The 72,089-nt window shown below is 31.7% G+C and overlaps 2 protein-coding genes and 1 long non-coding RNA gene across 7 annotated transcripts; 2 read left to right on the top strand and 1 right to left on the bottom strand.

Annotated features, from left to right (window-relative positions):
* Nucleotides 1–11,517: 11,517 nt before the first annotated feature.
* LOC128185032 (uncharacterized) lies at nt 11,518–16,315 on the top strand. The gene is made up of 2 exons (XR_008243806.1): nt 11,518–12,069; nt 16,051–16,315. It is a non-coding gene; the product is annotated as an uncharacterized LOC128185032 (long non-coding RNA).
* A 10,327-nt stretch (nt 16,316–26,642) lies between these two features.
* Nucleotides 26,643–28,573, top strand: LOC128185017 (vitelline membrane outer layer protein 1-like). Its single transcript, XM_052854686.1, has 3 exons — nt 26,643–26,822; nt 27,393–27,593; nt 28,290–28,573. Exons 1-3 carry the CDS (start codon nt 26,658–26,660, stop codon nt 28,536–28,538), a joined length of 615 nt encoding a protein of 204 aa, XP_052710646.1. The 5' UTR covers nt 26,643–26,657; the 3' UTR covers nt 28,539–28,573.
* A 2,305-nt stretch (nt 28,574–30,878) lies between these two features.
* Nucleotides 30,879–71,812, bottom strand: LOC128184993 (diacylglycerol lipase-alpha-like). Of its 5 annotated transcripts, none has more exons than XM_052854659.1 (19): nt 71,552–71,812; nt 60,212–60,432; nt 55,767–55,868; nt 54,790–54,958; nt 54,095–54,127; nt 50,113–50,157; nt 47,543–47,627; nt 44,765–44,899; nt 42,036–42,238; nt 41,080–41,212; nt 40,573–40,656; nt 40,349–40,426; nt 38,328–38,402; nt 37,721–37,863; nt 37,406–37,474; nt 35,650–35,722; nt 34,703–34,899; nt 33,639–33,780; nt 30,879–32,965 (listed from the first exon to the last, which is right to left on the bottom strand). In XM_052854659.1, the coding sequence occupies exons 1-19, from the start codon at nt 71,644–71,646 to the stop codon at nt 31,763–31,765; spliced, it is 3,285 nt and encodes a 1,094-aa protein (XP_052710619.1). In that variant the 5' UTR covers nt 71,647–71,812; the 3' UTR covers nt 30,879–31,762. The 5 variants fall into 5 exon arrangements, with proteins under 5 accessions (XP_052710619.1, XP_052710620.1, XP_052710618.1 ...); XM_052854660.1 differs by lacking the exon at nt 54,095–54,127 and adding an exon at nt 53,746–53,778; XM_052854658.1 differs by lacking the exon at nt 54,095–54,127 and adding an exon at nt 51,609–51,671.
* Nucleotides 71,813–72,089: the final 277 nt, after the last annotated feature.

The following is a 72,089-nucleotide window of genomic DNA, read 5'->3' as shown; positions in this document are numbered from 1 at the left end:
CTCTGTTCTAGTATTCTGGTTTCGATCTCATTATTTAAGCAATTTTAAAACGTTTAGTGGTCTTAAGCGATGATAATAAATATATTTAAAATGCAGCAGGAACAACTAAAGATAATACTCATGAAAATTACAAGTATCATACTTATAGGGTTGTTTATTTAAAAACTGTATGCATATTTTTGTTCATGTGCAGATAGTTGTGGTTAAAAATATGGTTCTGTGACTATATATCATTTGTTTTCTCTTCTTTCAGAAAAGCTATTTTAATACAATCCTTTCTTTGAACGCTTGCACGTCAACGTGCAGCGGATTCTTATTCCTTTTCTCTGTTACCTACTTTATTATGTAGTTCCTTCTTCACCCCTGCGAATGTGTTAGGAATGTTTACTTCATCGTTGCTAAGTATGTAATAAATCCAGAGGTGCTCGAATGAAAGTTCACGAGACTTCCCCAAGATTTGTTCAGTTCCTGTGAAATTTCGATCGGAAGTATAAGTATTCGAATAACAGTCTCAAATTACGTAAGTACTGGTCGTTTTTCATATTATATCCTACTTTAATTTATGTTAAAGTATGAAAATCTTTTAAGATATATGCCTTATTTCATCATCTAGCGGTTATTTAAACTAAGCGATGATATTCAGAAAAGAGTTGTTGATCGTGTTCAACCACTTTACACGTGTTTGAAAATGTAAACATTATGTTGCTTAATAAAATCATAGCCATGTGTAATGTTTTTGACATTCAATTCCATGATTTAAAAAAAAGAACAGGTGTCTGTTTTTTATTTAAACTTGTGTACCTTTTTCAAATAACATTCTGCATAAAATAGTATAGTCTGTTTCACTATTACTATGTCAGGCGCGGATCGAAAATTAATCCTTAGGGGGTATCGCTGTTAACTGTTGCAACAGCAGAAAAAAAAACCCTATACTTTCTGTTAACGCATTTGTTTCTTGTACTCATGTTATCCACCAATGAAATATAAAGTTTAAAATCAATAAACGTCTAAATTTTATATGTGACCACAAGTACCTAGACTGTACGAAATTGACTATAAACAGGCGGCATTGTTTTTACTACGAAACTGAAAGGGTCAAATAATAACATGTAGTCTAAATTTAACATTTGCATGTGTGTTCTTGTTCTGTTGTTCTATGCCTTCCACTTTTTTGTCAAAAAAAACGTATTAAAGCTTTTTTGTTTTGTTTTTGTAGAAAAGAATAACTAGAAGAGTTGATTTAATTTTAAAGTAACTTTTCTTTAAAACATTTTTTCTATTGATAATTTGTGAAACGCATTCTATGTTTAGTTTTAATGAAATATTATACTCGAATTAAAAACAAATCTATGCTACTAGTAGGCTTATATAATAAATATTTGTTGATTTCAACTTTTTTGAATGACATTATTACGATCAGTAAGTATTTGCTTTTCTTTTCTCCTGTGTAAACAATTAAACGAGAACTCATAATAATGTAAGGTTCTTTAGTAATCGATCAGGGTTTTCTGCAAATCCTATAAAAATGATATAATATTTTACACACGTACATGAACATCATTTTTAGCCGGGCTCTGGTAAAAGCAGAGTCCTGGCTGTAGGCAGGCAAATCGCCAATGTTACTATAAATACACAAGTAAACAAAAAACCAAACAGCGTCAAAGTAAAAGCTTCCGCTATACCAAATAGTTACACAAATAGCCACGTTTTGTCAAAAATGTTGGCATTTCGTTTCTTTCTTTTTTTGAGAGAGAATTGTCTATCTTTTTTAGTTTTCTTATTTATAACATGTTTTAAGGTATACCTTTACTCCGAATGTAAAAAAAAATTCCACCGATGATTATAAAAAACCATCTATTGTATGTCAAAGACCTATCATGGTAGTGCTATTTTTCACTTTCAAAAAAGCAGGCCAATGACCTACTTTTTGAGATAATGGCCATGGAATTTTTTTTGAAATTTTAAGAAAAGTCCCTGTAAATTTTAAAGGATGTTTAAAGTTTTCTTAATTGTGAAAATAAGACAAACTGCTGAATTCTTTTAAAAATGAAATACAGTTTATGAATGGCAGTGACACTAAACAGACACAAAGCAGTAAGTTTTCATTCACAATTTTTATGAATATTCCGGTTTGGATTTTCTCTATCAGTTTTCAAATTACTACCCTTTTTTTATTCAATTTTACAAAAAAAATGAATGATGATAATACTAAAACATTTACAGCAATAAAATAGGTATATTGACCTTACTCTGCAAGCATAAAAGTTATATGAGGTCAATGATCAAAATTTTGAGATATTGTGTCTTTTATCTTTTTAAAGCATTTTTCAATATTTTTGTAGTGTGTTGCCACTCGAATATCTAAACAAACAAGTTAGATAAAACCAACAGAAATACGCAAAATTATGTTGACTAACAGATAAATTCTTAACTTTGAATAATACAGTACTACCAAATATATTTTAATGAAAAACAAAATCTAAAAATTTAAGTCCGAATTTCCTCTGTTTTGCTGAAAGTCCAACTTTGTTTGAGCCTAATTCCATAATATAGTAGAAATATCGAATTGTTTGTCAATAATAATTCATTTTATGAATACTTTTAGTGTTTAGAACAAATTTTACTAATGACATTTAACTATATAACAATCCGAATTTGAGAACTCAAACCCGCAGTATACAACGTCCTGAAACACAAGACTATGCATTTTGGACACATACAATGCGCATGAATTTCCATGAACTACTTTGCTGCGCGTAGAAGAAATGGGGATGGAATATATAAGGTTTGTTGCAAAGTTCAACTTTCAAGGTAGCAAATGTTGAACTTTTTTCTACTAGACAGACATATTTTTGTTTGTAGCCGCTTACAAAATTTGGTCGTTAATTGACGCTTTGCGACATTAAAAGCATGAGGGAGAGAGTGAGAGATTTTAAGTATTTACTACATTAAAAGCATGAGAGAGAGAGAGAGAGAGAGTGAGAGATTGTAAGTATTTACTACACAATATGCATTAAGACAAACCGAAAGAGCCCGGCTTTCAGTACCTCAGTACTTTGATTACATAATTGTTAAGTAAGTTTGTCATTTATCAGGTAAAACAAATTAATACCGAGGAAATGGTTATATTTTCTCCTGGCATTGATTAATTATTATAGGATATATGGATTTACAGAAAACTTACTTCGTGCAAAAAATGTCACCTGTCATATGTATACGGCACGTGTCTAATAAGGCTTAAAAAGCAGATTTTATTAATTATCCGAAAAATTGTATTTTATCTGTCCGCGTTGAGCTCTCTAATGCATATTGGTTTACAACACGTATATTAACATGATTCATATTCCTATTATAGAAAACAATATCTTCAGGAAACAGCAGTTATTTACCTAAAAACATAAATAACCCCCGTCTTTCGCATTAATCCTTGAAGCCTAGTTCTATTGACAAGTGTCTTAAGTTCAAGGTTTCCATTCTATTCCATTTTTATCGAGCAGTAACCTTGAGCTCTATCGCCATTCTTATTTAATAGCAAGACAATGGCCTGATGCCATTTCGTGCATATTTTCTTCAGTGAGACTATATATGCGCCAATACGTAAAAAAAATATCACCGCATACAGTGACTGGTTAAATATCATAAAACTAGTGCAAAGGTACTAACGCCCTCGGAAGGTCGACTGACTAGCGAGTTTCCGCCAACCCCCTGACAGTTTTTACATAACTTTTCCCCATAAAACACTGTTAGTGTAAACAACTTCTCCCACGCATCGTGTTTTCTCCGAGGCGGCAGATATTCCCCTGATTTGTGACATATCTGTACATCTTCATCTAAAACGAGTTACGTGTCTGCATACCCCTTGCATTTCATTCATATAAATAACATTTCTTTCATTTTCAAACTCCGCAATAGAGTAACTTCCTTAAGTTTGTTTAGCTATCAAATGTAAATCCTACGTTTAACGTCTTCATCAAAATGCACATCATTTGAGGGAAGACGAGCAGATTTCAACAATTATGTTAAAATAAAGCCATAACCGTAAGCCGTTTTATGATATCCTCCGTCTTATATAAAGGCTTGGTAAGTGAGTTTAATATTAAAATTCTGTTTATGCCTCAGACATAATCCAGTTTAAAAAAGAGTGCAAGTTTAATTGACGAAAAACGTGGAATAAACCTTGACACGATCATTTTCAAAACGGAATTTTAACTTTTTACAGCCATCTTTAACATTAAAGTCAGAATAACTGTAAGTGCTTTTTATTACCATATAATGAATATTGATTTAAAGCAACACGAGCTGCATTTTTAACGTCGAAGATTGTGTTGCAAAACTGTTAATTTTCATTACAACGATAACATTATTTGGTTCAAAATTACGATTAAAGTTGATTTTTGCATTAAAATAATAATTTAAAAAATAACTGCTGCTTAGATTGTTTTCAATATTGATATTCTTGCACATGTTTATGTATATTTATCATGCAGTGACCTGAGTAGTGTGTAATATACACACATATTCTATCAGGAAAGACATTCTTCCTCAATGGATGTTTTATGAAATTGAATAACAATTTAATTGTGGTTTACGTCTTTTTGAATACGCGTTTAAAAAGACTTAGATCAGTTATTTTGAACATGGACATATCCTAAAAAACATGGCATGGTTAAGATAGAAACAAAGATAGAAAGTGTTAAGATTATTTTTAGTGTGTTTAAGGATGACGTTTACTCAAAATGAAAAAAAATTCCACTGATGATAATGAAAAACCAACTATTGTGTGTTATGGACCTTTTATTGTAGTGTTATTTTTCATTTTCAAAAAAGTAGGTCAATGACCTACTTTTTGAGTTAATGGCCATTGTATATTTTTGGAAAATTAAAGGAAAATCACTTAAAATTTTACACTATGATTGAGATTTTCTTAATTGTGAAAATAATACAAATTGCTCAACACTTTTGAAAATGAAATACAATTTATGAATGGCAGTGACACTAAATACATACAAAGCATTAAGTTTTCCTTCACAATTTTTATAAATATTCCAGTCCGAATTTCCTCTATCACTTTTCAAATTCCTACCCATTTTTGATCCAATTTTACAAAAAATTGAATGATGATAATACAAAAACATTTATAGTATTAAACTACTTATATTGATCTTATTCTGTTCGCATATAATTTATATGAGGTCAATGATCAAAATTTTGAGATATGGTGTCTTTTCTTGTTTTTAAGCATATTTCAATATTTTTTAAATTCATGCCATAAGGTTATAATAATGAACAAATGAGGTAAAACTACCTAAAAATATGCAAAATTATATAGACTAAAATATAAAATCTTAACTTTTAATATTAGAGTACTTCCAAAATTGTTTTAGCAGAAAACAAAATCTGCAAAATTTAGTCCGAATTTCCTCTGTTTGGCTAAAAGTTTATTTTTGTTTTGGCATAATTCCATAATATAGTAGAAATATCGAATGTTATGTCAATAAGAATTCATTTCACAGATACCTTTTGTGTTTAGAACAAATTTTACTCATGACACTGAACTTTATAACAATCCGGATTCGAGAACTCAAACCCTGAGTAAACAACACCCTTAAAGAGGTACAATATTTCCAAATAACCTCTCCCTACAAAAAAACAACATTGCTCTCAAAAACGCTTAAATTAAAGTGTAAATGAGGACAAATTCTGCGGGCTGCAATAGATGATATGAAAGGTATGTCAATTGTCCAAGTTTTGGGAGAGCAATAGGTATGAATAGACTCGTCTCCTAAGAACCTAAAGCCAAACATTTTTGTATAATGATTAGAATCTTATTAATTATACGCCCACAATTGTCAAATGGGAACTTGGTCGTGCCTGTTTAAGGATTCAAATTCTAGCATGATAAAAAACATAAAAAAATCAAGTACCACGTGCAAAATTTCGAAATGCCGAAGCAGTAGTGGACAAATTTGAAAAATCAAGTTGTTTATATTCAGGGTTTAAAACCGGTTAACTAAAATTTAATGCTGATATGGTAAAACTCACTGAAATCCTACCAATATTTACACTAAAACATTTCACGTTATGCTTTATCAATACATAAAAAAAAACGACTGTGAGAAATGAGAAGTTTTTTTTCTTAACCTTGAGCTAAAGAGCATTGAATGTCAAAAGAGAACAGTTTATTGAACTTCGTTACAAGTGCGTAAATGTTATGTAGTATAAACCTACCTAGGAGATCAAAAGCTTCGCGGGCAACTCACTATTTTGGTTTTAAAAATCTGAACATGCATACTTCAAACAAATCAAATAAATTTGAATTTATATGTACACTTTTTAGACCACGGGAAAAGCGTTTTTATACAATGGTTTTAGCAGAACTATTTATTTAGATCACCTGAGTCACTCAGGTAATCTATCGCAACAGGTCTTTGTCCGTCGTCGTGCGTCTGCACGTCGTCTGTTGTAATAATTTTATATGTTTAACTTTTTCTTTAAAATTACAAATCTAATTTATGACTATTTTGTAATCTGAAGCATCTCTAGGATAAGAGGAATCTATATTATGACATTTGTGACCTTATCAAACCCGGGGTCTCATAGGCTGGGCCAAATGTCGCAAAAGAGGCCAAACTATGTAAATCGTTCTATCCTCCCACATATGTGAAACCAAATGCAAGGTATTGATATCAATGACACCCTCTACCAAAATTATGAAATGCATTGCTTCTAGACCCTAGGGCGGGACCATATACATTTGAGAAAAACAAGATGCACGAGATTCTGATGTACGTGATTCCCTTAACTGGTGAATCCTTTGACAGGATTGCAGGCCTTAAGGCAAAGCTAATTTTTTTTTTTTTTTTTTTGGGGGGGGGGGGGTATATAATTATTCAAAATAACCACTCCTGTGTTTAATAGGTATATATATATATATATATATATATATATATATATATATATATATATATATATATATATATATATATATATATATAAGGGATATGATTCTTTTGTTTAAGCTCTTGATCATGTAATAAACGGTAAATACGTGACATTCAGAGATGTTACTTTGAATTCTTCTAATGCACGTCGCTCCTTTGGCGTCGCATATATGAGAGTGATTTATTTGCGATAAAAGGCATCGGATCTATAAAGTATTTACCTATACCTTACATTGTGAAATGCTTACTACTAAATTTGTATACCATTTTTAAATCAACGACAAAATATGGAACATGAATTTCAACTTCTACTAACTTTTTATTTCGTACTACGCGTCACTAAATGAAAACTTAAAAGTGTCCATTGATTCTTTTTAAATGATAAACGTTAAATTCTTAAAGAAACATATGAGAATATTTGCAAAATGTAAATGATATTACACAAAGTACATGTATCTTTGCTACTTTTCTTATTTGGAAAAAAGTTTGTACATTAATTCTGTGAAAAACATGCTTAGTAACGTTTTAATTTGATATGAAGCTTATATTGGGAAAGCAAAAATAACAGATTCCTGCTGTTATTTGTTGAGGCATAAACAAAATGCCACTAGATGAATTTTTCAAACTTGTAGGAGACCTGAGGACTGAGCAATTAAGGATCTTCGACTGTAATCATAAAACCACATAATGAAAGAAACTAATTACCACGGTATTTACTCATTAACAAATGCTCTCATAATTTAAAAAATACATTTTGCCGATAGTATAAATGTATTAACGACAAAGATACATTTCTAGTACATTTATTTTATATCAAAAAACTTTGCAACAACAAAGAAAGTGTTGTAATTTAATTTTTTTTTAACATACTTAAAATTCTTAATGAATATTCTCTTTTAATTACTTTGTATCTAAGTTTTCTGCAGTTAAGCTAGTCTAGTAAGCAATATGTTTTTCCATTCCTATTTAAATCCAGGGGGTCGTAACGAAAATATTCATAACTATTTGGCCGACGTTAAACAGCTAAACTGTTTGTGTGTTTTGAATACAAATTTTAATTATGAGACATATTTTCAAGATTTCTGCATTAAGATTCATTTCCAGGCAGGTTTAAAAGCATTATCATTTTCAAATTTTCAAGTTCATTAACATTATAGTAGAATCGTGTTTATTTGTCTGTTTAATTCAGAAGGAAAGCATCATATATGGATTATTCTTCTGTTTGTTCAAGAAACTACAAGTAAGTTACGTCTTTACCTAACCTTTAAATTTCAAATATAACCCCATTAGATTTTTTCAAATAAAAAATGTTATTGTAAATAAGTTCCCTCTATTCTATTAACTGGATGTATTGTCTATGGTTTTTGAAGGTTGTGGGGTATTTTTTGTTATTGTAAGAGACAATCTTTTTTAAAAAAATGTCCAAGAAATTAAAAAAGAAGGAACGTAAACAAATATTATCGTATTATTTTTAAATTGAAACGATCACTTCTTGCTAAAAAGGACAAAAGTTCTTAAAGTGATCAATGAAAATATTTAACACGAATTAATGTACCACAAATAGTTTAAAATAATCTATTATTGATTTTAAAAATTATCTATATTGTTATGAGATACTAAAATTCTAGGATGATATTGAATGAATATCATTAAAAAAAATGTGATATTCTCTTCATGATAGGGGAACATGTTTACGTACATGTGTAATAATTTTTTTGGTTTCTTTATTTTTAGAAAACACTGACCAATATAACTCTACAAAGAATAATTAACGCTAAAACAGTTACTAGTGAAACTCGACACGAAAGATATATCCACCGGCAATGTTGTTTGTGTAGATCGTACAAAACTTCTAGAATTTGCATATTCTTAATTTAATTTACTAAAAACATATGATTGTGCATACGAATAATGTTTTTGACATGAAAAACTACATCATTGTAAATCAAAACACTAAATAAACACAGTGTGTATAGAGAAGTTCGATGTGATTTTTCGATTTTTTAGTGTTTATGTTGTTACTTTTTTTAATATACAGTGTAGTAGCGCTTTGAGAATGTTCATAATGAATTTTCCTTTTATTTTTCTCTTCTTTTAGAATAAGAAAAGCTTTTTTAATATTTCAATTAAAAGTGTTCAGAAAATGATGACTTACTTTTGTGTTTTATGTGTTTAATATTTTATTGAATCTTTCAAATATTCCTTCAATGATCCATATTATCTCTGAAATATTTCTATAGATGTGTCTTTTCTGTAATACATTATTTTTTAAAGATACGTTGATACTTTTTATAAAATTATATTCTTCATGCCCGTAAAAGATATTTATCACTTTTGTTGATAAATTTAAACCGTCATTTTGGTATTTTTCCATTCTTCTATATTATAGATATATATATTTATTGTTGTTTTCTTTTTGTTATCTTCCGTCTTTAATGTATTTTACAGTTGATCTATATCATATAAATTCATCTTCCTTAAAAAAAATTTACGGTTGATGAAATCTGTATCTTCGAATAAAAAGAATTATAATGGCAAAATTGTGTGAACTAAAAGATATTTTCCTAGGTTTTTTAATTATAAAATTTTCTCTTCCATTTAGCGATTTTGTGAAAAAAGATAATTCAACTTGTAGCACAATGACTTTGAATTTTAATTTTAAAAATGAACGTAATTTTTATCTTTAAACAGGCGAAAGCGACATGATCACTTGCTATTTTTGTTATCCTTTAACCAAAATAACGGTTGAATTCTAGTGGATAAAAATCTTAATGAAATGCTGTGGGCTGTACCTTTTTTTTGACTGACAGGGCAGATAATGTAAGCACCACGTGACCGTCAACAGGGAAGTGTCACAAATCGTCATTACCTGGATTTCTTACCTGACAGAATATACTCTCCTCTGGTCAAGAAAGTGTACACACTCTCATAACTCTTGCACATCAGAGTGAAATAAAACAGCATTGTGTCAATGTAATATTTATCTTACGTGAGAATGGAATATTTAACATAAACGTTGTTTATATACATTGTGGTAATTTGAATCTACTTTGATTCGACGGTAATTATTACTAAGACTAAATCATATTTTAAATTTCACTGCGAATGTTCCTTCGTATGAATATTGTCATACCTCTTTCAAACTTAAATGCCCCTGAATTGAAATTTATTAAGAAGCTGTTTTGGATAAAATTGGATCCAACAACTCATATATTTGATTGCACCAAAATTGCAATATTATCGTCAAAATGCATTCAAGATTTATCATGTTATATGCACGTTTTATGAATATTGATTATTCAATGAACATTTTTAATATTGATATTCTTAAGGAGATATTACAACATGATAAAACAAACACTACACGTAAAAGCTTTTGAGAAGGTTCAGACTTTTTCCTCCTTTTGATAATTTATTTAACGTTATACTGAATATTTTATTAAATTTTATTGGCTTACCAATATACTTTATAAGATTATTTATTACCAACTTTTTTCTGCATAAAACTCTTATCAACGATTTCGTTATTAAAACTGTTGTCACATTTGATCAAATCGTGATAGAAATAATTTGATTCCTAATAAATTAGATTCTTTGCTATTAGTTTTGACATCTTAATTGTCATTAAGTGTTGAAAGACAATATTTCATTGCTACACGTACAGTCATGACTGATTAAACTCTGACCTCAGTAATAACTGTCTCTGAAATATAAGGTATAGTAGATATATCATAGTAATCACACGCTGCTAACAAATTAATGAACAAAATGGTTTTCTCAATCAATTTAACTAGTTTTGAAATCACGATAAAAATAGATCCGACAATTTCTTTTTTTAAAAGTCACATTTTTTTCAAGAATCATTTAAATGCAACTTTTTTGTTTTTACATTTCACCTGAAACCAATCTAAATTGGACAATTATTGCTATTGTATTTTTAAATACCCTCAATCGAACGACTATGTAAATCATTATTACTTTTATTAGTTGCAAATTAAAGGGTGTTTGGTCAAAAATATCATGAATCAATGTTCAATTATAACATTGTGTGCAGTTTTGATTATTAAAATGTTACCATAATTTCGTTGTTCGGAGACATGGAGTCTATAGATTAATGATATTCGTTTCTCATTGAGTTTTTGTATTTCGATTATATATCTATCAAACTTGTACGCATTTGGAGATCACTGCTCTGTATAGTTGTATATATGTGTTGTTTGTTTTGTCTCGAGACAAAAACAAACTTGTGGTTTTCCTCATAGAAGAAATATATCGTTTTCTTAATATCCTGTTATCTAGAATTCTATTCCCGAGACGGAAATCGACCCTTAGTCTGACCGGTCCTCTGCCAGTCTGTTTTCTTTTTTTCAGAAACAACCAAAATAAATCATGTAACTTGTTTACAGAATATTTTGCATTCCATAGTATGCTTCATTTGAAAACTGATAAACATCGTTTGTTGTGGTAGGTTTGTTTTGTAACTGTTTTAGACCTCTAACCCCTATTTTGATAAGTCTGGTTACGTTTGACAAAACAAGTTGAAATATTCACGTTTACTTAAAGATGTATTCTTATCCATGGACACACTGCTGAAAACTCTTTGTATAGGAATATCTCTAAATATATATTGTTTGTTTGGTTTGAAGACAAAAACAAATACAAGATTTTCCATATCAAAGGAAGGCATCGTTTCCTGTGTATTGTGTCATAATTAGTTTTAATTAACAATTGGCAATCAATAACTCTTTTTTAAAAACATGAAAAATATGAAAAATCAATAAAAAATAGATTAAATGATTAAATAAGAGCGAGAAAGTAAGTGCGGGCGTGTGCATGGTCCATTGAATCGCTTCTTAGTTTGTGGGCAGGGCATAGGTAGTCTAGCGTCGTATAAGTATTCTACAAGATTTGTTTAGCAGTTCTTGGTTCACAATGTTCTCTGACAAATCATCTCGACAGCATGTGTTGTCCTGTGTCTTTCTTTTAATTTGTGTTCAGCATGGATTTTCGTGTGAAGACTCTGTTTTTATGAACTCTTTGAGCATTATATCGGAATGCAGAAGTCAGATGCATGATATTTTGCATATAATGTGCCGGCTACCAAGTATGTTGGATGTTTTCAGCCTACGTAAGTTCTTAATACATGTTTATTTTCAAATAACAGAATTAAAACAATTGGAACAGAAAGATACTTTTCTCCTTTTATGCATATATGTCACATAATTTGAATTATTTTAACCCGTTTCAGTTTAAAGGTGAATTGTTTAACTTCAAAATGTTTGTTTCTTGAAATGTCTAATGCAACGATCAAGTTTTTTTCTTGATGGGCAGTTCTCTTTTGCAATTCATATGTTTTTGTTAGTGTTTACAATTTTTGTAAATGAATTTTTAAAAATGTTTAAAAACCTCTGAAGTTAAAAGGAAATCACCAACTGTTACTTTTATTTGAACTTCATCTTATGTGATTGCTGGAATTGTGTTCATAATGTAATGTTAAAATAAATAAATAAATTGCTGAATTTTCATTCTCCGTTTTACACGATCGTTTAACTCTTTTCAATATTAAATGATGTATTTGATTTATAAATACGCGCTTTGATAAAAAAGAAATATGCAATGGATTAAATTTAGAATATTTGTCTTTAAAACCGTAAAGGATGAAAACAGTTATTCGTTAATATATATGGAAATTAATCTTTGTAAATTATTCATTGAATGTTTTACACCCTGCATTTTTTTTTTAAGATTATTCAATACTGGTAATTCCTTAATGTCTTCAAATCTAAATTCAACTTCTAAAATTTTGTTTTCTATAACTATATAAAAATACAGAAGACAATTATGAAATAGAAAAATATAGCCTTCTAAATAAAAACCATGTCATTTTGATTGATTATTATTTGGGTTATTATTCTTTTCCAAAATGAAAACATATAGTTAAAAATGGCAAATTCCTTTTTTTCACCGTTTAGATATTTTGCTTAAGCAAGTGTAACATTTAAATCAATAGAAAGAAAGAGACTTCAATGGCTTTCCATTAAATTGAAACTTTTTAATTTTACAACCATGATATATGATCATAAATCGATATTTATATACCCAGACTATATTCTTATCTTGTCTACCTCCCTTCTGCTATACGGGTTTTTAAACTGTTTTGTGGACCGTTTTTTATGTGCAACTTACATGCTACATATTTATACATAATTACCTTTTAGTTATACTCGATTTCTGCAAAATTAATCACTTAATTACTTTCTTTTTTAGTGTAAAAACAAATAGAAACATCAATTTAAAACAGCATCGCGTTAGACAAAATAAACTTTCGAAATTAATCATGCATATATCGTCGTATTCTTTCATTAAAAATGTGTCTCCTATATCTTGAATTCAAGAGAAGACTGTATACATAGAATTACGGCAATGAACTTTAAAAATCGTATTTTTTACTGATCAATGGTCATTAACTTATGATGACTCAAAATGTTCAAATACTGCCAATTGAGTAGAGCAAATGTGCTATTAACAACCTGTTCCCACTTTTTTCACATTTGAATCCTAGGATGAAACTTGAAAATTTTCGTTGCACTTCTTAAAGGACCCTCTTCTCAATCAGGGGACGATTATTAACGATATATCATTCAAAAACGTCTAAATTATTTTTTTAATTAACGATCATTTTACTCTTAAGAAGACGTTTAGTTACAGAGCATGAATACTGATAACGAATTTAAGAATCGGACCAAAATATGTATCAAAATACATTAAATCAACGAAAACAAATAAAGTAAAATAGTATATTACATGTTTCAAATGTTAAATTACTTATAACTCTTTAAAAATATATGAAAATAAAACCACGTTCTGCATGTTTTATATTAAAGACCAACTACAGTTAACTACACGTCCCAAAGAGAAAATAACAATATATTGCAAGTTAGTTCGCAATAATAGCCAGTTTAAAAAGCTAAACTTGCTGAGGTGACTTTTTGTTAACTGTTATACTTTGAGTAACAGTAACAATACATAAATTCACATTTCCGATTATATTCTTTCTTTCGAATATATAGATATATTTCATAACAGTTATTAAGTTGCATAATAGATAAGGCATTATTCTTTTTTTATGTATCGGAGTTTATACTGCTTATATAATCAATGCAAAAAAAAAATGCAGACGAAGGCATATTTTAATATTCAATTCTCATATTTTATATGAGTTTCAGATGATGATACATACAAGTCATGTTTGATCTACTTGTATTTTTGACACAATTAAGACGCAACGTTTCGTGTAGACTACGAATTACAATGTTTATGACATGACCCACAATTTATTACAGCGACAATGTTTATTACTTGAAATGATTAATGATACACTTCGTAGTTTATTAGATGGCCTTGACTTAAAATAGGTAGAATACGTCTTATTTAAATTCTAATCAATACACCTTTATGGAAGAGCCCTCTATTAGGCCAGGCCTAGTTAATACTTTGACGGAAAAGGGGCCTTTAAAAAACTCATGCGAATAATATATTGCCATCTAATATTGTATTTTGTTAAAAAGATATCAGATTTATAAAGACCAAGAGTTTTGTTTTATCCGTCCTGTATCCTAGCTTAAAGTGTGTCGATATAAACGATATTATATTTCTAAAAGTGAAATTGTTGATGTATTTGTCTAACATTTCTTAGGCTTGTCATTTAATGTCTTCTAAAAACCATTACACATGAGCAAGCTATATCATTCGTTCTTTGATTTGTTTTTAGATAAATACAACGTTGTTTAATAGAGCTATTTTTTTTAAATGGAAAATATGCTGTTAATAAATTAAGACAACTTGAGGGATAAAAATGACCCGTGTGTTATAGTCGATTTCTTCAGTTGAATTCTATATATATCTAAATGTTTACATTGTACTGGACAAGGTCATCTTGATTTAGTCTCAACTGTTTGTTCTGCCTACCGAAACGTTTCACCATCATCAGTTTCTTACCAAAAGTGTATAAGTGTCACCGTTAATGAACCACATTGTTAAATTTAGATGTTATGAAGTTCTTATTCAAGATAAGTAATTGTAACAAGCAATAGCTCACGACTGACACTGCTGTTGTTCCTTACGTTGCCTTTCTCCTATATGTCATATTTCATTTAAGAGTCATTTATGTAAACAACTCCAATGGAAGGTGATGTTTCCTAAGAAAACGCACGTCCTTTATTTTCCCATATCTATAGTTTCTATTTTCCAAGTGAATAAAGTTTAAAAGCCGCTTGGTATATTCTTCATCTCAAAAAAGGGATTAAAAATTACTTTCATATTTATTAAAATTCAAATCTTTGATTTTTACTATTAATTATGAATGGCTTGTAAATTTAAATGGTTTTTTGTTACTTTGCTATTTATACCATAGACAAAATAGATATAAATCGATGTATGAAAAAAATATAAATAAATCAATTAAACCCAAAATGTGTTATCCTTTCTGCGTTTGAAATGAATCTTGATAAAAGTATATCATTATAATTGTTCGATTAAGAGTAAGATTATACGTATATGTAATACACATAAATGGGTATTTTTTCACTATTTCTGAAGAAACCCGATCGCCTTCACATTGCCACTTACAAAGCAATATTTCATTCCAAACAGCTAAAATTAATTGTTATGCATTCCTTCAACTTTCAAACTGGCCTTTAAAACGTACAAAGCAGCAGTATCCATTTTCAATTTAACACCTAAAATAAAAGAAAATTAACTTTGTTAAATTTTGCCATAATTCATACTTTTGGAGGTTACCATGCCTAGAGCTTTTTCATTAGAATTCCGTGCTTTAATTATTACGGAAGTGCGACTACATTGACTATAGTTAACCTTCCTTCTTACGGCAAGCCTCGGTTGATTCCGTCAATAAAGTACGAATCAGTCGAGGGGGTGTCGAGTGAACCTTCTTCATATACATGTATGCTGTTTTTCTATTTACAGTACTGAATTCTAATTTGCAACTTTTTAGCAGAAGGCTCGATAAACACTCTTTAAATTGAAGGATATTTTTAGTATGAGTATAGAGATGATAATTTTTATATCGTTATTTTCTTTTTTTTCCCAGGTGATTTTTCTGCCATCCATGCAAGACAACCATTGACAATGGATGATTTAGTCTGTGAATGCTGTTTCAAAGCTTGCTTTCCCAGTGATTTCAACAGATATTGCCATTTAGCAAAGTGATATCATTAATTTCAAAGACAGAATTGTATGAATCAGCCGGTTATTTGTTCGACACATTTTATAAATGTTATAGCTTGAGACGGTGACTATTTGTTCTTTGTTTTGAATATGTTAAGTTTTACAAGAAAAAATAAAAAATATTATATGTATTTCGGGTTTTTTATTTCATTGATATAAAGAGCTCTTTAAAATGCTAAATTAGCCTCGAAATGCACATAACCACCAAGCTCTCTATAACTACGATAAAACAATTCATATTGTAGAAAAGGATTACTGCATTTCAAGACATGCGACATTTGCTAGAAAATAAACTTTAAAAAGAAGATTTTTTCTTATAATTGCAGAAATGGTCAACATCTAAACTGCAACTTTAAGTCATTGCGTTAAAAAAATTGTTATTACCAAGTACGAATTTATTTTCATCGGCGAGGGGTCATCAGGATTCCTTCCATCTCCATACGACAATGAGGACGCCAACTTTTATATTGACTTCATACATAGTCAGCGAATTTTTGTCTATTGTTCTCAATTTAACAGTAGTTGTATATTTGCATTATCAAAGTTATGTCAAACGGAGATTAATAGACCGACAGGCGCTCATGGTTTAAATGAAAAAACTGCTTCTTCTTACTTTTGCTTTCCCTGTTGTAACAAAGGGCTGATGGATGTTAAATATTATAATATAACCACGTGATTTCCCACCTCATGTAACTGTGAAAACAAAATTCTATCACGTGACGTGTAAAGTAGCATTTTATATGCTGACTACGACAATGTTTTCGAACACGTTAAGTTGTCAAGCATTGATTTAAAGTCTTCTGTACTTACATACGTATGGTCTTATTGTTGAAACCATAGTAAAAAGTATATTTGTACCATATAGAATAGATAGGGTTGTGGTGAAAGAGTGATAACATAGATTTTATACATGGCATTGTTATTCATGCTTGTCTAATTTTAGTACCATCCCGATAATCATAAATGTCAGCTCCGCCTCTCATGCATATTAATATCACTCTTATGTTTGATCAAGGGCAGATAAGTGAAAATTCTCCTTTTTTCGAAAGTTGTAAGGAGAAAAACTTAGAAGGAGCTTATTGTATCACAGTCTAAAATCTTAACTGATGTTGGAAATTGACTAGACTCTTCAAAAAATTTAACAAAAGTGATATTAGGTTAAGAAATAAACGCAACAGAAGCAACCGAAAAGGGCCCAAAACCCGGCTAAGTGCAGTTATCCTATACACATCTTGTACTGTAAAAAAAAAATACAGAGCTGAACCAAAATTGTCATACAGAAACGTTCCAATTGTATCATTTGAATGCAAAAATAAAAAGTCAGTAGAAATATATCACTATAAATTAAAATAAGCGAAAGAAATGTAAAAAAAAAAATAATAAAAAAAATTAAAAATAAAATATATGTACATTTAGTGTTATCATGCCAAATATACAATTCTGTAGTTATATATATATATATATATATATATATATATATATATATATATATATATATATATATATATATATATATATATATATATATAAGTTTAATATTGGTCAGGGTGTATCTGGTTTTTTTAATACAATGTATCATATATTTGAATACTTATTACATGTGTATGAGGTGATTACATCCTGCATCCGACACTCTTGGAATTTTCTTATTGATCACGCATCAATTATAGTCCAAATATAAATAAATCTTGTTTTAAAATTTACAGGTTTTCCGTTTCTTCAATTTTTTTTTCAAAATTAGTGGATCTGCTTATAACATATAAAATAAAGCAAATTAAAAATAGTAATGAGTTTACTTACCACGCATTGAACAACTGTACAGTAAAAATTAAAAATAACATGTTTTCTTTTTTCTTGCAAAATTCAGAGGTTCGGAGGAATAAATTTATTAAATTGTTATTTAGATTTGTTTTAAAGTAAATCCTTGAATCAGGAATTAATTTTAAACTATTGTTTCTATTTAAAGAAACGCCTATTTATCAGTGATGGGTCCTTTATCGTGCCAGCACCTACAGACATTTTACATTTAAAATGCTGTATCTGTAAAACTAGGATTTTTTTAAGTGATCGGAGGAGAAATGTTTGTATCAATTATTTTATACCCCCCGCAAAGAACGTTTTGGGGGATATACAAGAATCTTCATGTCCGTCCGTCCGTCCTTCTGTTCGTCCGTCCTTCTTGTCTGTGGAAATTCGTCTTCGGGCCATATATTTTATGCAGGAACACTGGAAGTTTTTACTTCAAGCTGCTTGGTCCGATTTTATATCAAATTTTATGCACGCTTTTAAACGATGGCTATGCTTAGTATATGTAAAATAAAAGACATTGCAGTAGTTTTACCCGTCAATTATGCCAAATTTCAATGAAGAAAAATACGTACAAAATTTTCTAACAAAACAAACGACATTAAAAGGTACCGCGTTAATTCGCCTCATGTTAAATTTCACCCCTGACTACGCGACGGGTATGGTTGTATTACGACTCTGACATCGCTTTAAATAAAGGTCGAAATGATCAGACAATTACAAATAAACATGTACGTTTTGTTCGCTAATATTTCCAAAGTCTGCTTTCTTTACAATCGATGCATAGCATGCGGGTTGAATAACTCCAATCATTCGGGGGACGAAACCAAGCGGTTTCCTTTTCTAAACATTCCCGTGATTCATTTTGGTTTGTTTTTTCGTTTGCCCAAAGAGAAATTATTTTTATTTACTTTGAATATTTCTAACTTTGAAAGGAGACTGATTCTGCTGGTGTAAATAGGAGAAAGTCCATAACTTTCTAAGATTAATGATTTGTATGGAAAAAATTTTGATACTGTAATTACAAAAAAATCGGACCAAGCAGCTTTCACAAAAACAATGCTAATGATTTGAGGGTGTGTCATGATCTTGACAAAAATCAGTTATTTGTCACATTTTTAATAACTAACTGGGAATTTGGACTGACAATTGATAATATTTGTAAAACTGCATTCGCCATGGCATAAACCTTTTAGACTAACCACAGTAAAACAAAAGAAGAAGCAGGATATGATTGGTCTGAGGACTTCCTGCGTCGACATTGTTAATGTCGACGTTGTTAACTGTCAGCCTAACCGAGTACAAACTTGTGGAAAAGACAAAATACGCTTTATACATTTAGAAAACTCCTGTGAAAGTAAGAAGTTTGTATTTCATTAGGCTGGTACCTAAAAACTGAAAAACGTATGAAAATTTCAAGGATTTTCCTATAGCAAGCAAAAGCTATTACCTGCTTGACCCATGTTTGAACCCACGCATGGAATAAATTATTTCAAACAATCACGTGGGTTCTATCCAGGTAAACGTTTGTCAAATGTGCTCACTGTAAAACATTGACACGTTTTAAATCGCTTTCCATTATCTTTGTATGGTCAGGGATGTTTGTTTGGTCACTATGGTAATATGCAACTTCAAAGCTTTATTCGATTTTTTTTTCAGACGTAAAATAATGCATAAAGTATAATTCAGCAAACGCTCCAATCGATCCACCAACAGGGCAATGTTGATTTAAATGTCTCCTCCCTCTGATATAAATAGACACAATTCAAGTAGGTTCTGTTCGATTTTTCCGGATTTAGATTATTTATAGGCATTTAAAAATCCTCAATTTTTTAAACTGTATCCTAATTTTGGTAAATTTAAGCGTGCATGTAAATCAGAAGTGTCCAGCAGTGCTTAACTATTACGAGAAAAAAGCAATTTGTTGATATTTTCTACATAAAAACGGCCCATTCTCTATAGCTTAAGTACTTGTACTTCGATGAGACTGAAATAAACAACGTCTACACTCTAAGCGAGACATAGTACTAAGTGGAACCCGAGATATCCACAGGAAGAGTTCGAAAAAGAAAATGTCACTGCAGTTATCTGTGCGAGTGTATCTGGAGCATACATCTGGTTCATACATCCCCCCATGACTATTTTGAAGTGACAGCGCTTGAACAGGGGTTTAGTTGCTAAAGCTCAACAAAGAGCACTATTTGCTACCAGCAAAACTTCATTCATAAACAGATAGCTTTTTGAGCAATTTTTGTAAGAAATATCTCTCTTCACATTGACTAGTTTTACTGATACACGTAATGGATAGGCACTCATCTCATATCAGCTTGGAAATAATTCAGATGGACAAGGAAAACGGGATTAGGATTCTCTGCCTACCAACCTATACAACCAGTGAATTTCAGCCTCTGGACAAGTGCATGTTTAAACTACTAAAGGCAAAGTATAAGAAAGACTGCTTGGAGTCTTTGAAAGAAAATCCATGGCGGATAGTAACAAAATACGACTTTTGTGAACTTTTTACTACAGCCTATCATAAAACTTGCACGATGCTTAATGCTGCTAGCGCCTTTCGTTCCACAGTAAATTTTCTGTTCAAACCCTAAATAATATCTTAAGATGTGTTTCGATCATGCGTAGTTTCTCATTTACCAAGTCAAAAGGGCGTCTGTAAGCCTAAAGAAACTAAGCCATCTAATCATGAACACACCGTTTTTGATAATGAAACTGAATCAGATCTGACGCCTACTTCTGCTGATTGCACATCTCCATGCCCCCAGGCATTGTTCTTTCTAGTCTTCAAAACTTCGTTTTTTGGAAAGGAGTGACATGCTATCAAAAAATCGAAGAATCACAGAAGCATGTTGTCTCAAAGCAGATGAAATAATTAAGGAAACGAGGACAAAGAAAGCGAATAAGAATAATTGAGAAGAAAAATCGGAAGAAATTGCAAGCCATAAAGAAACTGAATAAAAAGTAAAGGAAATCAGAAAAGCTGGAAAAGTACAAAAAAGAGAAAGGAAAAAACAGAGGCGGCAAAGGAAGCAGATTTTTTTAACTCACGCATGGATATTACTATGATGATGTGTCTCACGACGAGGACTGGGTTAATTCTCTGACATGGAATGTAAAAGATAGTTTTATGAGTCTTGCACAGATTGTTTTTTGAAAAGGGGTTGATGCATTCAAATGTGATGCTGATAAAACTGTTTAATGAACTTAATGTTTTTTCAATTGAAAAATTTGTTAAAATGTTAAAAATTATATATCCTAGTTACCCGAACATATAATAACCAAAAATAATTTTCTTTGTTTTGTTTATATCCTTTGAAAACAAAACAAAACTGTTCTACCGCTATCTAGGACAAATGCAGAACAGTTAAATGCATTTAAGAAATATGACAGTTCATACATCATTTTTGAGTAGTTTCGAATTTCATCAAAAAGTGTCCCATTTACCCCAGTTTCCTTCAATGCACATTCAAATGCACAGTAATCAAATTATGCTTTTTGTGTGAAAACTTAGTAACCAAATTTTACCGATGGCGTATATGACTTTATTTTATGATGCCTGTTTTGCTATTTTTATTAACAAGATACAAGAATGTACTCAAATTCTTGAAAAATTATATTGTTCATTAGTTCTAATTTTGGGATATGCATGACTAAATGAGTAAATTATTAACTAAAGTCCAATCCAAGTAATATGTCTGATACACATGATAAACTCACCCGAAGTGTACGTTGTTAATTGTGTATGATATGTGTAGTAGTGCTATTTATTTTCTGTCTATTACTAGTATAACAATCAAAAAGTTAATCCGAGTTATTGATTATTAATCTTTCATTTTTTAAATAGACAGGTGGACTGAAATATGCATTGATATAAAACTAGCTGCAATAATGTAGCTCTCTCCGATTTTTTATATCTGATGTTTACTGGAGAGGGCTACAAATCCACAGGATTTCCGTAATGGTGCAAAATATTTTTTTAAATGCGACTGACTTTGGTTTAAAAATTTCGATTTAATATTTGACTTCCTTTAGATAAAATGATTTCTTAATTCAGGTTGAACAAACTAACCGTATATAAATCAAAACCAGATAAAACACATAAGCATGTTTACCAGTCGTTTTTTTCAGCAGCCATAACAGTTCTCGCGTGATTGTATGGGATTTACGCTTGGAGTTTTGATTGGCTTGATAACGTGAATGACAGTGTAAATAATCAATCTTACCTCGTTCTATCACTTAAACATCGTTACAGGAAATGGTATATAATGGAAAATTCATATTTACCGCGTTAATTATGTTTAAAATAGGGGAATTCCTATATTCAGTTCAAGATCCGCTCCTGAATTCTCATTGGCTGTCTCAAAATAAAACCGGTCAAGGTCAGTAAACATTGCGGACAAATTCAACTTGTGTTGTTGACACACACGAAAAATAACCGATATATGGACTATACTTGATATTTTTGGATTAATTAATGCCATAGACATCTACAATGTTTGAGTTTTGGTAAGAAATGCAAATGTTATTGCCATTTATGTATGATTTGAGACGAAATCGCTGCGAGAGTGAATCACTCCCACTTTTGCACCATTACGGAGATCCTATGGAGTTATAGCCCTCTCCCAAAAAAAAAAAATCGGGAGAGGGCCTCATAATTGCAGCTAATATAGGACTGAATCAAATTAAAATTTCAAGATTTGCAGTAGAATTTTGTGAATGGTCAACTTTAAAATTGATCATTATAAAAAAAAAACTCTATATGGAGACAATATTGAGTCAGGAATATGTTTAAAATAATATTATATGTAATAATTATACCGATTCATATTTCCCTTTTGCAGGGGACATTGCTTAGATACGTATTCAAACGTATAAATCAAGCTTATATTCCTGTGGCAAAACAAAATTAAGTCTAAATTACTTGTGATTGAAGTACTTAAACAAGTATTTAAAACTGGATACACTGGGTATGATTTGCGAAAGAGAATGTGCTATTATAGTATCGACCAGATTCAATTAGTTAGAACGAATAAGAAAACATTATATGTAACACGAAGGACATTTTATTTAAAATAAATAACAATAACAAAAATTTGAGATGACATCAATGTCGTTAATAAACTGATTTGTAATATAATTACACAAAAGACAGTGTTATGAGTCCGTCTGATATTCCATAATTATACTATATTGCAGAAAGCCACAAATCTTTAACGTAAAGAAAAAAGATATAATTGAGAACAGGTGCGTAAAAGATGTAAAAATTTACTAAAAAATTCATTTTAAAAATAAGTTTTCAAAACACAGGTGTTGTAAATTAAATAAAACAAAGTCCGCCCATTCAATCATGAAATGCAATTCATTTTTTACATATAAAAACAATTTGGTTGAACAAACTTTTAAAATGAAGGCGGAAATTCAAATAGGCAGATGGACTGAAACACATCCGATGAAAACACGTAAGCACGTCTACTATCTAATCTCATTTCACAATTAACGACTTCCTGAAATTGTTTTGACGACACCTGTTTTAACTTAGAGATAAATAATTGCACTGCTATCGTTATAAATTACTCCTAATTGATTTATCACAATTTTTGTTTAGTAATTTGAATAAACCCATGAGATGTCATAACTATCACCATAATATATAAATTTTATCCTTTTATCGTGTTTTGCAAAACTCATAAGCGTAACTCGTATAAAATATAGAACAATTTAACTAATTTTTGCCTCCGTTATGAGATAGGTGACTGCAATAAGCAATGGTCATTTATAAGGTTGCTCAATCCAAAACAGGTATCTCACCTTTTTGGGGGAAATGGGGGGGGGGACGGAATATTTGAAATGTTATGTAAAATGTAAAAGCAAAATAGGTTGATTGAAAATAAATCGATAAAAAGGCTATTAAAGGCTAAAAGGGTTATACATTCAATAATCATTTTCCACATCTCATATAAGCTAAAAACAATAAATTTGTTACAGAAATAAGTTTGCATTCAAAAATGATAATTAGCGATTTTTATAACAATAAATATATTAATATAGTTTTGAATAAAGCCAATATTGCCTAAAATAGCAAATTATATTTAACTTTTAAAATCTGCCCGACATTTGATATTTATCGTTTCAATTAAATTCAAATTAAAATTGAAGACATTTTTATGTACGGTTTGATATGTCCCGGGAATTTTTTTTACCGTTTTTAGTATTTGCATAACAATGGATTTTCTTGGCCGTTTATAATTAGAAATAGGTCAACAAAGCTGAAACAGTTAATTTCATTACATTAATTACATGTACATCTGTAACATAATTGTATTAAAATTTCTTACAATTAAATAAGTAACATTTGTCATTAAATCTTAACAAAACAGATACGATTATTTAATTTCAATGTCAAAGTAAAAAACTGAAGTGCCTCTTAACCTGTAAGGAACAAAGGGTTACAATATATAGATAGTGCCTATTTGGGAGGGTAACTGTTGAAATTGACACCCCGAGAAAACCATTGTCAACCGACGCGAAGCGGAGGTTGACAATGGTTTTCGAGGGGTGTCAAATTCAACAGTTACCCTCCCAAACAGACCCTATTTATTTTATTATACTGAATGTCTTATTTTTAAAGAAAATTTTACTGCTTTTATATAGAAAAGAAGTGAATCCTACGGCAAACCGTACGCGCATAATTTACGCGTATGTAACAATTCGTTGTGTTACCCGTTGCCAAGCGTGTTGCTAACGCTAAGGGTAATAGAACGGATTACCAACTGCGTCTAAACCAATCAGATTTCAGTATTTAAGATGAAAGTATAATAATAGTAATTGCTAACTACAGTTCGATAAAATCATGAAATATTAAAAAGTCATCACGATCAAACATCTTTAAACACTAAAAACTGCATTTAGGGTATTATCGACTGATTTATTTAAAGAAAATTATGAAAATTGCGACAAAATCTTTTCAACATAAAAAAAAATTCCTTTGAAAAAAGCGTACTTGAGAAGAGACAAAACGTTGAACACATGACTGCTGTTTATCACATGACAGCCATTATAGAATATGTAAACAAGTGAAAAGCTGTCAATGTGACAGCAAACCGGGTCTTCTTTTATGTGAACTGTATCCATGCCATCCCTGAATTGATAAACACTACATATTGTATCAAGTGAAATGAAGTATCCCATATGCAGTATTTTGCCAAAAAATGACTAAGTTTAAAAAATGGTATTTTTTTCATAAATTATCAGAAATCTAAATTCTAGCAATATGCACACCTCTAATATATGTACAACTGATTTGCAAAAGAACAACTTCCTATCTTGAAAACTTTAGGAGGAGTTATCCGTACAATGAGGGTACCCTAAATTCAATATTTTGCCAAAAAATGACTAAGTTCAAAAGCTGGAATTCTTTTCATAAATTATCAGAAATCAAAATCTTAGCAATATGCACACCTCTGATATATGTACAACTGATTTGCAAAACTTCCATTTCCTATCTTCAAAACTGTAGGAGGAGTTATTCGTACAATAAGGGTACCCTTTTGGCAGCCGCCCGCCCGCCATTTTCACCAATTCAATAACCGGATTTTTCCCTTGGAAAAAATAGTTAATAAGTTGAGAAAGTCAAGTTGTTTGAATCGTTAACAAAGTATATATTTTATTGATATGTAAAGACAACATTCCAATTTCGATTTGTACCACAAAAACCTTAATTTACTGAAACCGTTTTATATTAGTTGGCTGACATATTCTGATTAGTTGTATTAAAAAAAATCCTTACAAATTGTACAAAAATTTGGGGAATTGTAACGTGTTTAATTTTAGAAATGAAGATATATAAAATCAAAATTGGTTAATATAATCATAATTATACTCTTATAAATATTGTTGATCATTAAAAAATAAATCTTAAGAATATATTACTTTTCTGATGATTCAAAACAAAAATTGTTTTACGAAAATAAATAAATTCATAAATATGTGTAGGGGTGATTCCTATTGTAGTATCTCTGCTGAATGCTTAGAAAGTGGCCATGACATTTTTATATGTTTAAGAGATCATGCTAAGGTTAATATATGAACTTTAAAAATTGAATAGTTATCTTTATTTTGATACATATTTCTTTTTCACACAGAGATTTTGGAGTTTACAAATATCTAGCCCTCTCATTATAAATGTAAAAGTGTTTTTATTGTATTATTCATTGTTTACGTACACTATTTTATCCTCAAGTTGCCATCAAAATTACAGCTACTATTAATGTTAAAAACTTGTGTATTGAAAATATGTTGTGAAATTGTATACATTTAATCGATTTGTTAGTTTGAATCCATTGCTACAATTGATAATTTATTTTGTCAATTATGGTAACAAATGTTTTGAAGTATAAACGTGTAGCTATTTTTCATTTTTCAATAGAAGTCACACGTGGATTGCGATGAACACTACTGATTTTGGTGTACGTGTAAAATAAAACTGTTTCCTTAATCTGAAAATCAGTGATGAAAAATTACACCATATGAAGTATAAAAGTGTTGATTGTTAATAAAAGCAAGTAAAACATCAACCAAAATGCAAGGTATGAGAGTTAAAGCAATAATTTCATATGCATTTTTCATTATGATCATTTTTCTTATTAATACATGAGAACCTTCATAGGTGGATTTTTACTACTGATTGCATCTCTATGTGTGGGGGAAGGACGGGAAATTACAAAATCCCTGTCTGTCCAAGGCGGGAACTGGGGAACCTGGGGACAGGTGGTATACTGTCCTGAAGGGAGTTTTGCCGATGGTTACAAGATGAAGGTATTATGTTGATATTTACAGCGTATATTGGTACACATTAAATGGTTTTTCACTTTTGAAATAGGGCATATCGTGTAAAACTATTGCTGGTTGAGCATTGGTTTTAAGTTAAGTCATCGTTTTACACAGAGAACTAATTAAGTATATTTCTTAAGAAAACTACTGTAGAAACATATATTTTCGTTGGGTCAAAATTTCGTTGTTTTTAAACAAATAAGGTTTCGTTGGCATTTAATTTCGTCATATCGTATCTCTTTGTATTCATAAATACTAAGGTTAAAAATTCGTCATGGATTTAATTTTGTTGAATTATATGGCCAACGAAAATAACGAAATTATATGGCCAACGAAAATAACGAAATTAAATCCACAACTAATATTTCTGCTTCTACAGTAATTAAAACGATACATGTAGCCGGATGTAAATATGATAATGGTAAAATTATTTTTTTACTTTTATATAATTATGATCAAATTCAAAGGAATATATTTCATTAGTGAACAAGACATCCTGAAATAACACGGTAAGCATTGATTACATTAAACATACAAATTATTTTTAATATTCAGATTGAACCACCACAAGGCTTTAGAGATGACACGTCGCTCAACAGAGTATCACTATCTTGTAGAGATGGAACCACCTTAGAGGCTTCTGGTGACGTTGCACCCCACCCACACACAAAATCCTTCGGAACCTGGGGTCCAATGACGTCCTGTCAGAGAGGGCACTTTATTACATCCTTTGCTCTACAGGTTGAGAGACCACAGGTAAAAAAAAAACGTTTTACGGCATTTTGTTTACTGTAAATCGGTCGAAAGTCGTTTGGTTGAGCAAAACTCGCGACAATTCTATCTAGTCATTAACATTTCACTTCTTGTAAGAGACGAATACACTAACCTGACTCTGATAAAAAAAAAAGACCTTTCTCAGTGTGATCTAGGGCTATAAATAATTTCAGCAACCAAAAAAAAAAGAAACTTGCTTATTGTCAGAATCTGATTATTTGTTCAACTCCACATCACTAACAATGTATCTAACAATTGAATAAATTGTCAGTTACATGGTTTGATATATATATATATATATATATATATATATGTGTGTGTGTGTGTGTGTGTGTGTGTGTGTGTGTGTGTGTGTGTGTGTGTGTGTGTGTGTGTGTGTTAGGGGTCATTCCATAAAACCAATGAAAAATATTAATAGACTTTAGCAGTATTTTAGTAAAACCACAAAACAAAATTGTATACCTCAAAATATGTTATTTTCTAAAAATGTTGTTTTTATTAAGACCTTTTTCTGGCAATTTAGCTTTTTTGCAAACATACCTATAATTAACCCTTGTGTTTGTCTTAAACATGTTCTTAGATTAAATGAGAAACAAAGGGTCTTTCAAAAAATTGGCTTAAATTCGTATCTACTTAATTCATTTAATTCTCATTCACGGCACTTTATTTTGTCCATAGGGATCGGATGACGATACCGCTGCCAATTTCGTTAAGTTCACGTGTCGAAATATAACCGATGGGGAGTCTTACGTCATGATGCAGCAGCCGGGGGCTGGGTACTGGGGGACATATGGACCGTGGAGCGAGTCCTGTCCCCCGGGGTCAGCTGTTTGTGGAATTCAACAGAAGGTAGAGCCATATCAGTCAATTTTAGGAGACGACACTGAACTCAACAACTTGAAATTCTACTGTTGTAAACACATTTAACAATTTTCCAAGAAATTAAATGTATGAGACTAGGAGACTTTGGGTTTTTTTAAAAGACAACCGTCGTCGTCCGTCTTGTAATCTTTTTCATCCTACTAAATAATAGGGTATTCTTCTAACGTTTGTTTATTGAATTCTTTTCAAATCATCGTCCAGTTCACATATTTTAATCATTCCAATGATATTCCAATTATAATATAATAATAACATAAATACAATTAATGTATATGTATAAACATATCTATAAACACATGCGTCGTTTTGTTAAATTAGACAGAATCATAAGTTTTGTGTAGGTTTTCCTTTAAATTTTTTAAAAATGTAAAATTTTCGTAAGGGACACGCGCACTTTGGCACGTTGTTTGTGTCCTTGGGGGAACTTTATATAATTTTTTATGATGCTATATTGTGGACCTTACCAAAATTTGTCAATTTCAGAAACAGCGTCCGTTAAAATGAAACCTTTAATATATCAAAAACAAACATTTGCGTAACTTGGCTAAATATACCGTGATAAAATTACGTACAAAAGATCCTTGACATTAAGCTCATGTAACTTACAGAACTCTCTAGTATTAAACTAAATATATATATATATATATGAACTGCAAAAACACGCCTCAATGTGACTGATTAATGTGATTAAATTTTAATTAAAGCCGACATAATGTCGGGAATATATTTTCTACAGATTAATTACATGAAATAAGATTTATGGAATGTGATTTACTATGCCAGATTGATCAAAAAGTGTTGTGAATTAATATGATGTAAAGAAGATTTACAAACAAAATTATCTTAAGATTCTTCTTTAGAAACAAACTACGGGAAACCTTAAAGCAATCTGAGCTGAAAATTTCATTTTTGAAATTTTTGGTTTTTTTTTTTACGAAAATGTTATTTTCTACTAAATTAACAAAAAACATCATGGTTTTTTTAATTTCTGTTAGCTTTATTTTTGTGGGAAAAGCCGTGAAGAAGCCTTAATTGAAGCAAAATTGATTTATTGTCGTCCTGTACAAATTTTTTACTGCTATATATTCCTTAGAAAAGAAATCTGTCTTCTGACAAAAATTAATAAAATCTTATTTATCACAAAAATTTAAGTTACATGCAGACTTAGCATACTAGCAGTTTTTGCAGCAAACTAAAATTGTAAAAAAAAAAAAAATACAGCTCATATTGCTTTAACCTTAAAAAGAACCGAAAACGGTTTTAATTATATTTGCTAAATAGAAACAAATGTTGACCAAGGTTTTGGTGTTTCATTATTATACAATTAATGATGCTATGAAAAACGAGCGAAACTTAAGATAATTTCAGACAATTTGAATCCCCTCGAAAACAACTGTCAACCACCGCTTCGCGTCGGTTGACAATGGTTTACTAGTATTTCGGGATGTCAATTTCAACTGTTACCCTCACGAACAGGCACTTCTTATGTAAAGGTTTCACATTACATGAATTTAAATACTGTTTTTAAAAACCCACAAAGACTGGAACATATCATATTTGTTTTAGTCTCAGCTTCCACGATTAGATCGATTTTTTTGTCATCGAGAAATATCGTACCTTGTACAGTAAAATACCTAAATAACAACAAATACCACAAAATGATGCATTTACTTCGATTAAGTGTAATAATGTTGAGATACTTTAACCAAATTTAGGGGATAAATCAGGTTTAAGAGAATATTTTTTTTATGGTGTTACTTTAACAACTGCGTTCAATAGCAATACAAAATTAAGGTTAATGGCCTGATTTATTGAATTTGATGAAAGCATATTTCTATTTTAATTCATATTCATAAGATACAGGTAATAACTTGCAATTACCAGCCAGGCTCATTCCATGATTTTAGGGCACTAATTATTGATACGTGAATAACATTAACACTCCACAGTTCACAAAAATAAATATCACATTTCATGGGTAATTAAAATATTTGATGCTTTAAAATAAAATAACTAGGTCTGCCTTAAAATACCTGAACTTTAATTATCAAGTTTGGTTAATAATTTGTTGATACTTTTTTGATTTTTTTTAATTGGTTTTCTTATAAAATCAAAGGAAACATGAAGTAAAATGATGTACAAAATAAGCAAATTTTTCGTCAAAATGTTAAAATTCAATAAACACTGTCTACAAAATAAGAAAAAACAGCATTTTAGCATGATTTTAATTTGATATATGAATGAGAAATTAACAACTTTTTCATTCTCAAATAATACATCTTCTGTATGCATTTAAAAAAATGATACAAGTATAGATAAAAGTCGGGTAAAATAAACAGAATCAACAAATTAAAGGTTTTTTTTATAAATAAATGTGATGTTAAAAACATAGGATTGCACTAAATAACTCCAATGGCACCATAATATAATTCGTATAAATTAACATTAAGTACAAATATTTTAAGGTAAAACGAAATGAACATCTGATAAAACGTCTTTAAGTACCAATGATATGAACGGATTAATACAGAAAAACAACTTTTCATAATATAACCAATACAAGTATACATGTCATTTCCTCTTGACCGACATCACTACATTAATCGTTTTATGTAATTTACCAAGTAACAGACTGAAATCGCTACATACTTATTTTTATGATTTTTTACAGCAGAGGTGTGAATTTTAATGTCAGATACAAAATTCATATGTAATGCATTGAATGAACTAAAATCTACTTAAAAAACATGCATACATTAACCAATTAATTTTTCAAGTATCAGTTTCTAAAACCAAAAAAAAAATCAAAAGCTTGGACGCATATTTTTATTCATTACATAAAACTTAATCAAAAGGTTTTAAGTTTTCATGCAATCTAACAGTGGATTGGGACCTTTTAAATAAGGAAATATATCATAGCTGTCCGTGAAAACGGGCATCATAGTTTGTTAAGTACGAACTCATTGACTGCCTTTTATTCACAATTGTATAAGGGAGTATAGCTATGTTATAATTAAAAATTTCTGAAGTGAAATATCAACGGATTAAATTTCTATAAAGATGTTTTTTTGGGGGAAAATTAATGTGTTTAAAGCTAGTAGTCACAATATTCATATCTGTAGTTGGCTTTTAAAAGCAGTACCTGCTGCTTAACTGACAGAGAATGCAGTTTTAAAAACAAATTTAAAAAAAACCTAGTTTTAAAAAAAATCAGTGTTTGATGATTTAAGATACTTTCGAACTTGTGTAAAAACTCATGAAATACTGCATCAAACATCACTTTCCTCCAGTGGCAGATCAAAAACATCATCTGACTGCACAGAGGACAAGGGCTTCTCGGAATCAGAGGAGGGGGATGTTAATGCACTTAAAATTTCAGCCGAATTAGAGCGTACTGGACAAGTGACTTCATCCTCCCCCAAGGAATCGAGCGACTCTCGAATGGGGAGCATGTTTGATGAATGGTAAACTTTCGCAGAATCTTGTAAATGTGCTATGTCCCCTTGCTCTTGAGACCGTTTCATGACGAATTTGTCAGAAAGTGTTTGTATATGAGATTCTGATTGTGATGTTTTTAACGTTTCCTCTGACTTAGTACAGGGATCTTTATACTGGCATGTAGACTGAATCCGATGAATTGTTTTTTGCATTGGGTCAAACTCCTCGTGAACAGTTAATGATTCTGGTATGGACTCGTTGCTGTGTAAGACTTCTTCTAACGGGGGATGGTACGCCCCAACACCATGTGGATAACCAATGTCTGCAGCTGTATAGTAATAATTGGGATCTTCGTATTCCGCTTGTAACGTATCTTCTGGTGAATGTCGTTCAGGATATCTAACAGTAAGCAGAGCCGCACTCTCTTTTTCTTCATCGTTTGGTACAACTACAACCACCGCTGGACATTCCACCTCTGAATTAGTTTTGATTAGAGGAGGATTCCATTCAACAACGGCACGCGTTTTCACAACATTCCCATTACACTTTAACGGAAGCTCTGCAGAGTTTCGAATATCCTCATCTAGGCTCTGTTTCTTTAATTCAGGAGACTGTTCAATTGTTTCTAATGTTGGTGGACTTTGTAGGGATAACCTACAGTTGTCTCGACACTTGTCAAGATCACTCATTTGACTTATAGAGTTCAAGACACTAGACCTTTCCGAAATCGTATCAGGGCTAGCCAGAGGAGCTTCTACCGGGTCTTTGCTTTTTAGATCCAGAATCAACTTGGGTTTTTTCTTTGAACTATTCAAAACTAGTTGCCCATCTGGGCCTATAGATATGTCATTTTCTTCTTCTGTCTTTTCGTACAGGTATCTAGGGAGGGTTTCCACTTCAATGTTCACATCTTCCTGTCTTAATGTCCCTCCTTTTAATGTATCTCCAGAAGGAGAACGTTCGTCTAGAAACGCCTGTCTCTCTTCTTCTGACAATACTCTTTCAGGCTTTGGTGGAGCAACATTTACCAAAACCTGCATTACAGAAAACAATGTTTTATTCAAGTTGTTTATTCCGTTAAATTCATCGGTGTATACTATGCTGTTTGTGTTGTAGATCCTAATTCATCAATAGACCAATCAAAAACATGTGCAGAGTGTCTTTTAAACAAGTTATTCATATGATATAGTTCATGAGCATATACAATCAAATTACAAATGCAAATGTACATTAATGCACTAAATGACTTCAAAAAATTGGAAAGACCAATTTTATCTTTCCTTTAAAAGATTTAATCTAGCCATTGAAGTACGTTTTAATGTGATTAAAAATTAATGAATATATATAACATCTATTTAACCTTGAGCATTTGTCTTGTGAACTCTAACCATCAATATGCAAAATAGTTATTGTAAATTATCTTATTTAGAATTCTATAGGTAAAAATATTCTTTAATTTATAATATACCATGTAAAAGGATGCCTTTATTTTTAAAATATATATCATTATCTTATTACAAATAATAGTAAAAATTATTTTCTAAAAATGCAATGCATTATAAAAAAAATATTTTAAAAATTCTTCACTATCCTGACATTGATGAATAAAAAAAAATCATTTTGAAATAAATTCCGATATGAGTAACACGTTTTCTGAAACGGTTAACATAAAACTAAAAGAAATTGAAATATGAAAGAAAGAATTACCTTTTCTAAGGCTTCAAGAACATAATCCGGCATATGGTCATTTATCATGGAGGGTGATACAAGCACTTCATCAAAGGCGCTGTTATTGGCCCAAATCGCCTGATATACTGGCTGACGACTCTGGCAGCAACCGAGTGATTTCCTTAATACAAAAACAACGTCGTTCAAAAGAAAGAGTAACCAATTGAAAGTACAACATAAGAAAACACAAAGGAGGCATGTATTTCAAAATTTATCGTTATCTACTTTTTTGTTATTTATAACTCGAATTGCACTTTCTATATCACAAAAAATGTTTAAAAAACCGAAAACAACAATACGTGACGGTGAAATATTTAACGAAACAAGCATTACTTATTTTAAACTTTATTACATATAGTGGAAAAATTGTACCCTTGTTTCGTTTTGAAATTTAATTTTTCTAATTTTTTGTTTTATGGTTTACATATAAATTTAACCAAGTTAAATGTATAAGAAATTAGACACAGGATAAAAATTAACATATAAAATTGAAAGTATAATTAAATAATTCTTTTTTAGAATTGATCTTCATAACAACCTTTCATAATCCTACAACTGGTATGACATCCATACATATTTCATATCAACATATCAGTAATCAATTATTCTTGACATTCATTTAAGTTGACAATGAACTCATAAAAGGCAAAAATGGAAATCACGTTTCTTTTTAACTTAAATCATCACTAGAATTAACTAGAATTCAGGGTCATTTTTGTTCAACTGTGAAATAATCCAGCATATGTAAAATGCTGCTTTCAAAGCGAAATGTTTAATTTGGATTTTAATCAGTATTAACTGATATAATGTCTAAAGTAATGTCATGGACAAACTGCCTTTGTCGTTTTAGCTATACTAAAACAGAATACTTCTCTATTTGTTTTTAATCCATATATCATTTAAGCATATCCCTTTTTGATACTATTAAATCTACTGGGGTTAATTATTTAGCCCCTTAATTTCTTTAATATTATCTAAACCTATGGGCCATGTTAGTGTTAAAACAGAATCGCGAAAAACACAAAGATATGATTAGGACATGCCTTTTTCCGGAGGGGTGGCTTCTGACGATATGTATTATTTTCCCTGGCGGATAGAGTGGAGTGTGGGCAGAGAGGGCAATGTCGTCGTCCGAGGGATGGGCCCGGATATCCCGTTCCATCTCCACCCTCACCTCGTCTAGGTTCATCTTCCTGGCCTCTGCATTTCCACAACACACTCCTCGAGCAATTATTTTCCACTGAAATTTGATTTAGTTATAGACTTGCAATCTGTGAAGTTTTAAATCTTGAAGCAAATTGTATTGTAGATCTGTTATTATTCTACTATGGTTAGTATGATGATAGAAGTAACAACATTCGTTTTACAAAGAATTAGTTGTTGAAACCTGCGTGTAAATGCACCAATCCTTCTGCAATGTCGTGGTTTGTTAAATATTTAAAATATTTTGTTCTATTTGTAGTTATAACAGTGACAAGTAAATTGCACTTGTTGTTCAAATACAAAGGGTTACTCATCATTAAAAAATCCACAAGATGCATGTTTCTGCTGAATCGTACACAAATTTCGTGCACAAAGTGTACTGTCACTTGAAAATACGGGAATGTTGCAATGGACGAGATATCCTATTAATGACAGATCTCGTGACAGAAACGTGTTCATCAAAACTCATCTAGGTACAAACATTCTACAGAACTGTATTCAAAAGAAGAATACACGGGCTTCCAGGCTCCAGATATGCTAATACCAACACAACTATAGCTGGTAAAAAGGAATTAGGTCATATTTAAAGTGCGTATTTTGAACAAATCACGTTCCCATTAGCTTTCCAAGGTTCTTTTTTTATTACAAAAGATAGCTTTTGTGGTTACCAAAGAACCTAATAAGTTAATTTATTTATACTCCATTCGCACAAAAGCCTTTTGTCAGACTGACCAAATAATGATGAACTCATTGTCAAAAATGGGAAACGCTTAAGAAATCAAACTACCTTCGGCTCCTTGCTGTTTTTGATGACGTTGATTAAATCAGCTCTAAGTACTTCTAATTGAGAGAGACCAATTCTGTGAAGATTTCAAAATAATACATTAGAGGCATCAGTTTAACATCTTGTTAAAAATTTAAACAAAAATGACAAATATAAAAATGGTGCAAAATTTAAGGTAAACCATCCAAGTATGTCTGCACTAATAATAATTTACTTAAAATATACTTTTCAATTGTAGATTTTTATTGTTATGGCAACAGAGATCAAAATATATAAATGTAACGTATTTGATGTTTTTTATATTATCATATTTATCATGTCGAATTATTGTCATAACTTTAATATTGTGAGAAATGATGACAGTGTTGATAAAAATATTGCAACAATAGTTTAAAAAAATTTAATCGCTTAATAATCATCTTTAGTTTGAATTCTATAAAACATAAAGTTCAATTCAAATCAAATTAAACCAAGATGATGATTGGCTGTCAGAATTAATTTACATTTTGTTATTTACCAAATTTCTTTCAAACTTTGTTTGTTGAGTTGCCACTTTTCAATAAATTCATCTATACCTTATGATTAAAGCTATGTACACGCCATAATTTGCGTCAATTTTGAATGACGTGGAAAATACATATGTTTGATTACTTATAAAAGTTACCTTTATGCTGTAAATTTCAAACCTCAATTCGATCACGTAACAATGATATTAAATTTTAACAATATAAAATATCTATATTCCTGCCAGGGAAGTAATGCCTCCAATTAAATACCAATGAATCGCGTGATATTGACAGCTAATTGTAGACTTCTATAAACAAATGGGTGGAGGTTCAAAACCTTCGTAATTGCTTTAGTTTCAGGAAATGAAATAATTTTTTTCAGTAAAACATAAATTGGTACTATATATGAGTATGAATAAAAGAAAACAAAAACACAAGAGTTTGTGAGCATTTGAGAAACCCCTGAAACAAAGACGTATCTGTTTTCCTCTAGCTGGCTATTGTTGGTTGTGAGTGCTATCCTAGGCTATTTAAACATGCAAAAGTACGGGTATCGTGAATGATAAAATATTACATTGAAGTATAGATGAATATACTTCAATCAACAACTGTTAAGTATCAACAAAATCGTGACGGATATGTAAATTAACAAACAATAACGGTCATCTGCTTTTCTGCGAACATGCGTAATGAGGTCGGTTTCGCTCTTCTTTAATAAATATTCGTGTTCAGGCATTATTTTGATAAATAAAACTGAATTCACCATTGTAATTTACAGAATAAACGAAACTTTCATAAGCAAACAAACATATGCGTTTTCACCTTAATTCAAAATTGACGCAAATTATGGCGTGTGTAGCTTTAAAAATTGTGTTCTTTTCTGATTTATAATGCTTATGTGTATCTTTAATATAATAATCCCATTTGAGTCTTAAATCTTTTGATTGAAAATTTGTAAAAGCAGCATTTTGAATACATTACATTTTAAATTAAAGGATTTAGATATTGATGTCTTGTGTATGTAAAGAATTAGAAAAAATTCACGTATGAAATATGTATTATTGTATAGGTTTTTTTATAAAACATAATTCCTTATAAATACGGGATGAAAAATAATTCAAACCAATCAAACAAGAAATATAACAGTATTATGCACTAAACTTAGACAAAACCCTTAAAGTCACTTTTTGGGATAAATTTCAATTTGAGACAAACATACAGTGTCTAAAGGAACATCAATTACAGACACGTACCGTGGCACTACGTCTTTCCCAACAACAATGGACGTGATGAAAGACTTTGTTTCTTGTACACAAGCCTCACTACAATACAACGATCATAATAAAATTAAATAAAATGTATAAAATACGGAATGCAAACGGTTTTTATTTCAATTTGTCTTGTTTTCAAACAAAAGGATGACATCGTACATTTTTCTTGCAAAGAAATAGAAAATGTACAATAAATATGTTAGAGGATATAAGGCTTCAACTATTTTGTGTACTTTACAATACACATTTTCAATGGTGAGCAAGTACAGAAATAATTAAATGCTATGCCATTTTTACCTTAAAAGTCCGCCTGGAGGGGAGAATGCGTAGCAATGAAGGTTTGGGAACTCCTGGCGAAGGAGGATGGCCAATATGGCTGCCGTTCCCGCCCCCAGAGAATGTCCAACGGATACTAGATCATAGGTCTCGTCCACCCCGTCCTAAAAAGTGGATCAGTGTCACCCAAACAAGCAGGTTATTGTACATTTAATTCACCAGGCCTCAAGACCATAAACTAATTTACAATATAATATGTAATCTACTGTGGTTCCATCAATATTCGTTGAATGCTATTTTTCGTGGATTTCGTTATAAAGTTATCCACGAAATTAAGTCTTCATTGAAGTGCAATTTCTATTAAAACCTTGTATTGATAGGGTCATTGGCCACGAATTTACGAATCCTTGAAACAGTGATTTTCACTTTATCTACGAAAATTGATACCCTTGAATATTAATGAAACCATAGTATACTAACATGTGAGGTGTATGGAAGCGAAATCACTGTATTTTAAAAGGGAAATTGCTTTTCTATGATTTAATAAAAGTAATTGGATGAATAAAATTATTCTCTTATTGTTGAACTCAATTTCCTTCACTACATATAAAAATACAATTATACATACCTTTGCAAAGGCATTTGTTAACAAGCCATCTTCCTTTAGCTTATCTCTTATATACACTGCTGCCTGGACCATTCCCTGATACAAATCAATAATAAAAATACTTTATATATATTCTATTTATTACTAAATATAAGCTAAAAGATAGGGCTTATCCTACCAACGTCATTATAATCACATTTTATGAACGCAGTTTGTCTATAATCTATTATTACTAGATTATTGCACAACATATTTTAAATGCTAAGGATCGAATATTATTTATATGCAAATAAAGCATTATTTCTTAACAGACTGAAGTTGGAATTTAACTAAATCCATAAAACAATCTTAACAAATATATGGACAAAACGGGGGAAAAACGGAAAATTCTCACAGAAAGCTGAGAACACAATACTAGTATTGTGTGAGCTATCTACACACTCAGATATAATCTACACAGATATACATTTCACAACAAGGAAACAAACTGAAATCTTGTGTGAAAATTGATGAGCATTGTTCTTATTTCTGTCATTTTGTCCTTGCTCTAGGTGAATTTCGCTCGAACGCTGCTCTTGTTCCGAGATTTACAACAGTTTTTATTCCTCGATGCTCTCAAAACCAACACTAAATCTTAAGGATTTATTCAAATTGCTATCTGGATGCAAATCAATATCATAAACAAATAGATTGCACATTTCATTTCTCTAAACAGAATATAATTTGGCCGACCTAAACAAAACAAAAGCTCAACTCACTTCATATAACATATCAAATTCTTTGCTCCTTATTGCTTTAGAAAACAATTAAAATAAGTTATTACAATGAGGAATATATCAAAAATTGTCAGACAAACAAGCAAAATGAATTTTTTTTACGAGTTTTCAGAACAAAATATCCTTTCACTGAACCATTTCTATTAGTGATTTTGTGGTCAAAAGATGTGAATGAACAACAAACACGTAAAACTCGACAAAAACCTTAACCAATAAGAATAAGAGCACTTTGTGGAATCCACTGCTTCATTCAATCTAAACTCGGTTCACCGCAAAGCATCGCTTCCAAAAATCTGTCTTTGTGTTAAGATGTAAACAACATTATCATAATAGGTTCTGTCAGAAGGTGTGATGCCTCGAACCGCAGAGTTTAGTAGGAGTACTTCCTCGGTCTGTGGCAGTCATTCATAAAATATATTTTGACTTTTCACTCACGAAGTTATCTAGTCAAGAACTTCGTACTTATGAAAGGTGAACATTCGAAATAAGGAAATATTCAAGTTGTTATTGATATGCACTGGACATAAGATCAAAAGTAACCGGTGAAACATCGAGAGAAAGTTACTAGTAACAGTATTTGCATTAAATAAAATATTGATGTTTTAAATTTTATTGAAGAACGGGTTGCGTGATAAGCACCAGGCCATGTCAAAAGACCCCTTAGAGTTTAGGCAAAGGAGTCGCCCTTTGGAAAATATGAGCATGTGTCTTATTTTGGGCGTTTTGACGATTTTTCCTCCTCCTCTGTCGTCTGGCGCATTTTCTATTAACTATGACAATTACTTATCGTTCTCCTGCCTACTACGCGGAACACTACATTTTAACACTTAAAAAGGAATTATGAAAAATAAAAGTTCGGGGAAATGATTTTTTGGATCGCAAATAAATAATTTGTGATTTTTTATTCAAAACTAAAATGACTCGACTGATTTATCCACCAGGTACTGTTGTTTTTTTTTCGAAAGGATTTTTAAACATATACATCTCCAGTGAGTGAGACTATTCAGGAGAGAATGTGTAAAAATAGGTGTAAGCAGAATACGGTCTTAAATCACTGGTTACATTTTTTTTTTAAATGACACGTAATATGCCATTTTGATTCAACTTCGTACACAAAAAACAGAGCTTTATTGAATTATCATATTACATAAAACTTTTAATTGCAAGTTTCAACACAAGTGCATTTTGTGCAGGTGTCCTGAATTCCACTTGCTACAAAAACTAAACAACGCTTCATTCCCTTGAAGAAAATATAATCATACGTACCTTATGACCGACCCACGTTTCTATGGGTGGATTCAACGGAAGGATTTCAGCATCAGCTTTAAGATCTGTTAGCACGTCCTATGAAAAGGACAATTATATTTTTGATTTTACTTCTTTTTGAATAATTTTATGACCAGCTTTGGTGGCCTTTAAAAGCGATATAAAAATCACACGTGAAAAAAAATTTGACCCAGTGATTAACGAAACATCTTAACTTGGGTTACCTGTAAGGAGGTTGTCCCACGAACACAGATAACAACTTTCTTGTATTTGTGATCAATGGCAACATAGAATGGCGTTTCTCCAATCTATCATAGTAAAAAGGTATACTGTTCAGAAACATTTTATTAAAGTGATAAAAACATTTTCATATTTGAAATCTGATGGGTTTTTTTTCAATAAATGGGTTTCATGCTCAAAGGGAAGTAATTCATTACCACATCATTCATTTGTAAATCATACCGTCAAGCATTTTTTACATCATTATGTAAAATGATTCGATAATTTTAAACTTTAAAATAAATAAATTCTTAAATATCTGTACATGTTCATGATGATTTGTACGTGATCAATCGGAGTTTAACAATAAAAAGTTAAATTTAAGATATGTAAATCTGAAAAAAAAATCATTTTTCTGTAGATATAACTATAAGTAGAGTAAAACAAAAAATCTTTTCAACCAGTAACCGGTGAATAGAAAGAAAATATAGAAAATGTAGCTATTAACGTACATCCACATGATATGTTGCATACACGATGTCACATTCCCTGAGTTGACTTAGTTTGAGCAGAGCAACAAAGTTGCACTGGCAACAGTTATCTTGAACATACTCCGATAGCGGCTTGTTAATGCAACAGCAACATCTGAAACACAGAATGAGATGACATTTTGAAAATATAAAACTTATTCCCAATACCTATAATTATATCTGTGTCTCCGTGTGAGCGAACTATTAACGACGAAATATGTGTACTAGTCAGACTCTGTAATCAATATACCAATACATCTTAAATAACAGGTATTCACTGCAATAACATAATGCTTGCAATAATCACTGGAAAACATTAAGAAAATTCTAGTCTGTTTGCATACGAACTTTAAGTTACTTGCAGTCAAGTTAACACTCTTTGATAACTAGTACATAATAAATACATTTGTATTCAAATTTTATGTCAAATCCAACACTTTAGAATATGGACCATATTCTATAATATACACATGTAGATAAATATTAGCTTCCTGTTACATTTTGTGGCATTGAAAATTCAAAATAAACACCGATCTTGTCGTTGAGGACTTAACGCATTACTAAGACCATTCCTTAAATTGTATTGATACTGTTTCATTAAAGAAACTTCGAAAAAATTAAATAAAATTTAATTGTCCAGTGAAATGCTAGAACGCTAGAACACAGCTCTGAGAAATATATTCTGTGGAATCATATTTATTTGTATGGGTTCATGGGTAGCCAAAACTTTCCTGGTTCTTTGTGACGAAATTTCAGTAGTATCAAGTTCAGGATAATTTTGATAAATATTAAACAAATGCTTGTATGTACGTTCGAGGGGATTTAAATTCGTACGCAATGATTACCTACGAAAGCCACAAACATTTGCCCCAACAAACAATGATGGTTTCACAGAAGCAATTTATCTACCTATTGCTTAAGCAAGATATCATTTTCACCTTAGCTTTGGAAGAATTCCGCAGCATTTAGCATCAGTTTTCATCATAACAACCGCGGGCCATCCATATGCCGCTAAAGCGAGGCGCATGTAATGGATCACCTTGCGGTACTCCGCTAATACGTCGGGCTGACTGAGCTGTAGAAAGGAGGTCTCTGGCGTGATAGGGGTCCCCGACAGGTACTCGTATACGTCATTGTTTTCCTAAAACAGGAAAAAAATATGTATGCAACATCTCTCTCACTGTAGTAAGGCATGTTTTATTAAATAACACTCTTAAAACTCTAAAAAATAAAAAAAAGATTTAAAATTGAATACAATTAATGTAATCCACTTTTAATTTTCATTAAGTTTATTTTTCTCAGAATTCAGTGAAAAAAATCATGAATAATCAACTGAAGTATGATACATATTAACCATGAAAACAACAAATATGAAATGAAAATGACAGGAAATTAATAAATGTGCAATAATTATAATAATTCATTTTGCTTTCAAAAATCACAATTTATTTATATGAGTGTCTAAGTTGTATCAAGAAACATTTCACGGTTATATAAATGAATAATATATATCTAAATAGTTAACACTGTAAAATTTAAAGGTACAAAATATTAAAGTACAGTATAAAAATATCGCATTTATTACGAATATTTTACAAAATTGCATAATACTAAATTGATGTACATTTCACTTGTCATAAGTTTTCTTTTCGATTATCATAATCTGAAGTATAAAGTAGTTCGTGTTAAATAGATTGACCTGTGTTGAATTATTCTGTCAACATGAAACGTATTGCAAAATTCAAATATAACAAAGTTCTTAAACAGATACAGATAGAGGCGTTCACCTCGGTACAAAAATCATCCATGTCCTGTTCTAAATACGAATAGCCTGTCATTATTTTCATCATTTATGACAGCTTAAGTCTATTATGCTAGATAAATGTAAATAGGGGGCAGTTCAAACAGAATTTACAGGTATTATTTTAGGTACAGGTTATCCAAGATCAATTTCATTAGACATGAACTCAAATCAGAGAAGTGTAGATCATGCTCCGAATGTTTTGGATTGTGAAATTTAAATCCATCATTTTAGTGAATATTGTGATACCGCGTATATTTTTATCATAGATGTTGTAGGTCCTGTGAAATATTCTCGTGTAAAAACAAAACTTGTTATTTAATAATACTACGGTGAAAGAAGACTCGTAGTCAATATATTACCCATCGGATATATTCTAAACATTTAGATGTGATTTACTTTTAAATTAAAGTGAATACGCCAATTCCGGGTTGTCTCCAAATCCGGGTCACTCGTGTATATTTCATGTCACCTTGTTTAAATTGAAGCATAAAAAACTTAATAGATACATTGATCACGAACTATAGGCCTTTCAGTCTTTGAGCATTAAACGATAATCGAAAATTAACATTTACAGACCCTCCGAGAAACGAATTTAGAAATAAAGCGCTTTCGAGATGGAGATTTTCACACATCTTTGACATGCTATTTCCATTATTTACGCTGCAGCGTGGTTGATGTGAAAGTTAATGGATGAAAAATATTGCACATGAATTCAGTTATATGTCAACAATTATTCAGAAGGATAACTGCTCAAATAAATTAACACCAATTAATCAATCTGAAGACTTTTCCCCAATTGAGGATCACTATACCTGAAACATATTTTTCTGCGGATTTACGATAACGCTTATTAATAATCAAGGAAAGTTCCTTTTAAAAATCTGGAAATCATCTGGATTTTTTGGATTTTGCAATCTTGAGCAATAGCCTTACATTCCCGCTAAATCATGGGAGGCTCTTTAGTTTATGTTTCTACAATATCACATTTGCATGAATTAATTCAGAAACGATATTACAAATACATGTTAATTTTCATTGAAAATTTGTCATATATTCTGTTAATCAAAGAAAATACGGGAGATAATTCTAACTCAGTGCATTTAATATGAAAAATTCTGAGAGTTTCGAATGTCTGAAAAAAGATCTTTTACTGGTATATTGAACCTATGTAAACAAAAAGAGGGCACGAGCCTTGTTTATAGATAAAGAATTGTGAGCTTTGTATCTTGCTTATAATTTTACGAATGACTCTAAAATTTTATTTGATCATTAGAAATGCATTTCTAAAGCGTTGTAAATAATAAAAACATAAAAATAGAATTTGACCAAATCGTGACCATGCTCCTTAATATGAATTTAATTTTAAGATGAGATATTTTCAGCCTCAAAATGGTTTGTTATGAATAATTTAACTGTTATTTTCAACGCAGCTTCATTAATTTTTCTCCAAAATCGTTTCCGACAGCATCGGGAGCGATTCTGCAATTTTTTACTACGGGTCAATGGGAGGCATTTTAACTCTGCATATGACCTGTCCCGAGACACAGTTAGATTATTCTAACTAAGCAGAGTGTAGTGAAATTAATAGCATTATCATTATTGAAGGCTTAAAGCTTGGTTATGTAAATGTCAGCAATACGGTGTGTTGATGTATCTTTTTCGTAAATGTCCGATAACCTATGCAATGTTAATCCGTGCACACACGGGTCAAAGTCTAGTAGCATAAAATTTAAATAGAACAGCTTTGCAAAATATCAAAGAAACAGTCTGACGTGGCCCGGAATTGGCGACTTCACTGTATTACATATTTGGCTGGGAAAATTTATAGATTTTACCTTTAAAATTAAAGTGTTTACAACTCACCTGAGAAACCACGTGCCTCATGCGCAGACTCTGGTAATGCCTCAGTAGGACAAACCCGGCTATGACGTCAGAAGGTACAACATCTAAATCCCGGAAAAATTCCGTAAACAGCTTCGCAATCTCAGCAATGGTATTCTAAAAGAGCAATATATTACAACATATACGTATATATTGACATTTACTAAATTACCCACGGTGTAATTGGCATATAGTTAATAAGGAAAAAAATCAATCACTGTTTTGCAGCTCTCTTTATTATAAAAACTGAATTCAAATGTTAGAATTTCAAGTTCTCCAGAAAAATACTCTCTTTTGTCGACTGACGAAAAAAATTTCATTTCAAAACACATATCTAATAAGTATAATGATACTTTAGAACAGCTATGTTAATCTTATTTCTTCAAATGCATACATTTATTATAGATCGTTACTTGTAAAATCACTTATAGGGTACTTTGTTTAAGTTGAAGTCATATATTCAAAGCATATGCGCGGATTTCTGCGCGGAGGTGCGGAATCTTGAATTATGTCCACTTCTTTGAAAGCATCGGTATTGTTAAAAAACACAAGATGAACATACGATGTTAACAAATATGATTTCATCTAAAGCACCAAATCAGAAAAGCAATTAAACGATCTATGACTGGAACGAAAAGAAAACATAATAAAATAGAGTAGAAAATTTAACATACCGGACATTTTTGGTTTTAAAAAGTGAAAAACTATTCAAACTAGACGTTTGTATAATCGTATGTTGTTCGGTATAATAGAAATTCATTCAATAAATGTTCAGGAAATATGAACTTATCCCCCCCCCCCCCCCAAAAAAAAAAAACAAAAAAAAACAAAAACCAACAAAAAACACATTCGGGCGATGCCCTCGGGAAATATGATTTTTCTTTGGGGAATAAATCCTTCACCATCATGCAATAGATGTATTATGACGATCCTAAAGTAGCTTTCGATGAAAAAACATTATTAGAAGAAAAATGATTAAATGACTCCTTGTATACCAATATAGCATTGAAACCCTACCCTGTAAGAGGATTGAGGAAAGGCAATATACTAGATCAGATTCTTTAATAAAGAAATGTGCACTTGTTTTTAGGTTTCTTTGTTTAAACTGAATGACTGTTACCACCACTGAGAAAAGGATTCTGCATAAATCATGTACCTACGTTTTTCCCATGAAAATTTCACAATCACATTTGAAAAATCCCGTTTATTTATAATGTTTCTACATGTAATATAGGAAATTACTTTGGGTTTTTTTTTTCCTTCAGTACTATATTGTATAATGTAACATAATTTTCATTTCTTTCAGTATATCAAATAGTGAATCTTTTTTTTCTATTACACGTACAAGCACGTTTTATACCAGGGAGACAACAGGGATACATTGCACGTTAACTCCTACCGCACTTCAGTTGAAATTAACGCCAGGGAAATCTAATTTCATGGAATTTATTCCCGCAGAACATGCCTCTCTGTTAAGAAACCGCTGATGTGTGCTGGATTTTATCCTACCGCTCAATCTAAACAGTCTCCAAGTGTAAATGAATGGTTTTAGAGGGTGACAATTTGGAAAGGAGATGACAGACCCCGGTAATAAGATATTGCTGTCGTTTGACCAAACAAAGGTCGTACACGAGAGGTTTGGGTGATGATGCGACAAGTTGTAAGTTTAATACCCTGTATTGTGTTAATGACCCTTGAACAGCTTACAAATTGAAATGATGGGGTTTAAATAAAGCAACGTCGGTTCTTTATACATGGTTATATAAAGAATGATCAATGAAAACTGCATTACAAGGGAATCAAGCAAATTGACAAATTGAAGGAAAGTGGGAACAAAACGTTAGCTCCCTAAATGCTATCTCTGCCACCTATAAAATGTAATATGTGAGTTTCAAAATTATATCGCTGATGAATATTTCATTAAAAAGCCTCTTTAAGCATATTTTAAAAAATGAGAAACGCTCAGTTTCTTGATTTTATGATCGCTCTGCGTTTCTTTTGCTTCATTTTCATATCCCTCGACGAAGCCTCGCTGGAGAAATCGTAGAAATGAAGACTAATGATACACACGACCCGCCATCATCAATTTTCAAGGGTTTCGAGCGACTCTCCACTCCAATCAATCAAACGGCGATGGAATATCGTTATGGTGACATCAACAACCGAACGATTACTTGTGGTGGCGTAGGATTTGTCAAAAACAGACCATGATAAATACCGACGTCAAATACTTAACGCAGTACATGTACTTCGTTGACCAGTGAGCTATCGGAGAATCCAGTGCAGTCCAAGGATAATTTGAGAATATCTATCCGTGTTGAGAGGCTTCGTCTACCACGTTTGAGAACTGTGATGTCGAACAATTCAATAGCAGTCAGATCAATTTGGAATGAGTTCTTTCATAAACCGTTAATGGAATGTACTGTTAACCTTTCTTCATATTTTTGTTCACACATCATTCTTTTATTTGCTTTTTTGCAATTAATTATCTTGCTTTTGCTTTAAATGCAATAAATAGACAAAATTTATTTCCAACACTGTTCAGATCTATTAATGGCATAGCCAATGACAGAATGGTTCAACCGCCGCCGATTCGCTTAATTCCGCTGCTTACTGAGTTTTACAACATTAAATATTACCTGCTCTTTCCAGCATTATAAATTAGTTTTAAAAAAATTATAATGTGAAACAAGACTCCACATCCTAGAAAGCGTCTACAATGACTGATGCTATAAGTTTGCTCGTGCTATGACTAGATACCCTGTTGTTGTTTTTCCGCTCAACACAGCAGCATAGAATGTTAAACCTCCGATCCCAGCTCTCCTCGTACGCTCGTATTGTTTTCCTACAAAAAGAACATCGATATTAACTGTCATTTTCACGACCACTGGGGAAATAAGAGACACGTATACTGGTGTGACTGTAGACAGGCGCCTTTGGTAGAGTGTAAGGATGCTCAACAAGACTGATGTTTAACTGGGAATTCACACCGATGGTTGATAAGAAGTTTCTTTACTGGCCATTATTTGATCACAAGTTCAATAGAAGACCATAACAACAGTCACGGATTGCTAGTAAAATTACTCTTTCGCCCCACCCATCCACTCTCATCTCTAAAACGCTGCTTGTAAATATGAACTGGGTTATATGTGTCACCTGAGATGTGTGCAAAAAAGTTAAAATGAATTTGTCAGAGCCCTGGAGTTCTAAATTCACAAAAATTTTAATATTTGGACTAACTAAACCCATTCCACCTTCTACCCAATCATTTCTTAACCAGTTTCTTAGCAAAGGGTTAACAAAAATTACGATATTCAAAACGCATATCAATTTCTGAACTTCAATAGTTAATAAAACGAATATTTTTTTAATAAAATACTTTATGAGCAAAATACAGAGCTTTTTTATGTCATCAGCACTTAGCCATACTTCTGATAATATAGATTTAACATGTAAATACTATCTGCATATTTTTGTATACAGCCGATCGTTTTTCTACATGAATTATGATATTAAAGCTCAAATCGAGGCTTTGTTCCCTGAAGATAGAAAAAAGATGGACTATGAGGATTCTACTGTTAAAGGTCATCAGATATCAACATAAATACACCGATATATTTCATGGTCAAACAAAGATTATATATTTTAGGTTTCATGAGAAATTATTCAATACCGTCTAAATGATAATGGCACTATGAATATTTTTCACTTAAATTTGATGTTATGCTACTCCATCTTTTCAATATCTTTATTGCTTTTGATGCTGAATATTAACATATTTCATGAGCAATTGAAATAAATAGGCAAGATCTGGTCAAATGAAAACTGAAAAAAAAGATATTGAACATTAAACTTTGTATTAAATTGGTAAAGACGTATAATATAATGAAAATAAATAACCGTTACTTTTTAATAATAAAAGATATTGTTATGATTTGGATTTTTGTATTCACTCCATCCAGAAAATTCATGACAAAAATAAGTATGAGATGATAACTTTCAAACATGACTTATATAACGACCGGTATAATGACGGCATGACACCATGAACACCTACCCTGTTAGTAGAAGACTACAAGAATAGCTATGTGAGGTTAATTTACAGAGATCAGGGATAAAATACATATGTTTAACTGACTAGTATCGTTACCATCATCTTAAACTACGGAGGGTTTTTTTTTTGACATGATGCGTTAATCAAAGATTTACCGTATACATTTTCATTCAATATTTGATTTTTATCACTGTAGAACTGTAACTTTCCATGTATGTTTTTGGAAAACAGACCAGAGCTTTAAAACAGTTAACGTTTACGTACATATGTCGATAAAACGCCTGAAAGGAGGTGCATTTTCAGATATCTTTTTGGATTTTTTAAAACTTTGTATTTAAAGGATAATTTGACATCCACCCCCCCCCCCCCCTTTCAAAAATAAAACAAACCCCCTGCTTACACTAAGTTTCTGGTCAGACTTCTAAATATTCTTATATTATACGTTTTATTTAAAAAATGAGTTACAATTTAAGCGATCACCGAATATTCGACGTTTGAATGCATTGATTTTTAACATATTAGCATACTGTATACAGGGAATTATTCGCTAGAGTTTTATTTTCGCCTCTTTCGTCCTCGTTGTCATCGGGCGAATTTAAGAAGGATAAAATCATATATATATATATATGACATTGAAATTCTCCCATTCCTAAATTCGCCCGCTGACAACGAGGACGAAAGGGGCAAAAATAGAACAGTAGCGAATAATTCCCTGTATAGAGCATCGTCTGGGCGAGTTCAAGACGGACTGAAACCGTTTACAAGTGAAGACGAGCGAAAAAAACACGGGGCAAAAATAACCCTGTATACAGTAGGTTGTTCTTTTTTTTTTGTTTAAAGATTCATTTGTGGACTGTACAATGTCAAGAATTCCTGGTTAAAAACACAAGTTAGTTTTGTAAAGCGCTGTAGCAAGTCAAACAAACTGAACTTCAGATCACGCACAAAAAGTGATGTCCGTCTATAGCTATATACAAACATTGTCTTACTGCATTTAATACATTTTTTAGCATGACGTCGACAATCAATATCACCATAAATTCTTGTAGAAATGATAGTTTGTCATTTGGCAAGATCATTTTAGATTCCGGAAGTCACGTTTGCGCATGATCTGTTTATGTAGGTTAATGGGTTATTACAATATTGCAAAAAGCCAGTGGATAGGGAATACTAGTCTATAGTTTATAGTCCAGTTAATTTATGGTTTACGTAATAATCTATTGAAAGCAAATATAAGGCGAAAATAAAATACAAAATAAAACTTAAAACATAGTACCTGTGGGTATTGAGATAGGCTGAAAACAATCGAAGGAGACTACTCCTAAATAATGAAAGAAATAATGCATGGTCAGCTATGTTATTTGAAGAACAAATAAGAAAAGAATATCCGTTCAAACACTGAATCATTGCTGTAACAAAGTTTATTCATTTAATTACAAATATTTTTCTTAATATATTTCATGATTATATTAACAAAAGAAAAACGGGATCTCTCTTTTCTTATTGAGAAAACTAATCAATCGTATTATTTGGAAAATTGAATCTAAAAATGAGAAGAACGAAAATAGAACCCATTCCTTTCCGTGATTGGAGTCGCCATGCACCTCAATGCAAGAACTGCCAAACATACTATTGACATAGGATGCAAAGCATTTCGTCTATGTACACAGCTGTTTTGCTTAGATTGGCAATTCTTTTGCTCAAACAAAAACATAGCTTAAGTACAGGCATTTTGGTGAGTGCTTCATTCCTCTTATTACACAATGGCGATCAAACATGTGTTTGAGGTGAGGCTGAGTGGGTGTCGGCCTCTAGTCATGCATGATAGTAGAATATATACATATTGAAACAAAGCAAGTCTGCATTCAGCAAGCATATGCATATTGGGCCCAAAGTTTTAAATTTACAATTCAAACAACATTGTACTGTTTGGTTACTTACTAGTACCCAAGCATCAGATAGTTTAACTGATGTATATAAATAACCAATATATCTAAAACCATCAATAATGTACACAGTGTACATTTGACATAACCAAAATACTGACATAATTTCTTTGAAACTCTTGTAAATATTTATAGTTTTCTTTATATATAGCCAAGTTAAAACATAAAACAAATGAATGTCTTCTTGAATAAAAAATGTTCTGTTCAATATTGCACTTTTCCAATTCCTTAAAGTTTATGGAGTTTTAATACAAATTCAAAAAGTCAATAAAAATTGGTTTCTTCATTACTTCTTGATTAAATCCCTGATTCAGGTATCAAATTGTTCATTATTTATGATTATCAAACTATTATAGATAAACTGATTCATATATTTTGTAAGCTCATTATAAAATATTCTAGCATCATGTTTGTGTTGTTATTTCTCTAGTTCATACACATCCCCTAAGTTTGGCTTCATAACTTAAGCTAAAGCAAGATTTTGAGGTTTGTGTTGTGGTTCCTAATCGTCAGAGTGAGATTCATCCGAGACATGAATGCTAATTATGCACAGAATTCCCCAGAGTACATTAAATTATCTAACATCATCAGAAATAATAATTAGATGATTAACAACTGTAGTTAATCTGTTAAGAAAACTGTGCATTCCAGTAATTATTACAAGCATACATATATTAAGATATATGCAATACTTGCATTAAATTCTCTCTCTCTCTCTCTCTCTCTCTCTCTCTCTCTCTGTATGTCTGTGTTAAATGCATGCTACACTTGTGATCAGGCAAATCAATATTAATTTGTTCAGTGTATTAAGAACACATCCATCTACCTTCTTGGAGGAGAGGGTACCCATAAAAACAAAGGCAAGATTATCTCTAGAATTCCTGCATTGCTGAAAAGTAACACATCACCGGAATAAACAGGATGTCACTGCTTTGCAACTGTTTCTCCCCTGACATTGTTATTTACAATCTAAATGATGTGACATCTTAGACTTATGAAATACAGCAACTTCTACTTCCACACTTTCATAATGGAAAAGGATTAAGGACAAGGGATTATTATTGTTCGCTAGAAAATGTGATGATCATTGATTCTATTATGCCAACAACTTTCACAATTTCCTATCAAAGGTTCTGATGAAATGGGAATTTTCTACTGCAAACAAATCAAATAAATGATGTTCACTACAGCAATTTCAATGACTTTTTGATTCAGTTTAATAAATTACTTTGTTCATGTAAAAAAAATAACTGAACATTTTTGCCTTGTCTCTTTCACACGTCTGAACATTACCTCAGCCTGTCATGGCATCAACAAATACTTTGCTGAACGTGTCTCAGAATGCAAGATTGGTCCAAGAGGTAACCAGCTGTTTTCTGATTTCACAAATGAATAGCTTACAGCTACACAATATGGAATCTAATCATTGAAAGGTCCATCCCATTAATAGAAGTATTAGTAAAGATCAATAGAAAGATCATGTAGAGATCTCAAAGATGAATGTGTTTTAAAAAGGACATTTGCATGGATATGTTCTATCAAATATTACTGGAGGTTTTGTAAAGATACTCTTAATCTTAGAAGACTCAATGCATAGGACAGTTCTAACTATTCTTGAGATATACTCTCAGATTCTCTGTTTCATGTTGTTTAAAGTCATATTCAGAACATGCCCCACTATTCCAGCATCACCAAAACTGGAAAAGGCTCTAATTATTAATAGAGAACCTACACTGTAGAACACATAAAGCCATTGAACAATGGAGGAATAATCATCATGCCATGTATCTTGATTCATCAATATGTTTAACAAGGTGACCACTATAGATGTGAAGAACTCCAGTGGATATAGGAGCAAGTTTATTAAAAATTTGTCACAATATATCTCCTTGTCACCCGTACGCTACTGCTGTTATTCTACTTTCATGAGTCTTAATGGAAGCTCTGTGATTTCATGGCTTTCAGGTTTATTAATCTCCAAAACTTAATTAACTCACATCTAAAGGACAGTTCACCAATAGGATTTGATGTTAGCATTAAGCTTTGGAAGATTCTGAAACAATGTAAGAATTAAAGTATGCGGTTTTTACAGGGACAAGCTATATCAAAACCAAGAAAGATTTAACGACGCCACACCTGGATTTCAATGCAGACGGTGTAATTGATCATTTACCAAAACTGAGTATTTACTATTGAGTAAGAAAAAAATACAAAGACATGCGAAATTTTTAACACTACTGAAAAGTTGAATCAACACTTTCCAAAAGTTATGTCCCTTGGCTAACATCTATGAGAATAAAACCATAGGAGTCTTACCATAACCAATGTAATTTTGGGTTTTGTAATTTTGTCATTTAACTTTGAGGGTCTATTTTCATCTTGAAATTTTGGTTGTCTCCGGATACGGCTAAAATACAATGAATTCATTGCATAGAACTCAAATGTTTTGTAGCAAAAGAAGCAGATTATTGGATGGACCTGGTGTTTATTGATTTTGGATAGACCCTGCAAAGGAGACTTAACTATTTCTTTTTTTTTGAAAAGTGATGATTGGTTTAATATACTGTGGTTTCATTAATATTCAAGGGTATCAATTTTCGTGGATAAAGTGAAAATCACAGTTTCAAGGATACATAAATTTGAGGCCAATGTCCCTATCAATACAAAATGTTAATAGAAATTGCACTTCAATGAACATTTAATTTCATGGATCAACTTAACAACGAAATCCACGAAAATTGGTATTCAACGAATATTGAAACCCCAGTATAGATCAATTGAAAGAAAATATTTAAGAGTTTATAAGTCTTACTGTACCAACTTAGTCATTAACCAAATGTAGTTGAAACATACATGTGAATTTTAAAACAAAAGCAAATGATAGATGAAATTTCTTTAATAAATTTGAAAATAAACCAATCCATACTGAGAGAGGATTCAAACAACGGAATTATACAGAATACCTCTGTAGCTGCTGAATCCTTGTGATTTGTTTACTATGCATAAATAATTCAACAGAATGTTTATAGTCATTAGTCAATAATAAATATGGTTCATAAAACTTTAAATAACCAGACAGTAATAGTTCTTGGTACATATTTCTAATTTTGAATAAGCTCTAAATAACACAGAATTTATCAGTGCCAAGTTCATGTATGTTATTTATATATTATACCATGTATTTTTGAAGTAGGGAAGTTACAACTATATTGGAAAATTAGCATTTGCCCTTCATCTTAGTGCAGTATAGCCAAGTCTCAAGCAAGCACTAGCTGAACATCTTTTTAATGATTTATTTGGACACAGACCTACTTTATAACTCCAATCTTTTTGTCAAGTTTAGATCTAAAAATCAAATTAAGTATACTTTTTTTAAATATTCCTTAAATATAACCCAAGTTTCTGTGATTGGTTCAAACCAAAAACTGTTATTGGTGTATAAATGATTACACTACATACAAATATTGTATACAACTGTAGTACTGTGATAGAATTTTTTCTTAGGTACCTAAATTACAGATTTCCTCCTTTCCCCAACTTCAAAATGAAATATTAATTAAAAATCAGATATTGAAAAATGGTCTGTAATTGACAGTATGAAAATCCAATGTAATTGTGTACTGCATCGGTAAACATTACATATGGAATTTGGATATTACCATATTATATCTTTTTATCTGATTTTTTATTTTTATTATTATCTAGTATGGCTACTGATATAACTGATATAACATATTAATAATGATCATAAGGAGCCTCATTGTCTCAATAACCATGATAATAAAATTGAATAATATATAAGCCAAATCTCTCCTATATAAGAAGCTCAAATGATATTCTCTATGATGATTACATTACTAATATATATAGGATAATATCTAATGACAATGACTGAATTCAAATGGTTCTCATAACACCCTTCTTTCCAAGAGGACTTGCACAAATGAAGACTATATATGTACAGACTGTAACAATTTCCCTCTCTGTGGTCTCACTCAATCACGTACCTCTGTCTCCAGTTCCGCCGGCCACTGGGTCGCTTGTTGCGTTTCTGCCTCTCTTTCAGACTTTCTTGGAATCGCTTCATCTTGACCCACTTACCCCCGGCGTGGTCGTAAGTACACCAGACCATGATTCCTATCACCAGCAGTATCAACCAGTTACAGATGTTCATTGCTGATCAAAAAAAATATATTCACGTAAAATACAAATACTGTAAACTGGACTTTTTATCAATGTCAAATACAAATACTGTAAACTGGACTTTTTATCAATGTCAAATACAAATACTGTAAACTGGTCTTTTTATCAATGTCTAATACAAATACTGTAAACTGGACTTTTTATCAATGTTTAATACAAATACTGTAAACTGGACTTTTTATCAATATCTAATACAAATACGGTAAACTGGACTTTTTATCAATGTCTAATACAAATACGGTAAACTGGACTTTTTATCAATGTCTAATACAAATACTGTAAACTGGTCTTTTTTCTATGTCTAATACAAATACTGTAAACTGGACTTTTTATCAATGTCTAATACAAATACAGTAAAAATTGAATTTCCTTTTATTTCTTAAAAAAAGACAATTGGTATTATTTGGTTATAATGCCAATGGGCAAGTCTATAATTTAATGGGAAGATTTGGTTAAAATACAAAAGCCATCTATAATGAATGTCCAAATATGGAGAAGTATCAAAGGTCAAATAAGTACTGGCTCCTCCATCGATTCTTTATTGATATGAAATCACAAATAAAATGTAATGAAAACACTGATTAAAAAGATTGTTGTGTTTCAAGAGAACTGTTCATAAGATAACTTAGTTTTCAAATATTAACCCTATTTTGAATTTGCCTACTGTCAATGAAGGCAAATGGGTCATACATTAAAGCGGAACAAAAGTTCCCCTGTATATACTAATGGAAAACCATGTCATTTCCCCATGAAGTCCATAGAATTTTTCTGTTTTCATTACCCAGTGTGACTTTCTTCTGGACCTCTGCAGGACAACTGAGGTAGTGATTGGCCAGCCAGACCACACCCACTATCTGCCATGACAGTTCAAACAGGAGGACAGCTACAATACAAAGGTTAAATCCCACAATTAATCAAGTCATGTTTAATTTAAATTAATATAAAATACATTGTTACTGTCTTGAAATATAAGAAATATTTGTGTGAGGGTTAAGAAACATTTTGCTCTAATATTCACAATCTACATCCCCAATTTAAACCTGGAAGTCAACAAATGTTGATACATTTCTGCAGTTGAAACTACATTTATGATGCCATGATGTAAATGATGCAATATAGATGATGTCTTTGTGCATTTGAATAAAGATTTCAATGCACCAGGCAGTATATTCAGCTTTTGGTTGATTATAGATTTAGTTTATTGGGTTATCTTCATTCAGTAAATGAAAGGTATAGTTGCAGAATAAAATTCCTTCATTTTGATAAAATTACTTCTTATTTCCCTTAAATATTGTAACAAAATGAAAAACTTTTGCCTGATACTACTGAAAAGAAGCATTGCACAGAGTGCATTTTAGCTAATATCAATTTCAAAAAAACTTTTTTGAAAAGTTTTTTTTGTCAATAATCAAGCATCTGTATACTGTGCATGTAACATATGTTTATCTTTATTGATGATTACAAATGCTGATTTCAGTCCGAAAGGACTGACTTATTGTTCGGAAGTAAAAAGAAATATTGCATTAATATATCATATCTCCACCTTTAATATAAGCACAGCTAGAACATAGGTAAACGTGATACTGTAGGTATATATCATCCCCATCTCTTTTACAATCTCTCTCCCCAAAATCAATTTATTACTACAATAAAACCTTCACAGAATCTGAGGCATGCCTGCTAAAACAATAGGTTTATAATTCTCGATTGGAATTTATCAGAATCAAGCGGCTATAAAAACCCAGACTAATTGCTTTTTACCCCCTAAAATAATCAATTTCCTTCAGATCTAAGATTTCATAATACAAAAAGACCAGAGACAAGGGCATTATCAACAGTGCAATCATATTGAGCATAAACCCGCACAAAATCCAATACACTGAAAAAATTCCCCCCACACACAATACACAACTTCCTATAGTGGCCCAACACTCCAGTTTCATTGCTTTTGAGACAGTATTTTTTTCTCTCGAGTTCATACAGTTTCTGTCTATGTATGTACACCTAAATGACAGGCAAGAAATCAATTCCAGTCCTTTCCTGTTTCACACAGTAGCATTACCTCTGGTGGTTTTACAGAATTAATCTTACAAGGAAACAATTCTCTCTGTTTAATTAACCCACCCTAATTACAGCATAGTGTGTCAATGATATCAATTAGTGTTGTACTACATACTTCATTCATTCAAGGATTTCTTGTACAATTACATAATATGTTTACATCTGCATACATGAAATTTGATTAGTACAATTGTATTAATTCAAAGTACATGTAGTTTTTACTATGTACACTAAATTATTACAGGCATATATATGTACATTGCACACATATATTATGTGATACATCTTTAACTTACTATTCAAAGATCTAAATCAGATCTAAGTTTACTACAATGGGAATGTAATTATCTGTACAAGTATGATCACATATCAATAGACAAATACAGTTGAACTTAGATATCTCGAACACCGTTACCTCGTATACAATGGATATGTCAAAGGGATTTGTAAGTCCAAACCACTTATTTTTAACGTATTTTATCCTCTTTATCTCAAACTCATGGATATCTAGAAGTTTTTTAAATAGTTTCAACTAATTCGAGATAACGAATTTTGACTGTAAATGAGAATTATAAATAAACATATTCCCATCTAAAGGTCAATCTTCTTACATATATGTATATTTGATTCGATTCAGAGTTTTTTTCAAAAGTTTTCTAAATATTTCTACATGTACAATGTGATCAACATTAATTATTACCGTATTAAAGTGTCTATGCATTATTTATTATGATGTGTTACTTGAAATTAATGGTCATTCGTAAGGCTTTATGATCTATGCATGCACAATACCAGTATACACTATTTATGCAAAATACCATAAACACTATTACTGCAAAATACCATAAACACTATTACTGCAAAATACCATAAACACTATTACTGCAAAATACCATATACTCTATTACTGCATTGCTAGAATTTGCAAGGTTGAGCACATGGCTCAGTGGTCATGGGCGTTAGGCCACTAATCGAAAGGTCGCTGGTTCAAACCTTGCTATGGTCACTTGATGTTGTGTGTTATGCATTTGGACAAGGCACCTTATCTACATTGTCTCAGTCCATCAAGCTGAAATTGGATACTGGCTTATGCTTGGGGTTAACCTGCGATGGGCTGGTGTCCCATCCAGGGGGAGTCAATGACTCTCATCCGCTAAGCACCCGGAACCCAGGGATAAGTACCAACCTTATGCGCCTTCATGGCATGGAGAAGGATTTAACGTAACGAGGCCGAGTACAGTTAGAGTATGCACTCTTTCGCGCAGCGTTTTATTTGCATATTGACGTCATTTGTTTGCTTGGTTGACGCCATGGCATTATAATTTCAACTTCAGATATTCAGCGAAATTTGTAGAAAATAGCTCGTTTGAGGCGTTAAATTTAAATTATATTGTAGAATAAACATACATGTCTTGAAGTATAAGCTATATTTGCGCTTCGGTCAAAAACATGAAGAGGATTCAGCAAGCCTAGCCCTCTGTCACATTTTCTTGCCCCAACTAAATACTGTGGTTTCATTAATATTCAAGGGTATCAATTTTCGTGGATAAAGTGAAAATCACACTTTCAAGGGTATGTAAATTCGTGGCGAATGACCCCATCAATACAAAATGTTAATAGAAATTGCATTTCAATGAACATTTAATTTCATGGATCAACTTAAAAATGAAATCCACGAAAATTGGTATTCAACGAATATTGATGAAACCACAGTATAGCATGTATTTAAAGACAGTAACCATGTATTTTGTATATATGACCCTAAATATGTGATTTTATATATATTTTTATTACTTAAATATGTTTGAATGTTTTAATAACACTATAAAGATCACCATTTTTGCCTTTGTCAAATAAAAATTAGCCATTATCCGACAACTTCTGAGAAACTGGGCATACAAATAAAACTTTGAAAAAACCCCTGGAACAAACCAGGAGGTAAAAGGGGTTTTTTTATTTGATCATTTGATGTCTTCTAGCAATAACCTTCATATGTATAACAGGAAAAAAATCCCTAGGGCAGAAGTTTAAAAAAATTGTGCAAAATTGATACATTTCAGGCAAATCCCATAGGATCATATGTTAAAAATTAACAAACTTTGAGATGACCCCCTAAACAAATGATGTGTCATTTTTTTTGTTTTAAAATAATATTATTTCAGTAGAAATACGTGCAAGAAATTTCATTAAAAAATCTAGGGCAGAACAAATTAGACCTGGCCTCGTTAAATTAACTAGAATTTGCAAGACACTATTATAATATATAAGAGATAAACATGTAAGGCTGGGTACAGGACTGGTAATTTAAAATTCATTATGACTGTCTGAGACCTTGTTATATGACTCATAAATCAAACAACTCTTCTCATGTAAAGACCATAAATGTAACAAGATTATATATATTTAATGAACTATTTGTAAAAGTCAATGATTTTCAAACCCTGGAAGACAATGAACTTTGACTCTTGAATAATTAATAATTATAGAAATGGGCCTCTTCTTTGTCCATATGCAGTGACTTTAAACAGATGGGTGAATTATTTTCTATTTTCTGATTTGCCAACTGGGTTAAATCAATAAGAGAGCTGCAACAGTCGGCAGCTGTTGTATGCTGAGATATAAATCTGTACTGCTGGATACAGGGAGTGTAAGATAGTGTCACATGATGAGATCTCACACCTAGTCCTTACTGTGGTGTCTCACTATCCCATCACTGCAGGCCCTGCAGCGCATGGCACAGATTGGAAAGATTATAAATCTCTCTCTCTCTCTCTCTCTCTTTCTCTCTCTCTCTCAGAAATTTCAGCAAGTCACAAAATAGTTCAATTTTAACTTAAATCACCATTTTGTTGAAAGCCATTGCATTCCTGGGGGGTAAAGCAATCAACAAGTGTGTACAATTTATGCAGTAGAATATCAAAAGATCCACCCATTAATGTGCAATACTCTCATGGCATGCATATTTCTAATATCTGAACTAAAAAAGTTTCATCCTATGGTCTCTGAATTTATTCTGCTCACTGCACATTACATTGTGCAAATCACTGTTTAAAACATGTGGAAATCTGTTAGAGTAAATATTTCCAAATGCTAAAGAAACAATCCTTTAAGTTATTAATTTACTCATTTTAAAACTGTTGGATTTAACTTTTGTGTGAACCTTACCGAGCCTGATGTACAATATGTACTGCACGCTAACTCTGGGCGCTGTCTCCAAGATGGTTCCTCTTAGGCTGACCCAGAAAAGGACCGTTTCTAAAATTAGCCCCACTGCCAGGGAGACCACATATCCAAGGTCGAAGGACCACAGAGACACTCTGGCAATGAAACACGTATCCCCGTAGTCCGTGGCCGTGACGCCCATCGTTATGGACAGGATGGTTAGCCTGAAAAACAACAGAGAAAACAGTTGGACTGGTGGCTCACTACAACCATTGACAATTAGTTCTCAGATGTCTTCATGTATAACAGTTGCTAAAAGGCCTATATACATATGTAAAGGGCAAAAGACAAGAAATTCAGTTCTTTTGAACTGTGAATAATACCGTAAAAGAGCTGGGTGTTCACTGTCATTTTTTAGACTTTTGTAAACACCTTACAGGGAAGACCTCTAGATAAGAATTTGGAAAAACATTTAAATTTCGAGGCCAAAGCATTTGGGATTTTTCTTCATTTAAAGTTGCTGTTAAAATCATATTTTTAAAAAATCAATTGGTGGATGTGTTGGATAGTTTGTTGCCCATCAGGCCTACTGAATGATACCGGTGTATCATCAGAATACAAGGTCATTCACACTCGTAACACTTCCAATCAAATAGCCATCAAATTACTGGCTACTGAACTTGCATGCGTTGATATTCAAATCAAATATGTTAGAAATTATGTTGTGAATGTAGTTCCAAAGGCAATAAACTGTAGGTTCATGTTCTAGCATTTCATAATTTCGTTACACATAAACACTCTACTGTAGATTCCTAATTAAACGCGAGGAACTAATATCCGCGTAAAATCGCGAGAAGCACCCTTCGCGGATTTAAAAATCTCACCATTATTTTTCTTAGAGTTGAGAACTATAAGAAATAAGGATAAAAGTTCCGCGTTCGCAATTTTATATTCTCGCGATTTGATACAAAACAGCGGGATCGCGGAATTAAGTACTCGCAAAATATAAGGAATTTACAGTATACCAATATATATCAGAAAAAATTAAAACAAGAGGTTAGGGGCCACATTACTCACATTAGTTAGCAACAACAGCTATAACTCTAATCAAATCACCTTTAGGGAATTAAATACTAGTAAACATTTGGACAATTCAGTAGAGTAGACAGTTAAAAAGAGTAAATTAACAGATTTTCCAATTTTCTCCATAAATAAATCTGTAAAATATTGAGCCCCTTTTGTCGTATCAGTTTTAAGAAGATTTTTTCTCTATTTTGATATCCTTACATAAAAATTTAACTTCCCTTTACAGCCTTATCCCATATCTGAGAATCATGATTTGAACAAAGTTGAATCTATAGACTACCTGAGGATGCTTTTACACAAGTTTCTGAGCTTTTCTGGCCAAATGATTTTTGTTAAGAGGATTTTAAGAAACATTCCAATAAATATTTGGAAAATCTAAATTATGAAATGAAGGGTGCTGCCCTTCATTTGAACAAACTTGAATCCCCTTCACCCATGGATGCTTTGATCCAAGTTTGGTTTAAATTGGCCCTGTAGTTCTAGAGAGATGTCGAAAATGTGAAAAGTTAACAACAATGACGATGATTACAATGATGACAAAATACAAATTTTGATCAGAAAAATTTCCATGAGTCAGCTTAGGTATGTTAAAAAAGATGGATATAAGCTGATTTATGTAAGATTATGAAAGATTCATATATATACATGTCATTGACTGTATAACAAAGAAAATTGCTAGTTTGAAATTCTGCATGATTCTATGTATAGAAACAATTTCAGGAAAAATCCAACACTTTGGAGTTGTGGTAGCTAACTCAAAACATCTCTTTAAATTAAAAAATGACATTCAATTTTTCTCTCCACAAATTCCATCATATCATACCATTATTGGATGCATGTGTATATTTTAGATACAAAGTAGGAAAAGGAGTTCCTCATTGTAATTCTTCTATCTAAGCCTGCTTTTGGCTTCTATCTGGTATCTAATTGAATGTACTTAACATGCAACAGTAAATGTCTTATTGCCATGCCCCTTAACCTCAATTACACGAACTGTCACTGTGCATTTAGAGGATCTCACAAAAAAGTCATCATTCTGACAACCACACGCCGGTGCATCTGCCGTTAGCATCTATTGCACCACATTATCCAGGACATCTCTTTGGGGGAAAGTATAGAAATCTGCCCATCGTACTCCCAAACGGTCAAGCGAGAAATGACAGTAGTGGGTTCATAATTGGTAACAGACCATATTGTTTTGAGACTTTCCCAGATTATTACTCTGCCAAATCGGATCAATATTTGAAGACAATGAAATTAACATGCGGGATCAGAGTCCCGAACATTTTCTGCCAGAATCGTTTTATCAGCTGAATAAACTTGGGATTTAAAGCGATCAATACAAATCCAGTACCCCAGGAAGCTGGAGAGAAACATGTGGTCTATGTGATGTAGACTGGAATCGTCAGCATCAGACGTCTGCAGTCTGACAATGGCTCATTGTTTGTTCTGGACCACTGTATTAACTTGAGTGCAATAGTGCATCATACAAGCTTTCAGATTGCCGGAACAACTAAAGTGACATTGGTTCACATCCTACACACAATGATGAATGCATCAAAGCTCACTTAGAGCTTGCTCAATACCATTAACAATTATCATTTGTTTGCTGAAAGAGTTCAAAAACACATATTAAATAAAAGCCATATTTGAGCAATTATAAACCCAGTTCAAAAACCAATCTATCATATTAATAGATTATTACATGGAGTAATAGACTAAATTTACGACACCTTAATTAAATCAATATAATATGATTTAAAACCACTAAAAACAAGACAACCATAGACTTTTTTCCTCCATTAAGTTTATGAATACAAAATAAGACCATGAAGAGTACAGTTACATGTGTTGTATACTTGTATACCCTGTCTGAACTATGAATTTGTGACACAAACTTGACACTTAATAACTGGCTGTATCAGATTCAGACTCACAGAAATGATATTTCATGGCCTCAGGGATACAACAGCTTCACATGACAATGCTGGGGTAGGATTTCCATTCAGAACATGGGTGTGAAGCTGGGGACCTGAGCTCAACAGACCAGAGCCAGTCGCCTGAGCTGTAATATCTACAACCTTGCTGCTTGTTACATGTCATTGCCACTGATTTCTTGTTCTTTCCTGTGAGCTTAGGTTGTCTGGTTAAATTTCTGTAATAATCTGGAGTTTAAATTTTGAAAAGCTGGAAATGTTGGAATTGTTACCAATTTGAAAAGAAAATACAGGCAATAATAAAATTTCCCGTTATCGTTCAAAGAAAATCAAATATTCTATTCTCTTACAATCTCTGTGCGGTGACCTATTGATCTGCAGAAAATAATTATAATCATGACAAAAGTGCATATTTTATTTTTAAAAGACCATGCTAATATTTGTCTATTTTCTTCTGTAATCATGGAAGAACACGAAATGCTAGCTATAATCAAATGATATTAGCATATTTCTTCTGATCAATATTGTGTCTGATAGCAATTGATGCTCTACTGTTATATAATATATTTCAACCAAGGCAAGATATACATTGAGAATAGAGAGTTCTGCTTGATCATTGAAAAGTGTGTCTTTCTACAATCATAATTTAAATAAATTCAGTTTAAATGTTATCACAAAATAACATATATATTATGCGTTATACAAGGTTGTTGTCTATGAATTAAGAGGTGCAACAATTACATATACTAGCGTGAAGTTTAATCAGTTTACAAGTGAAGTATGCAAATCAATCATAAATTAGTTTCATATATCTTGGTATGTAAACCTGCATGTTAAATTACCGGTACATACTATCTCATTTAATTAAATATCACAATTTTTAGCATTTCCCAATCAGTTAGGATTGATTCATCTAATGGGAACCATGATAATGATTTAATTGTATGATTTATGAAAAATATAGTGTTTCAAAATTTGTTGAGGATGTAATTAAAATTTATGGGCGCGAAGAGGATCCATTTAGAGTTCTTATGCAGTTCCATTGTAAAACAAACTTCTCTTTGCACAGTGGTTAAACTGCCTTAAATTTTTAGGTTTGCACTAGGGTAAAACTGCCAAAAACTTCAAGAACTATATAACATATAGCAGTGTGAGCCTCTTATAGACTCTTGAAACTACAAGAAAGAATAACAATGGATAAGCCTTGGTTGATGTAAGAAAGAATAAACTCTGATTGTTCCCAAAGTGGAGGCCTGGATTATAAGGCATCTGCTTTATGGTAAATGTAAATTACAACAAGAATCTGAGTGGAGCAGGGTTCCCAATAACTTTCAAGGAAGCTGGGGAAAGCAAAATATGTAGGTGGCAACTTGTCGAGTGTTAAAGAATGGGGGGGGGGGGGTACTAATCCAAGGGTGTGCATGTTACCCAGAGAGTTTCCATTGGTTATACTTGTCCTGACTTGATATCTGTGCTTGACAGTTGAATGTGATGTCTATTCACTGATTAAAACGTAGGTCTTCAAGATTTTTTTCATCATTTAAGATTTACAATTAAAGTGGAATAACACCTGGAAAAAGTCACTCAACAGTAAATTATTTGATTGTGAAAGATATAATGATAAATAAACTATACTTAAGTCAAATAAGCAAAAAATTTGCAGACTGAGGATAAAAAATGAATATCTAAAAAATTCAATTCAGTAAGTAACAATAAAAGCCCCTTCGGGATTCGAACTCGGGATGTACGGATCACAAGCCCGACACTTTATCCACTCGGCTATGGAGTAATTTATAGTTACGTTAATGTCGATGAAATCCTTTTAATAAAACAAAATAACGTTTTGATCAGAGGACAACCATTTTGTGACGATGTGTTATTCCACCTTAAAGTACTGGTCAATAAGGCCACAAATCTGCCAAAAGAAGTGCCAATGAAACCCACCTTCAACCATTCAATCAGACATACCGGTAAATACAACAACATGTACACACCTAACCAGACAAAATAACTTTAAAATGAAAACAACCAACCAGACACCATACCTACAACATGTACAGAACTAAACAGACATCATAACTACAACATGTATACACAACCAGACATCATAACTACAACATGTACACACAACCAGATTTCATAACTCCTGACAACTGCCCCTCCCAAACCCCTATCTGATGACCGTGTTTGTCTCAACAGTACCAAGTCGAGGGGTGTAAACAAAATTTCAAAGCTGAACAAAAACAATGTTCAGTAATACCGGTAATTCATTTAAACAAAAAAAGATGAATTTGCAAATAACTATTTTCCAAAAACAAAAAATTATGATGCTTTGAATGTTCATGAAAATATCTTTTTTTCGGGTACTTTTTTATAATTTTATTAGGAGAAGGTCAACAAGCATTTCTTTAAAGGAGATTGATCCTAGCCAGTCCACCAACATTATACCCAAACCATCAAGTCCACCAACATTTTACCCCAACCATCCAGTCCACCACCATTATACCCCAACCATCCAGTTCACCAACATTATACCCCAACCATCCAGTCCACCAACATTATACCCCAACCATCCAGTCCACCAACATTATACCCCGATCATCCAGACACCAACATTATACCCCAACTATCCATTCACCAACATTATACCCCAACCATCCAGTCCACCAACATTTTACCCCAACCATCCAGTCCACCAACATTATACACCGACCATCCAGACACCAACATTATACCCCAACCATCCAGTCCACCAACATTATACCCCAACCATCCAGACACCATATCTGTACCATCAACCAATTGTCCAATAACTGATCAGGAACTCATCGATTTGACAAAGTTAAAGACTCACAATGGACACATTTAACTGAAGAAAAAAAATTCAATTATAAAATTACTAGATATTATCGTTTTCTTATCAAAGGGGAGATTTTTGGTTGACTGACTTGCTATTTCATCGTTGACTGGTTACTCGTAACAGAACACTTTCAATCAATACCAATAAAACATTTCATAAAGTCGCACTTAATCAAAATATCAATATTCATTGACATTTCTGAGCTGAGCTAACAAATTCATTCCAGCGAATCCTGTCTGCAGCAATGGCAGATAATATTATCGTTAATATAACCCATAATGATCCAAAAAACTGTCATTTCCCCAAAATCATATTATTGGGATAATAAATAAGCAATCAAATCACAGGGCTAATTAATACACACTGCTTCAAGTGAGACATGTTATTACGGGCAATTAACAAAATCAGGACACTTTACATTCTTACTGTGCTAAACAGTAGGATATGTAATTAACAGTAATTGATAGCAGAAGGGAACATAATGGAATAAGTAATATATAGTTCTATCATTATCATTTCTATGTCACTGATGTAGTTTGCTTGTTTAGTGTCTTGTTTTTATATTTGGGAAATGGGGGGGGGGGGGGGGAGCAGGGCAGTCATTAAGTGGGTCAGTCTAGTATTAAGATTTATTGAATGCATAACAAGAAAAATTACTCAGACACTGGGTAGAGCCTTTTAAAAAATAATGGCTGATATGTCTAAGCATCACTAGAGGTGAAATTCTTTGAATTGATACTGGATGGACAGAGCAAATTAGAATGAAATTTATTATCTTACATATTGATCTTGCTTTCTGGGCTTTATATTAATAATTTTGGGTGATCCCTTTTCATGTTGTAATTGACCGGTAAGGGCCAAAGCAATTGCGTCCCACGTTATAGGGGCATCCCTGCGGAAATTTCGGATGATCAGACCAGAAAACACAATTTCAGCTTGGGACCCGAGGTCCAATATTTACATAACTCACACTGCTGTCCGACACAGCGGCAATCCAGGCCGCATTTAGTCAATATATAATTTAATCATACTTTGGCAACGGGAATGAAAAGTAATTTCAACAGACAGCAAACTCCCCCTCCTCTCGGAATTTCCTGATTTTCAAGTAACGAGGAATATAAAGTATTTTGAATTGCTAAAGGACTCTGGCTAATGGATTCTTTGCCTTTTCATCTTAAATTCAGTAAAATCCCTGTCTATAACATGGTTTTCATTAGATTATGTTCACAAGGATAACCTTAAAGAAACATCTGAATAGAAAAGACTTGATCCATCAAAAGATTTCCTTTCAATCGTTTTAAACTATCTAATGTCTTAGAACTGAACATTACATTTTCAAAATGAACTGATTACTTATTCAACAGGCATAAAAATTATGCAGTTATCTGTTAGTTTGGGGAGAGATGAGGGGTTGGTATATGACATTCTGTTTTATGAATGTAATATAAATATAGTGACAAAGTGACAATGTATTTATACCTCCTGCAAAATGTTACATATTTTATTGTGTATATATATATATATATATATATATATATATATATATATATATATATATATATATATATATATATATATATATATATATATATATATATATGTGTGTCATTGTATACACTTGTAAATTTTGCTAATTATAAAAATTAATTGATAGTGGTACAAAATTGATATTGGATGCGGAAAACTTAACAAAAATGGCATATTATATTTACTTTTGCAGGCATAATTTAAATGATACAGATATTGATACAACTAATATGGTTAACAACTTCCTTCATTTACTTTAACATGTATAATTCAATGATGCTGATATTAGCAGAACTAATTACATGTATAGACAACTTCCTACATTTAAATATATCTATATTGTAATTCATTGAGACATGATTCAGGTACTATGTAGATTATGTAGATTTGACACGCTGAACTTGATGCAGTTAGGCCTAAAAAAAGAAGTTGTGTGTTTCGGGTAACCCGACCTAACCTACAAAAATGGCACGATCCTACCCTTTTTATCTTATTTCCAATAAAAAAAATACGTTTTTAAATATGAAACAAACAAACACTTTTAGGATTCATGCAAATAAATTATGATAAAATAAAAAAAATCCCTACCTAACTAACCTAATTTTTTTATCAGTGTTACCCTAAACACACAATTATTTTTTTAAGGCCTTACATAGCTTCCTGCATGGAGTAACAAATCAGTGTAAATGAAGCGTACAGTGAATGCCTTGCAGACTTGGGGCTGATCCAAATGAAATATATGCATCTTATAAAACAGTAGCACAAACTCAGTACTGCAGGTAATAGAAACAGCCCCCCCCCCCCCAACAGCAGTCACAGAGAAAATGAATGTCATTTGAATATATATAGAATTTAAAATATATATTATAATTTTCTCACTGCCTGGGTCTTTGGTGATATCATATATATTTCTTTTACAAGGAATTCCATGTACATCATGTACATCAATACATGTACATTGTGTACATCAATACATGTACATCATGTACATCAATACATGTACATTGTGTACATCAATATATGCACATCATGTACATCAATACATGTACATTGTGTACATCAACACATGTACATCATGTACATCAATACATGTACATTGTGTACATCAACACATGTACATCATGTACATCAACACATGTACATCATGTACATCAACACATGCACATTATGTACATCAACAACATATACATTGTGTACATCAATACATGTACATTGTGTACATCAATACATGTACATTGTGTACATCAATACATGTACATTGTGTACATCAATACATGCACATCGTGTACATCAATACATGAACATTGTGTACATCAATACATGTACATTGTGTACATCAACTCATGTACATCAATACATGTACATTGTGTACATCAATACATGTACATCAACTAATGTACATCAATACATGTACATTGTGTACATCAATACATGTACATCATGTAATTTAATCAATACATGTACATTGTGTACAACAACTCATGTACATCAATACATGTACATCATGTAAATCAATACAGGTGCATCAATAGATGTACCTGTATTTTACCTGTACAGACTTTTAGGGAGTGCCTTTTCTTTGGTATTTTTTCAATTCATTTAATATATTTCTATTTTTACATTCTTCAAAAGCTGACCAGAAATAAAAAAAAAAAAATTTAAAATGGAATTTGAATAACGAAGAGGAAAATTGTCTTGCCTCATGAAATTAGCAGCCTTTACAATACACCTGTGTTTGTTCATCAGACATTCTACAACAAAGGAATAATTAGCTGCAGGAACCTTCACAGTAAATCTAATACCCAGGAGATAAAAGAAGGGAATGTTCTCTACACACAAAGGCTGGAATAAGAAAAGATTCCTGATTATCTGGAAATATCAGGCCATTGTTTAATTCCTATCGCTCCCTCTTGTTTACTCAAACAGATTTTTCTGGCACTGGCCTCCAAATACACTTATTAGCCAGGTTGCAGATGAGGTGTTAACACTATTCCATTCAACCTATGAGTAGATTTCTGACAATCACTAATTTGAGGAATTTTTGTAATTGGAGTACCGGTAAATTTTGGGTTTTTTTCAAATACTTCATTAATAAAATTAATTGAATACATTTTAGTGACTTCAAAAATTCAAAGTACCTGTCGTATTAAATTCCTTTATCATTTATAAAACTAATAAGGCTATACTTAAAAAGTGAAAACCAGTATCATTCTAGGACAGAATATATATCATATGAGGATCAAAGAGTAAGTTAAGGAATCTGGCAATCAAGGCAGCCAAAATTTTATTTAGTACCAAACGTTCATAGAGGGCAAAGATCTGACAGAGATTAAAGCCCCCCCCCCCCCCCCCCCCCCTTGAAGAGCTCTACCATAATCCTAGTTCCTAGCAATCTTATTACAGAATAGTGTGAAAAAAAATATTAGTATTAATACTGGTCCTTTTTAAGTTTGCCTTTTTAAAACATAGCTTTTGTGTTCTTGGGCCAGTAAGTGTAATATTGAATAAACATGAGTTATGAGAATTTTAAAATCACAAGACTGATTAATATCTGTTTGTGTTTACTAAGTTTTCAATGCTATTAATGGGACATCAGGAGGCAATGTATTATAATTCCTATGATCAGAATTCACTTCTCCAGTTGCAAAATGAAAACAATTAAAGCCTCTGCAAATGGATTAACTCCCTTCTCCATCCACTAATCATCACTGTGCAATATTTAAAATACCGGTATATACACGGTTTTTTTAATCAATTGATTTTAACAAGCATTTCCTTTTTGACAGGCTATATAATTACACAACCTCTCTCTCTCTCTCTCTCTCTCTCTCTCTCTCTTTCTCTCTCTCTCTTCTCTCTCTCTCTCTCTCTCTCTCTCTCTCTCTCTCTCTCTCAAATGTCAAATCCCCCAAGATAATAAAGTGGAATTCTCATGTTAACTAGATCTATAGTGTCAACTATCTCTTAAATGAAAGAAGAAAATTAAAATTGATATATAAACGCATGAATAAATATATGATTAGCATGATTATGAGCATAAAACATACTGTACTAATTTAACCACATACACATTTAAATGGTTGTTGAAAATATACCAAAGTTTTATCACTATTTCTGATTCTGAAACTCAAAATTAAAGTGAAAGTGTTTACCGTAAATAACCTTACATCAGTGACAACAAGACAAATATTATTTTTTAATGTTTAAAACCAGCATCCTGTCAGAAGGATTTATAATGAATCATTGATCCCACACAATAATATAGGACTATATTGCTTTTTTCGCTTGCTGATATGGTAAGGCGGTTTGTTTAATTTATAATGAGTTGCACACTAATGTATCATGGTTTGTCAGTTTCTGGCATTCAAGTGCATACAGAATTTATTTATTGTTGTCGGGTTGCTATTGTTACCTGTGCAATTTTTATTTGCAGTTCATGAATTTTTACAAAAAAAACTTTCCCCTTCAATACATTTTAATACAGGGACTGCAGAGCTTTCCCTTCATCCATCATTTTTCATTTATCGGTTAGAAATCTAGGATGTGTGTGCAAAGAAATTTATGGTACACAAAACACTAATGAATTTTACTTTAATATTTAATATTAAAGTTTGGAATATTTACTTTAAAAAAACAGGTCCGAAATTGTAATAACAAAAACATTTATATATAGTTTAAAAGGTAATTGAGAAGTTTATCCCATATTGCACCATTGAAAATCGGGATCGAACAAGTAAGTGTAACTTGCATCATCAGTAAGATCCGCCACTGTGATTAAATAAACATGAACATGTGTGTTGTATTAGTGGCACTTAGAACCAAAACCTATAATCTGAAAACTAACCAACTGTGCCCATTGTTCAAATGCTTTAAAAATATTTTTTCATGTCTATTGCACACCAAAAATACAAAATGAAAAGCAAGAACCCTCACCATATCCCATGCAGTATCATCAACGTCAATGCTGGCAGAACGAAATCGTCTGACCCAGCCGACCATCTTCGTTTGAATACAACGATTCCCGGCATTTTAATTCCAGAGATAAAACACAAACCATTTGTACGTCCCAAAATTCCACGAACGAAATTCAATCCTCACACACCCGACAAAATAAAAGTAGATTCTCCGCGCTCCATCATTCGTGTGTTTTCCCGACCAAGTCAACAGACGATGTTTGTTTACTGAAGCGAAACGCGGTTATACTAATGACCACAAAGGGTGGGAAAAGAAAGGATTTTTTTTTCATATTTCTTAGAGCGTGCATAAACGTAAGTTTATCACGAAATAATTATGATTAATTCATTAAAATGTAAAATTTTCAACATATGCGAATGTTAACAGCTGAATAAAATATATTGAAGGGGCGGGTTCAAACATCAGTCCGCGCCGACTGCCTGATAAAATAAAAACTACATGCATTGATATTGATATATGAAAATAAGGAAATGAGGAATGAAATTGAAGTTATATA

Source organism: Crassostrea angulata, chromosome 5, assembly GCF_025612915.1.
Source record: "Crassostrea angulata isolate pt1a10 chromosome 5, ASM2561291v2, whole genome shotgun sequence".
Classification (NCBI taxonomy): Eukaryota; Metazoa; Mollusca; class Bivalvia; order Ostreida; family Ostreidae; genus Magallana; species Magallana angulata.
The sequence above is the reverse complement of the archived record's forward strand: the minus strand, read 5'-3'. Positions and strand labels throughout refer to the sequence as shown.

Excerpts from the sequence above, each read along its gene's own strand:
- LOC128185017 (XM_052854686.1), top strand. The coding sequence starts at position 26,658 with ATGAGAACCTTCATAGGTGGATTTTTACTACTGATTGCATCTCTATGT. Across the intron at positions 26,823-27,392 it reads CCGATGGTTACAAGATGAAG|ATTGAACCACCACAAGGCTT; the intron begins GTATTATGTTGA and ends TTTAATATTCAG. Across the intron at positions 27,594-28,289 it reads TACAGGTTGAGAGACCACAG|GGATCGGATGACGATACCGC; the intron begins GTAAAAAAAAAA and ends TTTTGTCCATAG.
- LOC128184993 (XM_052854658.1), bottom strand. The coding sequence starts at position 71,646 with ATGCCGGGAATCGTTGTATTCAAACGAAGATGGTCGGCTGGGTCAGAC. Across the intron at positions 50,158-51,608 it reads GTACCCTCTCCTCCAAGAAG|GAGTAGTCTCCTTCGATTGT; the intron begins GTAGATGGATGT and ends TTCATTATTTAG. Across the intron at positions 32,966-33,638 it reads TTCTTGAAGCCTTAGAAAAG|GTTTTGGTAAATGTTGCTCC; the intron begins GTAATTCTTTCT and ends TCTGTAATGCAG.